The sequence below is a fragment of the Sminthopsis crassicaudata genome, chromosome 1, assembly GCF_048593235.1.
Source record: "Sminthopsis crassicaudata isolate SCR6 chromosome 1, ASM4859323v1, whole genome shotgun sequence".
Taxonomy (NCBI): domain Eukaryota; kingdom Metazoa; phylum Chordata; class Mammalia; order Dasyuromorphia; family Dasyuridae; genus Sminthopsis; species Sminthopsis crassicaudata.
In genome coordinates this window covers 561811247-561872194 of record NC_133617.1, presented here as the reverse complement: position 1 = coordinate 561872194, position 60948 = coordinate 561811247, and the positions used below count along the sequence as shown (strand labels likewise).

The 60948-nt window shown below is 35.8% G+C and overlaps 2 protein-coding genes across 3 annotated transcripts in view; one reads left to right on the top strand and one right to left on the bottom strand.

The window, feature by feature from the left end:
- Positions 1–15974: 15974 nt before the first annotated feature.
- LYSMD3 (LysM domain containing 3) lies at positions 15975–27457 on the bottom strand. The gene is made up of 4 exons (XM_074282112.1): positions 27271–27457; positions 26844–27001; positions 24467–24738; positions 15975–19284 (listed from the first exon to the last, which is right to left on the bottom strand). Exons 3-4 carry the CDS (start codon positions 24725–24727, stop codon positions 18619–18621), a joined length of 927 nt encoding a protein of 308 aa, XP_074138213.1. The 5' UTR covers positions 24728–24738; positions 26844–27001; positions 27271–27457; the 3' UTR covers positions 15975–18618.
- Positions 27458–55666: 28209 nt separating this feature from the next.
- ADGRV1 (adhesion G protein-coupled receptor V1) overlaps positions 55667–60948 on the top strand; it is a 710827-nt gene continuing 705545 nt past the window's right edge. The window contains exons 1-2 of one of the 2 annotated variants that reach the window (XM_074282109.1): positions 55890–55999; positions 58951–58992. Coding sequence is in view for 1 of the 2 variants with exons in the window: in XM_074282108.1 (XP_074138209.1) it covers positions 55682–55787 (106 nt within the window). In the remaining variant the exon portion in view is untranslated. Of the gene's footprint in view, positions 55788–55889; positions 56000–58950; positions 58993–60948 lie in introns of those variants that run through there. The other variant, XM_074282108.1, reaches the window with a different exon arrangement.

Genomic DNA, 60948 nt, shown 5'->3' with positions numbered 1-60948 from the left:
GCTATAAACATTTTTGCATGTATGGGTCCCTTTTCTCTTTTATATGATTAGTGATTATTCACTTAATTTGATTTTCCAGATTCTCAAGCTATCCCAAAAGGTATAACTAAAATTTTAAAAAATATTTTAATTAACCTGGGCCTGCCAACTTTGGGAGTATTGTTTACAAATGTGCTCCAAACAATGTGTTTAGCAGGGAGGAAGATGTCATAAAATTAAATTTGGAAAATGTTTTAGCAATTTCTAAAAAGTTGGGAATCTATTAGGAGTGTCTCTCATTCTGTTCATTGCTGCATGCAAGTGGAAGTCTTAATACTTTTGGATCCAAAGTATTCATAGAAAACAATAAAATTTCCTAATGTTATTAACCTACTTCCCTACCACAAAAAGGTGGGGGGGGGAATAGAAATCAGTAGCCACCAATCCATATATCTATGGCAGCTACACTAGCATGCTGAATATCTTAGAATCAGCTGGAGTCAGGATAAGCAAAAGTATTTATTCTAGGTCTTTATTGGTAGAAGTGAAGAGAGTGGAAGCCTAGGATCTCTGCGACCTCATCGCCTCATCTCTTGCAGAAGTGACTCTGGCTAGTCTCCCTGTATCTCCTAATCCCTCCCACAATTCTCTGTATACATCAAAGATTGGGCCAGCACAGGATAATGGGAAGGGACATTTTCTAAGCATATTTTAATAGAGTATTGTCCAATTGGTAATTAGCCTCAAGTGCTCTATTGTCCTACCCCAGTGCATTAACTCAAGAGTTTCAGCCCTTTACATCTCTTGCTTTCTTTTGTTTTAGAACACAGGTGGTCACGCCAGCCCTGAATTCTCATAGAGGTGAGAACCCTAAAAAGGAGGTGATCATGCCCTCCCTTACTTCTCAAGAAGGGTGAAAGCACTAAAAAGGAGATATCGCCTTCCCTGACTTCTCAGGAAGGGAGATGAAAAGCTCCAAAGGGAAGTGGGGATAGCTAGCGGGTTTCTGGGCTGAAGGGTCTTACTAGAGACAGGTGTGCACAAACCCATCAGCATGGGAGGTATTACACAAGCACATAGCTATAAAGCACAGGCTATTAGTGGTGACTCTCCCCACAGCCAGCGCAGGCTCAATGTGGCATAACAAACATGAATTGTACATACAAGTAGTGATATAACAAACAATATAAAACCAATATGGTCTTGTAAAAGATTTCCAGAAGTCCTAGAAGGAGGATATGTAAACATCAATCACACATACACCTTCTTCAGCAGCCAAGAGATAGTCCAAAACCAATCTATTGTCCATTGCTTCATGTGTCAGGGAATCCCAATGACCTCCACAAGTTTTTGAAGTCCTGCAACAGTCTTTTTATATGTTAGGGAATGCAATGATTCCTGCAGATTTTGAAGTTCTACGACAGTCTTAACATGTTTCAGAGAATCCAGTGATTCCTGAGGGTTTTCAAGCCCTACAGCAGTTTTATCATTTCTCAGACAATCCAATGATTCCTGAGGGTTTTCAAGTCCAACAACAATCTTCGTGTCTCAAGAGAATCCAATGATTCCTGAAGGTTTTGAAGTCCAACAATTTTTTATGTCCATGAGTCAAATGCCATAACTGCCATGCTCTTCAGAAGTGGGCACAATCAGCAACAGAACCACTCAATGTTTCTTGGGTCTTCTTCATTTCAAGGGTCTGCTCCATCTCTCTTTGACAGACAAGACGAATACTGCTCATTAGCACCTATCTGATTCCTTCTCCATCTGTAGAGATACAAGCAAGCCCTCTCCCCCCAAGCAGTTAACTTATCTGATCCCTTCCATTCACCACTTTCTGGATCTCTCCACATCACCTGGTGATTATCTAAAGATAGTGGAGCTGCTCGCACTGGACACTGCCCTTCTGGTGGGTTATAAAACCTGTCTGCCGGAGTCAGTGCATCTTTGTCAAAAATCAAGAAGTTAATAGTATAAAGAGCTAGATTTAGAAGTTCTCTAGGATTACTTGTGGCTCCCCCTTTTGTTTTTGGAGGAGCATCTTAATGTCTCTGTTTCTCCTCTCTAGTACTACCTGTCCTTGAGGATTAAAGGGTATGCCAGTGGTGTGTAAAATCTTATACTGTGCACAAAAGTGTGCAAAATGTTTAGAAGTATATGCAGGTCCATTATCTATTTTTATTGCTTATGGCACACCTATAATTGTATAAGGGATTCAGTGACTCGGGCTGTCTCTTTTGCTGCTGGTATTGCAAAAGTGAAACCTGAAAAAGTGTCTGCCACAACATGGTAAAAGACAGACAACCAAAAGATTTATAATGGGTCACATCCATTTGCCAAATTTCATTAGGTCTCAAACCAAAAGGGTTCTTCCCTGGAGGGAGTGTAGGAGCATGGAAAGGAATACAAGCTGTACAGGCTTTTACTATGCTCCTAGCTTCCTGTCTTGTTATCCCAAATTTTAAACATAAAGCTCGGGCATTTAGAATGAGAATTTTGGGCTGCCTGAAATAAAGGAATATTGGCCAACGTCGTAGGAGGGCTATCTGCCTTTAAATTACCATCAAAAATAGGACCTGGAAGTCCACTATGAGAGTGGACATGCAAAATATAAATTTTACCTGGATGCTTTCTCATTTGCTCTTGAAGTTCCTTAAAGAGCTGATATATATTAGAGGGTACAAATTTTATTTGAGCTATGGCAATTCTTTGTACCACACCTAGGAATAGGCTGAATCATATATTATATTTATATCTCCTGGATAATAAGTAAGAGATAGAATGATTGCATACAATTCATTCTGCTGAGTGGTTATCTTTAGTGGAGACCCGTGTGTAAAATTTGGAGCCATGGCTAATAAAATTTGCCACTCTGGGATGGTTTCACAGCATACATTAATTTGTGCATTAGTATAAAAAGTGTATATCTTGTCAGGTCTTATCCCAGATAATTGTACTGCTTGCTTAATGGCCTTTAATAAAATTATTCTAGCCACAAGCACTGACATGGTGAGTTTAAAGCACTATCTCCCCTTAAAATGTCATATAATGGTTGCAATTGATAGGTAGTCAAGCCTAACACTGGACTCATCCATTGGATATCTCCTATCAATTTCTGAAAATCATTTAAGGTGTTTAGCTTCTCTGTTCTTAAGGAAAGTTTTTATACTGTAAGCACCTTAGTATATACTTCATATCCTAAATACTGAAAAGGAGCATGTCTTTGAATTTTTTCTGGAACTACAGGCAATTTGGAGTCCCTTAGTGTTTCCATGGTCTTTTGTAAACATGCTTCTAATATTTGTTCCTCAGGTACACATCCCAATAATGTAATAACATTACTTTTGGAAATGCTTTTCTTACTAGAGTAAGAGCAGCAACATACATTTGACAGATAGTAGGGCTGTTTTTCATTCCCTGTGACAAAACTGTCCATTTATATCTTTTATAAGGTTCAGCTAAATTAATGCTGGGCACTGAAAAGGAAAATCTTTTCATATCCTCCTTATTCAGAGGGATAGAATAAAAACAATCCTTAATGTCTATAACCCAAAGAGGCCATTCTCTAGGCAACTGAGTAGGAGATTGAAGTCCAGGCTGAAGAGTTCCCAGTTTCCATCTGTTCATTTACTTTTCTTAAATCAGTCAACATCCTCCATTTTCCAGATTTGTTTCTTACAACAAATACTGGAGAATTCCAAGGACTTAGAGAAGGTTGTAAGTATCCTTGGTCAAGGTGCTCCTGTACTATGTCTAAGACCTGAATTTTATCGCTGTTCTATCCACACTGGTATATCAGTTTTCCATTGGATAGGAACAGGTGAGAGTGCTGGCAGGCTTTCAACAAGCAACCCTGCCTAAAAACCCAAACTACTCATGTGTAATCCTAATTGTTGTAAAATGTCTCTTCTTTTTTCAACTATAAAAGGAGTAAAAACTCCTGTTTCACCTTCAAAAGTCCATCTCAAAAGGGGTAGCACTAACTTCAGCGCTGTTGATCCTCCTATGTCAGACATGTAGGTGTCTGCCTTAATCTTTGGCCAGTGACTGGGCCAGTTGGCATCTCTAATGACTGTGTGATCTGCACCAGTGTCTACCAAGCCTTCTAATGGTATGCCTTTTATATATATAGTGAGCATAGGTTGGTCAACTGTCATGGCTACTGTCCAATATATTTCTGGATTTTGTTGCTTGGAGTCAGAATCTGGGCAACTATCACCAGATTGCTTATTAGGGGTCTGTATCAATAAACCTGATGCCACTACTTCTCCTGGATGTCACACATTGTCTAACTGTATTAGTGACTGGGATATTATCTACACATTCCCCAGTTTCCCACATCAGTGTAAGGATGGACACTGTTTTGTAAGCACACTCAGGCAGTGAAATGGTCAAGCCTACTATGCCTGGAGGCAAAGGATCCATAGACTGGAGAGGAACAGATTTCATCTCTCCAGGGGGTATCTCAGTTGTCCCAGCTACATACAATTCTATTCTCCCCAGTTGTAATCCCTTTCTACCATCAGATGGTTTCCTGGCTGATTGGTCATGTCTGGATATGGAACTTCTAAGCACTCTCTGGGTGTAGCTTCGTCTGCCATCATGCCCCAAGTATTTTTTGTTTTGGGCTCTGGGGTTCTCCTACCCTGTTTTCTCACTCTGTCTCTATGCCAACATTGAGCTATCAGATGGCCTACTTTATCACATTGAAAGGATTGACGAGTCTCTCTTGAAGTCCCTTGCCAAAAGGGACTGTGTCTTCCCATGTTGTGATCTTGGCAAGTCTGCATCATAGCCTGGCTATAAAAGGTATTTATGCCCCACTATGGCACAACATCTTATGATATCCTCTAAAGGAGCATCTTTGCATAGTCCTAGTATAATCCTTCTACAAACCTCATTAGCATTTTCTTTAACAAGTTGCCATATCATAATGCTTGTTACTGCATTTTCACCATTAGTTCGTATGATAGCTGTCTGCAAACGTCCCACAAAATCAGTAAAGGGTTCATTTGGCCCTTGTACAATTTTTGAGAAGGCCTCACCCTTGTCGTTTTTACTGGGGAGAAAAGCCCATGCTTTGATAGCAGCAGCAGCAATTTGCTCATATGCTCCTAAGGGGTAAGTAATCTGTACTGAAATTTCTGCATAAGAACCTACACCTGTTAGCTGGTCATAGTGATTGAAGTATTAACTCCACTATGACTATTTTTGGGGGCTTGTATCCTACAGAGCTCACTATATTCAGAAAGCCACAACAAGTTTTGTGCAGGTTCTAAGGATACCCTTGTTATAGATTTCCAGTCACTAGGGGTTAAGACTTTGTAAGCCAAATTCTGTAATAGCATCTTAACATAACCTAATGTAGCCCCATAAAGAGTGCAAGCCTTTTTCATGTCTTTGAGGATTTCTAGATCAAAAGGAATGCATCTTCTACTTTCTTGACCTGAAGAGTTAAACTGTTGAATCACAGGATACATTCCGATTTTCAAATCAGCTAAATCCAGGCCTTCATCTGTGGCTTTAAGTACTGCCTTTTGCAATCTAGTCATAGGAGGGGGTGATTGCTGGGGGGAAGGTGCTGATGATATCACTGGTCCTCCCACTACTCCTCCTCCCTCCATCCCAGAAGGTGGAGTTGATGGGGGCGTGTCAAGAACCAGAACCAGTTTTGATTTAGGCAGGGTTGAAGCTGTCTGATCAAAGCAAAAATCACCACACCCTTCATCCTCACTTAACTCCACAGGCCCTCTAGCGATACTGCTATTAATCTGTTCTTTATCTTCCTCTTTTTCCTCACACTTCTTCATCTGATCTGAAAATTTTTCTTTTTTCTATAACTTGCAGGATTCTTTAAGACCAATTGTATTATGTCGTATATATAGAATATTTCCTTGGAAATTGAATGAGGACCTTTATCATTGTAGTATTCACAGAGTTGTCCTACCAGCTTCCAGTTATCTAGCCCTATTCTTCCTCTAAGAACCAAGGGGACGTGCGTTCTAATGTACCCAAGAGTCTAGCAATCTGCAACTATGTTATTCTTTTTTTAAATAGTTTTTTATTTACAAGTTATATGCATGGGTAATTTTCCATCATTGACAATTGCAAAACCTTTTGTTCCAACTTTTCCCCTCCTTCCCCCCTTCCCCCCAGGTTGACCAATACATGTTAAATATGTTAAAGTATAAGTTAAATACAATATATGTATACATGTCCAAACAGTTATTTTGCTGTACAAAAAGAATCGGACTTTGAAACAGCGTACAATTAGCCTGTGAAGGAAATAAAAAATGCAGGCAGACAAAAATAGAGGGATTGGGAATTCTATGTAGTGGTTCATAGTCATGTCCCAGAGTTCTTCTGCTGGGTGTAGCTGGTTCAGTTCATTACTGCTCTATTGGTGGCCATATCCATCAGAATTGATCCTCATATAATATTGTTGTTGAAGTATACAACGATCTCCTGGTGCTGCTCATTTCACTCAGCATCAGTTCATGTAAGTTCCTCCAGGCCTTTCTGAAATCATCCTGTTGGTCATTTCTTACAGAACAATAATATTCCATAATATTCATATACCATAATTTATTCAGACATTCTCCAATGATGGGCATCCACTTAATTTCCAATTTCTGGCCACTACAAAGAGGGCTGCCACAAACATCCTTGCACATACAGGTCCCTTTCCCTTCTTTAATATCTCTTTGGGATATAAGCCCAGTAATAACACTCTGCAACCAAGTTATAACCAAACCTTGTCCCTTGATCATCTTAAGCATGCTATCTATAGCGCCCCCTTGGGGCAGGGGTGGGAGTGGGGCTGGGGCTGGAGAGAATCTTTTCCTAACATCTGCCCCATTTCAGCTAGAAAAGGTTACAAGTTTAGCCCTTAACAAAGTAAGTTCCCTGTTTACCTATTAAAATACTCACCCTATTTCCTGGTCCCCAAGGGCTTTTTCAGTAATGTGGTGACCACGGTAGCATCCTGGGTACCTTAAATCAGCCAGATTCAGGATAAGCAAAAGTCTTCATTCTTGGTCTTTAGTGATAGAAGTAAAGAGAGTGGACACGTAGGATCTCTGTGACCTCATGTCTTCTTCTCTCTTGCAGAAGTGACCCTGGCTAGTCTCACTGCACCTCCTAGTCCCTCCCACAATTCTCTGTATATATCAAACGATTGGGCCAGCACAGGATAGTGGGAAGGGCCATTTTCCAAGCATATTCTTATATTGCCCAATCAGTAATTAGCCTCAAGTGCTTGATTATCCGACCCCAGTGCATTGGCTCAAGAGCTCCAGCTCTTTACATATATCTCTTTTCTCCTGTTTATAAATGTTTATGAGAAGTATTTAGACATGTCAAGGACTTCCTAATTAAGAACATCAAAATGGAATAGAAAAGATTTTTCCCATCCATATTACACAGTAGACCTCATCTTTGCTATTACACAATTGAGTAACACTTGTAGTTAATACAAGATAAAAGTGTGTCTCGGGAAGGCATTTTGTATGACTCCTTGAAAAATAAGAAGCAACCTTGTAATCATGAATAAAATAGGGACACATCTTCATCCCTAAACTCTTCAATATTGTTTTGGAGGAGTTAGCTTATTGTTTGAGCTGAACAGGCATTCCCTAGTGGTGGTAAGGTCCTCTAGACAAGTATGTAGAAGAAATTGTTAATTTTATCAAGCACAGGAACACTACAGATGCTCCTAAAGATTCATAGTCACTATTAAAGAGTTTGGCATGAGCTCCCACAGAAGAAAAACAATGTTTACAGTACAAAGAATCAATTGAATAAGTATAGTTTATATCCACCAGAAACAGGTATGTTAAAAATATATATGTCCTTCAGATTTGTCATATATTGCTATGAGTCAGGGCACATTAGTCTGTGTAAAATTGAAATTGAAGATTGATCAAAGGGCAATGGAGAGACATATAGCATGAGACTATCCTATTACAATTGGGGTTGCAAAGGAGAATAAAGTAATTATGTTTCTATTATATACAAAACAGGTGCTAGAAATAAGTACAAATGGGAGACTTTCTTTACCCTCAAGGAACTTATTCTGTTGGAAAAAGCAGTGAAAAAGAAGTCCAAAGAAATGAGCAAAAATGGGTTAGTCATGCATGGGTGTGTGTGGTACGACAAATCCAACTTACAAATACTCAGAGATATCTCAAATGAAGAATAGAAATATTCATTCTTAGAATCTCCCAAGAAGCAAACTTCTCCAGACTGGACTCTAGAAAGGTTACTGTCCACAGAGATAGTCATGACCACAAGAATAATGCATGGAAGTAACATGAATTTGTTAAATTTTGACCTGAATTTTATGATGGTCAGTTTTGCAAGGGTTTACAACTGTTTACCCTATTTCATTTCCCCAGATAAACTAAATCTCAGTCTACCTTAGTTAATGATTTTATAAGAAACATATCATCTCACAAAGAGATTTGTTTAGAGGTAAGTAATCCATTAAAGTAGGGTAAACAAGGAGACTTGGTTTACCTGAGGCTTTCTCAACAAATAGAGATTACCCAGTTTACATATCCCTTAGAATGTCTCAGGTTCATTAATTAGTTAGCTTCTTCTAAAAAGTTAAATAAAGGTCCAGGAGATCAGATATTTCTATAAAGGAGCAGGTCTTTTGTTCTTCTTCCCAGAGCCTTAGTGATTAACAGACTCTTGAATTGGGTCTGGAATTATCAAGTGAGAGGTTTAGGTTTTGGGGTTTTCTCCAGAATTATCAAATGATTATTCCTGGGAAATCCTCAGTTTCTCATTACACTCAAATCCCTCCTCTTTTTTTTAAACGTATGAGGACTTCCCACTCACCAATTCCCACCATTTGTCTTGGAATCATTTATCACAGAACAGATTGACATTTGGCAGACATAAAAATACAAAGATAAATAAAGATGACATTCTAGGAAAAATGAGGCAGGATAATTTAGGGAAACTGAGACACAACATTCCACACTCTCCTGAATGTTTGAATTATTGAATTACTTTCTTCTAGATACCTAGGAGGTCTCAGCACCATAATTTTGACCAACCCTGTGTAAAGCAAATAAACCAAAATAAAACTAGAAAAATGCAAGGACTTTATGGCAAGGACAAGTCTCTCCCTGATAACCCCAGAGTTAATCAGCAATACAGAGGCTCTGTGTTGCTAGCAGGTCAGGTCCTCTACAGTTGGGGAGCATCTCAGCCAGAGAATCCAATTTGAGATGGACAGTTCACTGTGAGTTAATCTTTGGTCATTTGCACATTTAACTCAGCCTCTGCTTATATAGGGAGTAGCAGTGCTCAGGACTGTCCTGCTGCCCATCCTAAGAGGGGCACCCCAAGTCTGTCAGAGACTCCAAAAAGGGGGAATAAGTGGGGCCTGGAGGAGCTCCATCTGACCCTTCTCAATAGAACAAGAGCTGCTACTAGGATCCAGATTCTGAGCAGTGTATTCCCAATTAGACCAAGGCAAGCAATCCCTAACTTTTAGAGGCCTGATACCAAACTGCAAGGTCTTTTGAGACTGTTGAACTACTAATTATGGAACTGAGGTAACAGGAGTGGAGAAACAGATCAGAGAGACTGCCTGCCAGTCCCAGGACAGGTGACTGATTTCTGGTTGTTTCTAAAAAATAATCCCCAAAACTGAGTCTGCCAGGGTAATTCCCTCAGAATAAGGGATTCCAAAGTTAAAACATAATCATCAAATCATAGTCCAGTAAATTTTAAGCAAGGAGTTAAAAATGAAAAGGATTGTTTAAATGAATTGTTCCCATTCTTTTGAGAAAAATACACCAGTTTCTCTAATTTCATGTCTCTCTCCCCCCACTTTTTTTTTTGAAGGGAATTATCAATATAACCATTCCACATATGAATCCCAAGAGTGAATCAAAATTTTTATCCATAACAGACTAGTACAGTAAGTTTCCTAAAAAATTCCTCAAACATACAGCAATAATTCCATCCCAAATCTTAAAACACACAGTAACAGATGAACAAATAAGGTTTCCCCAAACTACCCATATCAGTCCAAAGTACACTAGGAGCAGGGACAATGGTCTCTCAAAAAACTGCTTCATGCTGAGAATGGCCGAGATGCTCAGTCCAGGGAGGAGATGGGTGTGGCCATGCTGCCTGCTACCCAAAGCTTCAGATGGGCTGATCCATGTCTCAGAAGCAGTTAAATAATCTATAATTTGACCAAAATCTAGAACAACAACAAAAAAGAAAAACCCAAACCACACATCTAACAAACAAAGGTTAGAACAGTCTTGAGAAAAATAGAAAGACTTGGTTCACGAGACTGCTGCAAAATGTGAAGAGCCAGCGGCTTCCTATGTGAAAAGATGAGTTTGCTTAACAGGACAGGCAAATGGCTGTCATCTATAGTCCCAAATAAATAACAGATCTCACTGTGCTAATTGTCCTCTCATTAGTTGGAAACCTTAAAACAAACAAACAAACAAACAAAAAAAAAAACACTTGAATATCATAAACATAATATCCAGTAAAGATAAATGATCAGACTAAATACTTACTTGCCAAGTATTTAGGATATAATTATTACATATAACCAGGTTGGAAACGGTAAGGTATGACATAATTGAATTGAATTTGACCATTGCTCTGATCATAGAAATCAGTCACAGGAGGAAAAAAATGCAGGCACATAACTATAACATAAGCAATTAAAATTCAACATACAAGATAAAATAGCTTTAATTTTTACTCCAGTTAATTGTCCCACCAACTGTCAGAGGGTGGAGCTTTAAAACTCCCAAATAGACTATAAGTCCAAGAAATTTTTACTTCCAATAACAAATCCCATTAACCAAAGTTTCAGATAAATCCTAAACAGATATTTACCATAACCTTATATTTATAACAGTAAGAATGTCTCAGTAAGTTTACTTCTTTCATATCTAAGTAGATGTTTCATAAGTGAACATTATACATACACATCAGTTTGCTTTTAAAATACCCAATACATAGACAAATATTTCAAATTGCGTATTGTCCATAACAGAAACATTTTCAAAAGGACAAAAAGAAGAAAAAAAAAACTTATTTTCAGAGGCTCTTTAAATGACCTCAGGATGACCCAATACAATCAATTAAAACTTAGAATATCCTATACACAATGTCCTAATACCACATAAAAAAATCCAAGAGGTTCTTAAACATACTAAACTTTTAGAAATGCCATGTCTTAACCAAGGAAACCATTATGTATCAAAAGAAACAAATATTTAGTCAATTTACTTATAAGCCTGTCTCTTGGAATCATTTGCCAAAGCCAAACCTCTGCAGAAAGTGGCTGGAACACATTTGGGGGGGGGGGGGAGGGCAGGATTCCACGTGGCTGCCCTTCCATCTCAGACTTAATTGGGAAAAGGGGATTTCACATGGCCTCTCTTTCACCCTTCTCTTATTCCACCTGGCATTTCTCCTAACTCCACCATGCTTCTTGACCCTCTCCTCAACTTCCTCTTTCCCTCTTGCTACATACTTTTCCTTCTGTTTCTCTTCCCCAAAACACATCCTGTCTCACAGCAGTCTTTCTGTGACTGCTCTTCCCAACCAATTCATTCTTTTTCCAACTGATTCCTTCTTGAAATCATTCAAACTTTCAATTTGCTCCTACTAATCAATCCTTAAATCACCCTCCATTCTCCTTTTTCCAAAACTTTTCGCAGCACAATGAATAGCTAAATAAGCCTGACAACACTTTAATTTAGTGAGAACTAATCTCTCAGGTCTCCCCTGACCCAGCCAATTGATCTCCAGACTTCCGAAGACTTTCCTTGACTTGTACATACAATTCCTTCCAGACCACGAGCTCACATACATCTCATACAAAATACCAGGTTCTACTCTGCTTTCTTCTTCTTTCTTTACTGAGTCTCTCTGCTTGAGGTCTCTGCCTAGCAAGGAGGAGAATGATGCTAAACCCCAGAGACTTGGGGACAAAAGGTCCCTAGACATCTTTTGGTCTCCAAAGCCGAGCAATGATCATTCCCTTACTAGGCATTTATCCTGGAAAACGAGCCCCCAAACTTGTGTGGTACAACAAATCCAATTTACAAATACTCAGAGATATCTCAAATGAAGAATAGAAATATTTATTCTTAGAATCTTGCAAGAAGCAAACTTCTCTAGACTGGACTCTAGAAAGGTTACTGTCCACAGAGATAGTCATGACCACAAGAATAATGCGTGGAAGTAACATGAATTTGTTAAATTTTGACCTGAATTTTATGATGGTCAGTTTTGCAAGGGCTTACAACTGTTTACCCTATTTCATTTCCCCAGATAAATTAAATCTCAGTCTACCTTAATTAATGATTTTGTAAGAAACCATATAATCTCCTCACAAAGAGATTTGTTTAGAAGTAAGTAATCCATTAAACCAGGATAAACAAGGAAATTTGGTTTACCTCAGGCTTCCTCAACAAATAGAGATTACCCAGTTTACAGATCCCTTAGAATGTCTCAGGTTCATTAATTAGTTACCTTCTTCTAAAAAGTTAAGTAAAACCATACACCAAGATAAGGTCAAAATGGGTTCATGACCTAGGCATAAAGAATGAAATTATAAATAAATTGGAAGAACATAGGATAGTTTACCTCTCAGACCTGTGGAGGAGGAAGGAATTTATGACCAAAGAAGAACTAGAGATCATTACTGATCACAAAATAGAAAGTTTTGATTATATCAAATTGAAAAGTTTTTGTACAAATGAAACTAATGCAGATAAGATTAGAGGAGAAGCAATAAACTGGGAAAACATTTTTACAATAAAAGGTTCTGATAAAGGCCTCATTTCCAAAATATAGAGAGAATTGTCTATAAGAAATCAAGCCATTCTCCAAATGATAAATGGTCAAAGGATATGAACAGACAATTCTCAGACGAAGAAATTGAAACTATTTCTAGCCATATGAAAAGAGGCTCCAAGTCATTATTAATCAAAGAAATGCAAATTAAGACAACTCTGGGATACCACTACACACCTGTCAGATTGGCTAGAATGACAGGGAAAGGCGATGCAGAATGTTGGAGGGGATGTGGGAAAACTGGGATACTAATACATTATTGGTGGAATTGTGAATACATCCAGCCATTCTGGAGAGCAATTTGGAATATGCTCAAAAAGTTATCAGATTGTGCATACCCTTTGATCCAGCAGTGCTACTATTGGGCTTATATCCCAAAGAGATCTTAAAGAAGGGAAAGGGACCTGTATGTGCAAGAATATTTGTGGCAGTCCTTTTGTAGTGGCCAGAAACTGGAAACTAAGTGGATGACCATCAGTTGGAGAATGAATAAATTGCAGTATATGAATATTATGGAATATTATTGTTCTGACCAGCAGGAGGATTTCAGAAAGGCCTGGAGAGACTTACATGAACTGATGCTGAGTGAAATGAGCAGGACCAGGAGATCACTGTATACTGCAACAACAATACTATACGATAATCAATTCTGTTGCACGTGGATCTCTTCAACAATGAGATGAACCAAATTAGTTCCAATAGAGCAGTAATGAATTGAACCAATTACACCAAGCGAAAGAACTCTGGGAGATGACTATGAACCACTACATAGAATTGCCAATCCCTCTATCTTTGTCCATCTGCATTTTTTATTTCCTTCACAGGTTAATTGTACACTATTTCAGAGTCCAATTCTTTTTGTACAGTAAAATAACTATATGGACAAGTATACATATATTGTATTTAACTTATACTTTAACATATTTAACATGTATTGGTCAACCTGCCATCTTGGGGAGGGAACTGGGAAGGAGGGGAAAAGTTGGAACAAAAGATTTTGCAATTGTCAATGCTGAAAAATTATCCATGCATATATCTTGTAAATAAAAAACTATTAAAAAAAAAATTAAGATCCAAGAGATCAGATATTGCTACTAGAGAAGCAAGTCTTTTGTTCTCCTTCCCAGAGCCTTAATTGTAGAGGGTCATAGTCAGTGGGGAAACTCTGGGTGAGGTATAAGACCCTTTAGCCCAGAGGGAACCTGCTAACAATGTCTGTTCAACTCCCCATCTCTCCTAAGGGCTCTCAGACTTACTGAAAAGTCAGGGGGCTGATAACCTGTTGTGATTGAAGCACAATGAATACCAGGTAGCAGACTACATACAATAGCAAATTGTTTATGCGGTCCCACATGCACAGTGTTGTTTTTGTTACAATATGAAAAGGGGAAAGACCTTGAAATAAATGGACTCCATTTTTCCACCATCCTTGGGAGTCCTGCCTCATTACTTCTCGACTAGGAAGGTATATTTTAATTACCCGGGTTGAGGGGGATCTGGAAAACAACAGTACGTTTTGTCATACCAACTTGGGGGCTCTAGAAAGCAGGACATGACATTAATGATTAACAGACCCTTGAACTGGGTCTGGAATTACCAAGTAAGAGATTTAGATTTTGGGGTTCTCTTCAGAATTATCAAATGACTATTCTTGAGAAGTCCTCAGTTTCCTGTTACACTCAGGTGTGCTCCACTGGTGTCCTTATAAGGTCAAGAGAAATCAATTAAGGCCCCATAGGATATTGGGTTATCCCTATGGAGCATATGGACAAATCATACAAGATGGGTAGACATGGATTTATGAGTTCTGTATTGGAGGAAATACCTTTTTCATTAGATTGGAATCATTTGAGTATTTGAGCCAAAAACAAAAATGTCAAGGGCATCTTTTTTTTTGGGGGGGGGTCAGAATTATAAGTTTTCAATGCTATTTGACACTCCTGATCAAAACTCTTGTTTTAATGTAATACAGTATGTAGACATGAAGCAACCTTCATTTTACCAAAAGTCAGTATCTCAATAGAATTTTAAAGGCTATGTGATATTGGATATTTAATCAGTTCACATTCTGGCCTTTGCTACCCTAATGTTTGCACAGTGACAGCAAGTCCTATTTTCTTTGGTCTGTAAAATAAGTCAAAATGTGCTTTAGGTCTTTGGTGAAAATTTGACTTTAGGACTCTTTGGTATACCATGGCATATACTTAGTTGTCAACTGTTTTCTTGCAGCAATCCAACAGAAATATCACCCAGATGCTTGCTATATGCCCATTTCTGGTTCATCTTATTACAAATGATATTGTTTTGATTTTAAAAACTCACTTTAAACAAAGTATATTTGAATTGGTTTACTTCTCATATTCTTAGCTTGAATCTTAACAAAAATTCCTTATCAATTCAAGTATAAAAATTCAAACTATTGTTTGAATATGGTGAGTGGAGAGTTTAATTTTCTTCAATTAAATTCACCAGCTTCCATTTTAGATTGGATAATAAAATAGAAACTTTATTATGGTTTACACTCAGACATCTTATGATATGAAAAGTTGAAGTGGCAAAAATTTTAAAGCCACCAATACATGATTCTACAATTATTACATTCTGCATTTGTATAAAATATATTTTTATGATTTACAGCATTAGTGTGTATAAAAATACTTAAAGCATTCAGGTATTTCTATTTAAAATCTAACAGTGCAATATGCACATACTTAGGAGAAAAATACTGATTTCCTGAGCAAGTGTTCCAAGTCAAAACACAGCATGATTCTCAACATAGTGCACCATTTAAATACATTTTCTTTAACTCTGACTTCACACTTTTAACACTCATTTGCAAAATTCTCACTTATTTGCTTCATTTAATTTCCCAATTAAAATTTTCCATTTTCCCAATTACTTAAGTCCTAACCTTCAGAAGTAAATAGTAAAAAACAAAACTAAATCATTCATTGTTTTAACACCACAATCTGACTTATTAAACAGATTCTAAAATGGAGAAATTAATACTGAAAACTAACTTATTTTACTGACATGGAAGGCAGAGTTTACAATTTACTAATAGATAATCTATGAAAATAGATGTTTTAAAAAGAATGAGGCCCATGTTTTATCTGGGAAGTGTTAAAACTGCAATTACATTTTTGAACACACACAAAAATTTTTTATTTATAACCAAACATTTCCAAAAGAACCAAGATTATTTTTCCAATTATATATTTTTTTCAGTTTGATACATGCTAATATAAAGTATGCCAGTTAGATCTGAACACTTATCAGGATAAGAGTCCAATATATATTTAACCTTAAGCCCATTTTCAAAGCCTACAATTAGAAAACAAAAATATGTCCTCATTGAGAAAATTATAGAACAACTTTCACACACCATTGTCATGATGCTCAACAGTACATTAACTGAAAATTTATTTTTGTAATGATTACCTACTAAAATTGTACTTCTTTGCCAATTTTACCCATATTCTCTTTTGGATGTTGCAGTTAAAAATTCAAATTTGTAGTTCTAGAACCATATAATAGGTAAAGGAGGGGAACTGCTCAGCAATTAAAGAGGATGTATTTCATATTCATATTTATCACCAAGTGACATTCTATAGAGCAGAAGTGGTTCCTTCATCTACGCAAATTTCATGTTTAAAATAAAAAGCAATGTATATTTACCTATTTACTTATTAGAACACAATAATAATTTTCAAAGTAGCACCAGTAGAGAAGGCAATCAATGATATTCTTTAGCTTACTAATCCGAATCACACCATAAATTTTTCACATAATTGATTTTTGCTTTTTTGTAATTTTTATTCCTATTATATTTTTTAGTATACTTGCTAAAAAGCATAGAACATATAAGTTAAAGTTAATACTAAGGACTAGAAAAAGATTCCATTTCTCTATGCAATATAGCACAGAAAATTTAAGTTTTTTCTTTTTTTTTGGGAAAAAACATGTTCACACATAATATAGGTATCTTCACGAATGTTACTCATTTCTCAGGCTGTTTTTATATGAGTAACTAGAGTGATGTATTTACCAATAACACTTTTTGGTAAGTAATATAATGAAAGGGCTCAGTGTTGTTTTCCTTCCATCTTTATCAAGGGTCTAGATTACTGATCTGTCACAATTATTCACTGGATAGGGCTTAGATACAAAATGATTGTACCTGAAGTTCAAACATCTGACACTAGAAAATAATGCCCAGAAAATGAGGCAGGATCATATACCTAAGAAAAACACACCAAAAAATTTTAGTTACACATTTAAGACAAGTCATATTCCATTAATCCTATATTCTACAGCAGCACCACATTTTTTGTATGTATGTATATATGTGTATGTACGTGAATACATATAAAATTAATCAGTAGGCAGCCAGATTACTATGAACTTAAGGCATGACATGTATCTTGCTCTGATGTCCCTCAGAAGGTATATGTATCTTCATCCCCTACCAATTTCTCTCCTTTAGCCTTCATAATATAACAATTCTTTTGTCACTCATTTTCTATTTTAGATAATCATCCCTATGGAAAATAGGGTAAGAAGTCAAGAAATCAGAACTGTATCTATTTTGCCAACCAATTCAAATGACCCTGCTTATAATTTTTTCTTAATGAGCCATTTTTGGCAATTCACATTACACAAAAAAGACAAGTCACATCTGTGTAGCCCACGAAATTGTGCTTGATTAAATGAAACTAAGATCAGTTCATACTATATATACATCACAGGCATTAATTCTATTGAACGGGAAGACTAGGACACTGAAGTATAAGTTTGATTCTAAAAAGTATATTAACTTTTATAACATTAAATTAAGGCATTTGATTTAATTAAGGCATGTATGGAAGTGCAACAGTTCATCATAGGGTATTAAGAATTTTCCCACAAATAATGTAAGTGTACAGGTCTAGCACTTTTCTTCAAAGAATTACATAAGTACATAGGTCTAGTATACTTATTTTACTGAAAACAAAACAAAATGGGCATAAAAGTTAAAAGACATGTACAAAAAAATTGAGAAACAGATTAAACATCTTATACTTTGATTCACTCCAATATTCTAATTATTCAATGATGCTACTTTCCTATATAATTCCTAGATTTTATATCAATTTGAAAATCTAGCTCCTCTTGCCAAAATTATATCTTCCTGATTGTTTTTTTGATTTGATTTTACTTGTTTTTATGCCATATCATATTATAAGTCATATAAAAACCGACCAACAGATTCAAATAGGTAGCATCATGTTCACACTGTGCTATCACAAATAATTTTAGAATCAAACAACTGTTGCTCAACCAAACATTTTGAGCTAAGAGATAATATGCTTATCAGGTAGTAGATTTTCTTCAGTTGCATACATCTAATGCTAATATTCATATTGTTTAATAACTTTTAACATCAATACCTTAAAAAAATTACTGGAAAAAAAAAACCCAAAACCAAAACCAAACTTCAAGACTATCTTTAAATAAGTGGGTACAACATTTTCTAAAGAAATTTCTATGTGTGTACTAAAAATTCACTTTTGCAGTGCCATAACAGACTTAACTTAAAACCATTCAAAACATAGGACAGGTAGAAAGCTTAATGTTCACACAGAATTGACTTGCAAATGGCTCAAAACACAAAGTCTCTGGAAGAAATAAAAGCATTTTCAATAAACCAAAATACTGCCAATGAGTGGTAAATAAAGAATATAATTGATTCTCTGCATTCCAGATACATTTATAGTTATAAATATTATAATCTAGAACTGAATGCTACGTGATATGCCATGTAGAAGGTAATTGAGAATTCTGTTTATGAGGTTTATAATCATCTTGTTGTCCCACATTTGTTCCTTTTGTTGGAATTATTCCATTTTCTATTTCTCTCTGTTGTGACGGAGCTGTGACTCCTGAATGCAGATGTGAGGAATCCACTGTGGAATGATGACTAACATCTACTTTAACTAAAACTTCATAATACAGTAAATAAAATACTGGTGTTATTATGCCTACTATTAACATTATTACCACAGCTGTCCACCAACCTATTCCCCAGTCTGCTCCATAATAGGGATCCTTACGTCTTATGCTTTTATTGTCAGGTTCAAAACACAGTTCTTGTTTTGCTAAGGCAGAAACCACTTCATTGAGGTTCTCTCTCTTTGTGTCTGTACATTTTACTATTTGTTCTATGTCTTTGTCCACTTCTTTTAAGAAATTCCCAGCAGTCTCATTTGAAACCAGAAGATCAGAATTAGGAAATATCTCTTGCAGTTCTGGAGTACACTGGGCAGCTGAAGGACGGGAATTCTGTCGTCCTTTGGGAGAATAATGTGTTTCAGTCAATACACTAAATCTTTTTACTGGAATTTTAACAGATCTAAGTGCAAAAAAGTCTTGATCGCTGATGAGATTATTAACCCTCTTGATATCTGCTACCTGTTAAAAAAAAAAAAAAATTGTTTAAGCAAGTCAGTGGAATTCAAAATCAAGAAAAAATTTCAACCACTAACCATAATTTCTCAAAACTTTTTACTGAAAACAAAGAAGTCAAAGTTGTTCTTCCAATTTTTATCATTTTGTCTCAATTTCTTTGTATTTCTCCCAGTATCCTAGTACAAGTTTTTTCTCTGATCCATTTAGATTATAAGCAACTTGGGAAAAATTCCTATCATCAAAGCAGTGCTTTAAAACTTAGAGCCCCTTGATAAACACTGTTAAATGAATGAAAAATTGGTTTTATGACAAAACTTTTTCATCCAGCAGTGCAAACTTTATGGTCTGTAATCTTTAGGGACAGTTTGGTATCATGGAGGCTTGGAGAGACATACATGAACTGATGCTAAGTGAAATGAGGAGAACCAGGAGATCATTATACACTTCAATAACAATACTACATGATGATCAATTCTGATAGAGATGGCTCTCTTCAACAATGAGAGGATCCATTTGATCTATAATGAACAGAACCAGCTATACCCAGAGAAAGATCATTAGGAAATTAATATGGACCACAACATAACATTTCCATTTCCACTCTTTTGGTTATTGTTTGCTTGCATTTTTGTTTTTTCTTCTCAGGTTATTTTTACCTTCTTTCTAAATCTGATTTTTCTTGTGCAACAAGGTAACTGTATAAATATGTATACAGATATTTGATTTAACATGTACTTAAACATATTTAACATGTAATGGGATTACCTGCTATGTAGGACAGGGGGTGGAGGGAAGGAGGGGAAAAGTTGAAACAGAAGTTTTTGCAAGGGTCAGTGTTGAAAAATTACCCATGCATATGTTTTGTCTATAAAAAGCAATAATAAAAAAAAAATAATAATAATGTTTCTATTACCTACCCCATGTTACTGGTGTGGAGGAAATGGTTTATAAGATCCAAAGCACCAGTTTGGTCACAATGGCTCTTCTCTAACTGGACAAACTAGGACCTTCTCATCCTCCTCAGTGTCAAGCATTGATTCAATTTTTCTTGACCCCTTGCAGATTTCTTATAGAACAATAATATTCCAAACATTCATATACCACAATTTATTCAGCCATTCTCTAATTGGTGGGCATCCCTTCAATTTGTGATTGTGCACCCTATCAATATTTTTTTTCTAACATCCATCCCCCCCATATGTATCTATTTACTCATAGTACTAAATTAATAATTATATACATTATAAAACTTATACAAAAATTAAAATTTAAAAAGAATGAGATAAAATTGAAATAATATTTGAACTTGGATTCAACAGAGAGCCACTTACATTTAATGAGTAGAGGAGTGATATGATTTTAGGAAAGTCATTTGGCAGCTATAAAGAGAGTAAATTAGAGAGAAGAGACTTAAAGCAGCAAAGCTAATTAGCAGGCCACTGTGTTAGTTAAGAAGAAAGGTGATAAAGTCCTAAATTACAGTAGAGGCTGTGAGAGAAGGAAGAAAAGAGACAGATTCAAAATATATTGTGGAAGAAGAAATGACAAGATTTCACCATGGGATTAGGGAATATAGAAGCTGAAGACACAAAGGTTGCAATCTAGGATGACTATAAGGATGATGAGGCCCTCAATAGCAATAGAAAGTTTAATAAAGGGTATATTTTCAGGGAAAAATTATGTAAAACAGTCTACAGATTGAAACTCCAAAGAATGAGTATGCTCGCCCATTTTGTGTGATATAATGTCCGGGACAAAAAGGAAAGCCTCTAACGCCATAAAAGTGCTTTGTTAGGGCAGAAGATCTCTGCTGGAGAAGTGGGAGTTCACAAACACCTGAACAACTACTGATGTTACCAGGCTGAAGTTAGGATAGAACTACACTGAGGTGCCAACATCTATCTCAGCAACATTGAGATTGGGAGACTGCAAATGGGAAGAGTGAGTGAGTGTTAAGGGGTGACATGGGATAAGGGGAGTTGGGACTGTGTTAGAGACTAGCCTCACAACAGATTTGCGATTGTGGGGAAGGTGATATGCTATCTTCTTTCTTTCCTAATAGCTGCTTACAATTTCTAGGAATCAGATTAGAGATCACTAACTTTTTCAATGATAGACAAGAATCAACTTTTCTTCCCTAAGATTAACTTCTGCAGAGTCAATCAACTAACAAACATTTGGCCGGCATATTCTTTGTACCAGGAACAGTAATGGGGTGTGTAGAGAGTGAAGTACAAAGTATAAATTAATAATCCTAATGAGATAATACACATATAAAGTATACATATACAGCATAAAGTTAATTATTACAAGTAAATTAAAAGTAGTTAAGATATAAGTTAGTTTGAGATGGATGATATTAGCAGTTGTAGGAGATCAGGAACAACCTTCCTGTAGAATATGGTGATGAGTTCATTTTAAAGAAAGGAATTCTATAAAGTGGCGTAGAGAGAGTGTATTCTAAGTACATGGGATGGCCAGTACAAAAGCACAGAGATGAGATATGAGTGCTGCTATACATGAGAAACACAGAGAAGACCAGTTTGGCTGGATCAGATAGTTTGAAGTAATATTCGTGGGGCTGGAAAGAAAGGTTGGTGCAAGGTTATCAGGGTTTTGTCCTAGAGAAAATAGGAATCCACTACTCTAGAATGGATTAGGTAGGTGAATCATACGGTCAGTTTTGTGTTTCCAGAGGCATCATTTTGTAAAGTATGTAGAATAAGCTGGAGAAGGGAAAAACTCAAGGCAGGAAGCCTATTCAGAAGCCACTGAAATAGTCTAGGGAAGAAGTATTAAGAACCTAAATCAAGATAGTGACTTGGTTTGAAATATGAATCCTGAAATTAATTCAATTGTGAGAATGGAGGCAAAAAAAGATTTGATGAATGCTTGGATATGTGGGGTGAGTGAGAAGTTAAGGATAATGGACTTGGAAGACTGGAACCATGGTAGTATCTTTGAAAGAAAAATGCAAGTTTGAAGTTTGACAGATGGAAGGTCGGGGGGGAGGGGGGGGTAAGAGAAGCAGTTCTATTTGGACATACTCAGTTTGAGATGTCTTTGAGATATCCAGTTTGAAATTTACAATAGCTAGTTTGGTGATCCAGAAATGATACTCAGGAAAGAAAATGGATATAGAAGTCATCTGCATGGATGATAATTAAATCAAATGAAGCTGATGAGTTATTGAAAAAAAAAAAAAAATATATATATATATATATATATATATAAAATGTATGTATGTATAGGGCTTTGGACAATTGGAAATACTCATTGGTGAAAGGTCATGATTGGATAAAGAGCCAGCCAAGTAGACTGAGAACAAGCAATCACAGTGAAATCAGGATAAAAATAACATCCTAAGTCCTAAAAGCAGAAAATATTTAGGAGGAAAAAGTGGATCAATAATATCAAATGCAGCTAATAAAATTAAAAAGATGAGGATTGTGAAAGAGGCCAGCAAACCTGACAATAGATCATTGGTAACTTTTTAGAAAGCAATTCTTATTCAGTGATGAAGTCATCAGCCAGATGGCAAAAAGGTTAAGATGTAAGAAGATAATAACTGAAGGAATGAAATAGAGAAATGTGTTCAAGGAATTTGCCTGAGAAAGGGAGAAAAGGCATAGGAAGACAGCTTAAGGAAAAAGTAATGTCTAAGGAAGTTTTTTAAAGGATATGTAATACTTGAGCATATTTGAAGGAATAAAGGAAAGGGGATGATTAAGGATGCCATCTGCTGGAAAAAATGGCAGGGGATTGGATCAGGTGCATATTCAGAGCAATTAAGACTTGAGAAAGGAAAAGGATTCTACCTTGTGTGGGAAAGAAGGAGAAAATGAGAAAAGAGATCAAAGGGATTTAGAAAGGTAACAAAGTATGAACAAGGGAAATCAGGGAACTCATATAAAATGGCTTCCATGAGTACTAACATACAAAATTTTCAGGTTAGACAAATCACTTAGGCTACATGTGGCAATGGGAGAGTGGTTCAACTTCTCTACATGATGATTTCATGTCATTATTATACCATTCCAAGAGCACCATTTAAAAAATATCTACAGACAAGAATTAAATGATACTGGAGTTAGTCCTATCCATTTGAATACTGAAATCAGTTCATACATTACCATTTAACCTAAATAGATCTACTATGTTTGTCCTTAATTCTGTATTACCAATATATGGAATTCTAGTTACTTCTTATCTAAAATATTTTAAATGTAAATGTTTCAAATGTCCCTAACTTCAATACAATCTCTCACCTATATTTACCCACTACTTTCTTTATTCTACATCTTTGGTTAAAGCCTTGTGATTCCTGATGAGCTGAATTTTTCACCTTTCCCCAAAAGACCTTCATTATCTTCCCATATGCCCTCTTATAATTGAAAATCTTTGTTTTACTCATCTCATGAACGCTAACATCTGCTTATCCCATTCCTACTTTTAAACTACTCCCAAAGCAATGGCATTTATCTGAAATACTTGTACTTTCCCAGTCTATCATATCATCTCTGAGTAATTCAAAACCCTCCTGAAGTATCCCCTCCTTCATGAAACTGTCCTGAGGTAACCAAAGAAGAGCTGATAGTCTTCTCTAACAAAGCTATTACATTTGACTGCCTGACTTACATCCGAATAATACTTTTATACCTCATTCTCTAGAAAGAATACAGCCTAAATAAATTATTTGTTTAAAATTGGGAACTTTCTTCGTGATAATGTGTGTAAGAATCACATAGCTTCATATCTTGTTTTTGTGTTTATAGATGAACTTTGTTAATATCTTTGTAATGATACTTTGTTTAGGCTTTATGTGGAAAAATTTGGAATGTGGAATCATGAACATCATCCATATCAGAACCATCAAAAAGATAATATAATTACACATACTGTTCTAAGCACTCAGAAAAGATGACTGAAACATTTTCTATATGTTATCTCAAGTAGACACATTTATAGATATGAAACTTTAAATACATTATATTTATAACTTTCTGAGAATTTTACAATCATGTAATGTGTCTATATATATATAGACACATACATGTATATATATATTTTTTTCCTATGAAGAGAACATGAGAAATACAAGAGAAAAGAGGAACAAGATAAATGAAATTTCACTTTGGCTTATATATAGTTTTTTTGGGACAATCAAAGAAAAAAAAAGACTTACTGAACAACAATATTGAAGAGCTATTGCATTTAAAGTATCCCCTTCCTGTATATCTTTTGTTAGTAATACGATATCATCCAGTCTATCTTTTGATGTACTTCTTCTGACTTTTTCTCTTCCTCTTGGTCGAAGTTCATACACTTCAGCATCTTCTTCAAAGATATCAGTTTCTGTATTATTTCCAAATGAATATATTTGGTTGCTCATCACAGATTGAGTGACTGGAAACTGAAAATTGCGAGTCTGATTCCTCCCCGCCATGACCTCAAACTCTATAAAAGAGAAAACTTGTGAAAAAATTGTTTTGAATCAAAATTTAATGCAAAAACCAATTTTTCTACTTGAAACTTATTTTCAAAGTTGTTAAAAATAGTTTTCAGTATATGTTCACATATATACTATTATATACATAGTAGTATATATCCACAGATTTTCTAAGTCTTAAAAAATATATTTTAACAATTTGGAGGATAAGAACTGTTCCCTTTGTAGTAATCATCAATTACAGTATGCTTAGGGGAAAAATGTTTAAACAAGGACAAATCTCTAAGGAATAATGTTAAAGAACTAACTTTCCTCTTTGAGGTTATGAAGAACTTGCTCTAGGTACTAGATAATTAGGTGTCTATGTTGACACTATAACTAAAGAAATGAAGTGTTGATGGTAATAACACAGTTCTAGCAGTGTTAAGTATTTTAAAGATACATTATGTGCTTATGACCTAAACTTCTGGTACTACCATAAAAAGTGTATAAAAAGTGTCTTTTGTATATTTAAATATTCAATACAAGTATACTCTTCTCACAATGTATTTTTAATGTACAATAACAGCCTTTTCTGAATCAGAACATATTTTGGTTTTTTTCGCTATATTTTTAAGGACTCTTGTTTTTATTTCTCAACTTGTAGGATAATGTGTAATTAGATGTTTCCTAGACCAATTAGTATAGAACTTTAGTGGCTTAAAAATCAACATTCTGTGTGTGTATGTGTGTGTGAGTGAAATATTACAAATAAAAACAAACTAATGTAAAATTGACTTTTATTTCCAGAATGCCAGTCAATAATAATAAAACAACAACTTTCTAAATTTAGGGCATACACAATGGAAAAGAAGAAAGTCCTACCAGATAGTAATATTCTGTATTTCCATTTAAGTTTTTTATTAAATGTTTCACATTAGGAACATTGTTCTTTAAATAGTCAATTACTCCCTTCAAAATAAAATTAATACAATTTTATAATTGAAGTGAAGGAAACCTTAAGATAAAGATTTTGTTTTGGTAGGCATTCTTGAATCATATGAGTCATACTGTATATAAGATATTACTAAAAACTCAAGCAGTAGATAAAAACGATCAAAGTTCAGCTAAACACACAGCATAAATACATCTTTATGCTGTTTTCTTTTTTTTTAAGATTCTCCTAAGATTTCAACTGAGAACAATGCATATAAATGATTTCCTAATGTATTTGAGAATGAAGATTTACTTTTGAAAATCTAAGCTTAGCTGAGTTTACATTTATTTGATCCAAAGATAAAAATTTTCCTTAAAAGGGAAATATATATATAAATATAGTTAAGTGTTACTAAATTTGGCCCAGTATTTCCCTGGCTCTGATTACACACTCCAGTTTCTACAGTGTAGTTCTCAAATATAGAAATTCATAAAGAAAAAATTGCCCAAGTAATCTAAAAATCATTCCTTTATCAAACTTTCAGGAGTATGTAGTTGGATAAAACTGAGAATGAACTAATAAATACCGCTGTTTTGTGAAGTTCAAGTGCTGCTTACACACTACATTGTTATCCTTATCATAATAGTCTCACTTTTCTGATTGAGAGTCACCACAGTAAACAGAGACAAAACCTCACCAAGCAGAAGTTGATTGTTTATTCGGCTAAACATGAAATGCTGGAATCTGACCAATGGAGATCATTCACTGGGCCAACTATTTAAAACAAAAGTCTGGAGCACTCAAGTCAAGCAAGTCAAAGAACAAAGTTAAAAAAAAAAGAGAGAGAGAAATCCAGTCTACTCTCTCAAAGTCTCCACGGACCACGTCGTGGCCATTTAGTTATTTGATTTTTTAGGAAAACGCAGCAGTCCCGGTTTTGAAGAGCTGCTACAGGTGCTACTGAGGGAGCTAAGGGGAGTGCAGGCAAAAACGATTTCCACAATGTCCCAGTACTGACAGAACTGCGGGTGCAGTCATCCGAGCCTGACTAACAGGAGTCCAAACGGACAAGAGTCAGAGCACGAGCCCCAACAGTACTAGGACACACAGCACGCTCGCTCCCCAGGAGCGGGTCAGTGTTCTGTGGGATTCACTTCGGCCTCGCCCCCTCCCTACTCCCATTCTCTATCTTATTACCTGGAACTTAGGATTCTGTCCTATGCGTTTGTCCGCCCCAAGGGGCTTGCGGTCTCATCGATGGGACGGTCCCTCCAACGAGGCAGATCGCAATCCATGCACACCTGTCCGTCAGGGTCTAAGTCTTGCTCGCGACTTTTAAGCGTCACACCGGTTAGCTAGAATAAGAGGCGGGATGAAAAATACCGTAAATAATTTATTTGAAGCACACGAAATGCTGCCACCCTCCTCACCGCGGAACCAGAGATGGGATCCGCCAGGATCTGCTGGCCGCCGGCGGCCACTTCACGCCCATACACCTGTACTGAGGTGGGAGGAGGAGGTCTCCTGGGGACTGCCGCTCTTCTTCCTCTTCTGAAGCTGGAGAAGGAGCTAGTCCCGGGAGGGAGGAACGTCTCTCCCCCATCGCCCCCAACGCCATTTTTACCTTTCCCTCCAGCAAGGGGGACGGCGCTTGCCGAGCCCGCTACGGATCCCATCAAGTTCATGGCCAAAGCTTCCCACGACCTCCGTCTCCTCCGGCTCCTCCAGTTCCGCCACCGGCGGCAGCGACCTTCCCCCTGTAAGCTCGGCTCTGCCCAGATGCCTCCGCGGCCGCCGCCGCCACGTCCGCAAACCTGTTGTACGTCATCACGTTGGACCGCGGAGGTGGGCAGGGGGACGGAGGAGGAAAGCGAGGGGGTGGAGAGGGCGGGAGGAGCGAACCGGGGGTGGGGGCGGGGAACCAGAGGTGGGTGGGAGTAGAAGGCCTTTGATGCGCATGCGCCATGTTAGTCCGCAGCTGTGCTTCTGCTGAGAGACGCCCTCCCTAAGGCTCGCGGAGACGAAACTCCTCAGACCGGGAGGCTTTGGTTAACCGCTGGGCCTCTGGGAGTTATGAGTTTGGACGGGAGCATTGCAGGGAAGAGAATGGTGCTTCAGTCTTCCCAGCACAGGGAATGTATGCGTGCGGGAGCTGGACATGCCTCCTGTGGAAATTAACTTGCTCGCTGCCGTGGACTTGTCTAGTCAAACTTTAGCCACCTGCGCAGGGCAAACCCACCCACCCGCTGTTAGCTCTCTGGGTTATCCTAAGGAAAGTGAGCCCCCCCAGAGCCCGCACGCGGAAGTGTGGGCGGACGGCCCAAGCAGGGTTCGGTGCTAGGTCCGAGAGAAATGAGCAGTCCTGGTGGTGTTCCGAAGCTCGGACACTGCCCGAGTGTGCGGAGATTGCCAGACTCGGCAGGTGACTGGATTTAGCGAGTGCTGTGAGCTCCTTCTAAGGAGATGTAAAGTAGCAAAAAATTTCCATTACACACGGTTAATATATGTATGTGCATATGTGTAGTCAGTTCAATACATTAATGCCGAAACTGCCCTACTCGTCTGTCTCCCTAATAATACTTAACATTTAAATAGCACTTATTATGTGCCAGACACGGGGCTAAATGCTCTAAAATCATCCCATCTGATTTTCACAACGATCCTAGGGGGTGGGTGCTAGTATTAGGGAACCACAGCAAACGGGTTAAGTGTCTGAAGTAGTTGAAGTCAGGTGGTCTTGACTCTAGGGCCCAATTTCTACTCACTGAACCACCTCTTTGCATTTGAAGTATTGTCATTGAATTCCTATTTTTTTAAATCTTTCTCTCACCTTTTTTTTTTTTTTTTTTTTTTTTTTTTTTGGTCTGGGCTATCACTACTTCCCTCCCTTTCACCAAAATCTCTCCCTTGCATCAAATAAGAAGTGATGCAAAATAAATCCACACCTTGGGTATGGGCTCCCTTCTACATTTCTAATCCATTAGCTGGCATTCATATAGTTTTTTAAATCTTCAAAAGACTTCAAAATATTTCATTTAGTTCTCACAATAACCCTGAGGGGTAGATTCTTACTATAATTATCTTCATTTTACAATCAAGGAAAATGAAGTAGACAAGATGTTAAATGTCTGACCCAGCCAATAAGTGTCTGACTAGACCTGAACTTAATTCTTCCTATCTCTTTCCCTCAATCTTTCCAATAATTTTTATTTTCCATTGTTTGTTTTTTGCTCATCTGATGAATATGGGGTAAAACCTCAGAGCTGTTTTTATTTGTATTTCTCTCATTACTACTAATTTGGACAATTTAAAAAAATGTAGTTGCTGACAATTGTGTTAATATTCTTTTGGGAAATGAAGTTTTTGTTAAGCACCTAGCATTTGCTATGCATTATCCTAGGCATTGAAATAGAAGAATAATAATTTTCTATTTCCTGTCTTCAACCTTCTTATCTTGACCCCTCTCCTATCAGGACTAAGTTATGATCCTTTCCTGGAATTATGGCTTGTCCACTCATCCAGTGTTCCCCCCCCCTTGCCTTTGTTTCCCTGATTGTTGGAGCCCTATAAAAATCTCTGGAATTAATTGCTCAGGGGCTGAATATTTTGAAGAGTCCCCTGCAGCTGGCTGGGGGTGGGGGGTAGGCACAAACACCTTTTGGGACATGAGTCTTGTTCAATTGGCTATTAAAAGATTAAAAACCAATCTCTGTCTTGCCTCAGTTTCTCTGGCATTATAGAACAAGGCTAGATTTGAACTCCCTCATTCCAGATTCCAGCACTCTATTCATGGTGCCACCTATCTAGTAAAGTAACTAGAGATGTAAGAGGTATATCTTCCTTTCTCCTCTAGTTTGTTTCTGATATAATCTTTTATGTTCAGAACATGTGTATATTTGGAGCTTATTATGGTATATGATGTGAAATGTTAGACTAATCTTAATTTCTGCCAAACTTTTTCCAGCTTTCCCAATAGGTTTTGTGAAATTGTTGTGAAATGCTTATATGCCAGTTTTCTGGAAGATCATGTATAAGTAGTCTGTTCCATTAACCAACTTTTCTATTTTTTAACCAGCATTAAATAGTTTTGATGATTATAGGTATATAATATAGTTTGAAATAGTGATACTAGGTCCTTTTCCTTTCCAATTTTTTTATTATTTCCCTTGAGATACTTGACCTTTTGTTCTTTTACTTGAATTTTGCTATTAGCTTTCTAATTATATAAAGCAACACTTTGGTAGTTTGAGATAACACTCATTGAGTAAATACATTTAGTTAATAATTTAATTAATAGTTAATATTGTTATTTTTACTTAACTGACATGCTCAGTCATTAACAATTACTATATTTCCAAATAACTGTTTTTATTTCTATAAAAAGCATTTTGTAGTTTCATTCAAATAATTCCTATATATTTCTGGGCAGGTAAACTTAGGAATATTTGCACATTGTTTTTATTTTAAATGTATTTTCTCTTCCTGTTGGGTTTGTTGGTAACATATAGAAAGGCTAATGGCTTGTAAGGATTTATCCCATGAGTTTGCTAATAGTACTAATTTAAAAAAAAATTTTAGTTGACTCTCCAGAGTTCTCTAAGTAGACTATTGTATCATCTGCAAAAGGCTATAATTTTGTCTTCTCATTGTCCATGCTTATTCCTTCTACTTCTTTTTCTTGTTTAATGTTGTAGCCAGCATTTCTAGATCTATATCAAATAAGTAGTGATAATGGAAGTCCTTGCTTTACACATGATCTTGTTGTAAGTACCTTTAGTTTTTCCCCATTTTAAATAATACTGGCTCTTAGTTTCATGTAAATATTATATAACATATTGAGGAAAGTTCCATTTCCCTACGCTTTTTAGTCTTTTTAAATATATATGGCTTTTGTAGTTTTCAAAAGTATTTTCTTCATCTATTGATATTCTTGTGGTTCTTATTATTTTTATTATTAAGAGAGACTATTACCTTTATACTTTTATTAATATTGAAACAACTCTTCATTCCTGGCATAAATTTATCCTGGTCATACTGTATATTTTTTTATTTTATTTCTATTGTTTCTTCATGAATAATTTATTTAATTTTTTATTGATGCTCAATAGAAATATTGGTTTATAATTTTCTTTCCCTGATTTGTCCCCAACTGTGGTAATGGACTTGCTTTGTGATCAGAACACTTTTTGAACCATTTTTTTTTTATCAACTTTGTCATAGAGTTATGGCAAAATATTTGAAAGTATTTGATCCCTGAAAAGTCCAGTGGGGAAGAAAGAGCTAATTTTGGGTCAAATCTGCTATTTTCCTAAGATAAGTATGAACATGCTGCCTTGAGAATTAAATATTGTAAGTCAAAACATCCAGATTATTTTTCTTTTAATTTTCATTTGAATAGAGGCTTTCAAGATTATTTTGGCATCATTTTAGCTTATTTTTAGGGAACTTGCTGTTTTTACAAATTAATGATACAGGAAAAGTCGGGAGAATTAGATCTACATTATAATATTTTTTTCTTTATCTGAGTGGACGTGAGTTATGCCCATTATATTTAAAAAAAAGAAAAAGAAATGCTGGGAGAGCATTTTAAAAAAATGGTCCTGCTTGAGTTGTGCTCTTGCCCTTATGACACCCCTGTCTGTAACCATTTATCACAGAGACATTTTCTCATCAATAGACAAAGGGTATATTCCCAACTTGATGTGTAAGGCTTTAGCTGTGGAACTCTCATGAATGCTAATGGGGATACAACCTTCATTCTGCATATAGGTTACTTTCCTTATTTTAATGTCAGTGAGCTGCCAGGCCCCTGTTAAGAGTCTAAGTGATAGAATTTGAAGCATTGCCATAGGAATGCAACTGTTTTCTTTCATATGAAACTTTTTAAAATAACATATATGTTATTAAGTCATTATAATTTAGATTTAAAGAAACTACAGTTATAAGGTCTCCAGTATAGTCACATTTGGTTATTGGAAGATACAAAGAACTCAGTTATCCATGAATTTTGGCCATGTTCCAGAAATTGGGCCAGTTAGGAACAAGTGCTTTCCCTCACAAAAAAAGAGAGGGGATCCTCAGATCTCAGAAAAACAGGATTTTAGTTTTTAGAAGTCTAATCTGAAACATTATTCATTGAAATTTCTACAATTTCATTGTAGAAATCTACATCTACATCTATAATCATCTACAAAATTCATTGAAATTTCTACAGAAATGAAAATGTGAATTCTATGAAAACATGCTGTCCTTATACTTTTAAAGGCACTATATATGTGAAGGGATTTGTAATTTTTGGTACTTGATTCTTTAAAGGTTTAAGAGTTGATTAAGAATAAGAATTCTGTGCTTAATAGCACAAAACACTCAATTTACAAAATAGTTTTTAAAAATATCATTAAAGAACTCATTTTGTATATAAAATATTGCATGAAATACTTATTGATATAAATGTTTAAAGACTTAAAGGAACTAGTCCCTGCTCTCAAGGAGTTTTTATTCTTTTAGAGAAAAAGGGGGTAGGTGTCTATAATACATACCAAGTATACATAGAACAAGAAAAACTGAGTATGAAGAAAGCACTGACCCTAGAACAATAATTATAATTACTAACCATAATAATAGTGTACATTCATATAATGATGTTTTATATAAAAGAGTTTATAAAGTACCTCCTCCACCCTAACAACTCATGAGTTATGTAGTGCTATGGTAGAGAGACTTGAGATTCCAGAAAGACCTAGACTGGGATTCTGCTTTTTTTGTATAACTGTGTGACAAAGGGTACTCAGAGGAGGCAGACAAACTGGCAGAATTATAACAGATGATATTTAGGATATACTTTGTTTCATATGAATTTCATATAAACTTTCCAATTATCCTGTGAAGTATGAAGTATGTGACTGTCTTTTTACAGATGAGGAAACTGAAGATCAGATTTAAAGTCAACTTGACTGAGATCATCTAAATAAATAGTAAGAGAAGAAAGCAAGATTCCTTGGACAGAGACCAGAGTAGAAAGGTTCTCTGTTGAGAGAATGGGAAGGAGAGGGTCCCCTTGTCAGGAACACAAAGTTCTCTGTGTGTGGCTCTTCTCCTATCTGTTTCTTTTTGTGTCATCTCCATTTTGAAGAGTAAATCCAAAGGCATTCAGGCAGGCAGCAACTATTTATTAAATACTTATTATTTGCTAGACACCTAGCTAAGCATGGAGTATACAAATACAAGCAATAAGAAATAGTGTCTGCTCTCATAGAGGTCACATTCTAATGGGGTAAGACAACAATTAAAAGGGATTTGGAAAAGGAGAGGTGAGGGAAGGTACTAACTAGGAGAGAGAAAGACAGTTGATATTAAAATCCAGAAAATAATATTTTTATTGATATCCTTTATTTTTATATAGTTTTAGTTTTCTGAACATATTTTCAGATGTATTCAGCAAGCTATCCCTTATAATTAAGATGGGGGCGGGAATAGGGAAAGCAAATCAGTTGACAGTGTCTCCAGTATTCCATCTCTACAACAAAGGGAAAAGTGCATTTTCTCATCTCTTCTCCAAGACCAAGTTTTGTGCAACATTTTTTTCTCTTTCTTCTTCTCCTCCTGCCTTTTTCTCTTCTTCCAATTTTTCTCTTCCTTTTTTTCCTCTCATGTATGTTATCTCCCTTATTCTGTTTTCTTCACTCTTTATCATTTCATATAACTCAAAATTTATTTGCTGTTTCCGAACTGGTCACCTCTACTTTGTTTCCAATAATTCACAGAAAACGTTTCTATGAATATTTTGCTTTGTGTAAGACCTCTTTTTAAATTTACTTCTTTGAAGTTGTATACCTAGTAGTAGCATCTCTAGAGAGAGGGGAGTATACTTAGTTTAATGTTTTCAACTATAAAGATAAACAGGAACATCTTAGTCCAATTGCTTTTTTAGTTGAAACCCAATAAGATTTTCTTTACATCTATATATCTTCATATATATTTGGAAACTCATACTTAAAATTGGAAAGGTGTCTCAAATATATAACTTAACCTCACCATTTTATATATGAGAAAACTCAGGTTCAGAAAATTTACAGGGAGTAAATGGCAGTACATTCCTTGCCTAAATTTATCCACAAGGCTTTTAGAAGTTGAAATTACTATAATAGAATAGAATTGCTAGAACTGCAAATAAGTAAGAGAAGGACATAGGTCTGGGTTATTGACAAGTAATAAAATGCCCATGAAAAGAAAAAAAGGTATGGTTTTTTTTTTTGTTTGTTATTTAAATATATATTTTTAATAATAGCTTTTTATTTTCAAAATACATGCAAAGATAGTTTTCAACATTACTCTTGCAAAACCTTGTGTTCCAAATTTTTCTCCCTCCCTTCTTCCCACTCCTCTCCTAGGCAACAAGGAATCCAATACAGGTTAAAAATATGGAATTCTTATGCAAATTAAGACAACTCTGAGATACCACTATGCACCTGTCAGATTGGCTAAGATGACAAGAACAAATAATGATGAATGTTGGAGGGGATGTGGGAAAACTGGGACACTAATATATTGTTGGTGGAGTTGTGAAAGAATCCAACCATTCTGGAGAGCAATTTGGAACTATGCCCAAAAAGTTATCAAACTGTGCATACCCTTTGATCCAGCATTGCTACTATTGGGCTTATATCCCAAAGAAATACTAAAGAGGGGAAAGGGACCTGTATGTGCCAAAATGTTTGTGGCAGCTCTTTTCGTAGTGGCTAGAAACTGGAAGATGAATGGATGTCCATCAATTGGAGAATGGTTGGGTAAATTATGGTATATGAAGGTTATGGAATATTATTGCTCTGTAAGAAATGACCAGCAGGACGAATACAGAGAGATTTGGAAAGACTTACATCAACTGATGCTGAGTGAAATGAATAGAACCAGAAGATCGCTGTACACTTCAATGCTATATGAAGATGTATTCTGATGGAAGTGGATATCTTCAACATAAAGAAGATCCAACTCACTTCCAGTTGATCAATGATGGACAGAAATAACTACACCCAGAGAAGGAACCCTGGGAAGTGAATGTAAATTGTTAGCACTACTCTCTATCTACCCAGGTTACTTACACCTTCGGAATCTAATACTTAATGTGCAATAAGAAAATATATATATATATATATATATATATTGTATCTAGGTTATACTGTAACACATGTAAAATGTATGGGATTGCCTGTCATCTAGGAGAGGGAATAGAGGGAGGGAGGGGATAATTTGGAAAAATGAATACAAGGGATAATGTTATAAAAAAATTACTCATGCATATATACTGCCAAAAAAATTTTTATAATTATAAAATTATAAATAAATAAATAAATAAATAAATAAATAAATAAATAAATAGTTCCCCAAGGGGAAAAAATGCAATTCTTCTAAACATATTTCCACATTTATCATGCTATACAAGAAAAATCAGATCAAAAAGGGGAAAAATAAGGAAAAAAGCAAGCAAAAGGCAACAAGGTCCCACATAGTCCTCTTTCTGGATGTAGATGGCTATCTTTACCACAAATGATGTTAGAATTGGCCTGAATCACCTCATTGTTGTAAATAACCAAGTCTATCAGAGTTGATCATCAGCAGTCTATCAGCTGTTGATCTCTCGGTTCTGCTCACTTCACTTAGTATCAGTTCACCTAAGTATCTCCAGACATTTCTGAAATCATCCTGCCGATTGTTTCTTATAGAACAATAATATTCCATTACATTTATGTACCATAACTTATTCAGCTATTCCCCACTTTAAAGTTCCTGGTCTCTACAAAAAGGGCTACTGCAAATATTTTTGCACATGTGGGTCCTTTTCCTTTTACATGATCTCTTTGGGATACAGATCCAGTAGAAAAAAAGGTTTATTTTTAAGTTAAAGTTAAAGGGAGAAGAATCTTTTAGGTTTATTACTGCTTTTTTGGAAATGGAGGCAAAATTAGATATTAAAAATAAATTTTGATTTTCTATATTTATAAAAAGACTAGTAAGGTACACACAAAGTAAAGATAGCTCTTTTTAAATGAAAAAAAAAATGTTATAAGAGACAGGCTATCTCAGTGACTTGGGGGGTTAACTTTGAAGTCCTGCCTATGAGCTACATACTAGTTGTGTGACAGTGGGCATTTTTCTTAACAGAATTATACATGCTCATTAGTGGAGGGAGTTTATTCACCAGAGAGGACTCTGTTCCAGTGAAACATCATTGCCAGTGGCATTTTAAAGTTTAAAGAGGATAGGAGAAAGGCTGAAAGGTTAGAGAAAGGCAAATGCTCCAATTAATTACTTTTGAAAGTAAGCAAATAGAATCTTCAAACTTTAGATGAGTTTGACTTTCATTACTGAAAACATTCTATGAAAATTCATTAAAGAAGTGGTTAATAGGCCTCTAGAAAAGGATTCCTTGATTATAAATTGTCAGTTTGGCTTCATCAAGACAAGGTCATAGAAGATTATCTCATTCCCTTTTTTTTTTTTTTTTTTAAGTGTTATATATTAGGAGAATAATGTGGATACAGATTACTTAGACTTTAAAACTTTAGAGTGAAATTTATTAAAACATTTTATTATTTTTGTGTAGAACAGAAAGAGATGTAGATATTTAGATGGATTCAGAGCTTATTGAGTAGCTAGTCTTGAGAAATCTAGTTGTTAGTGATTCATTGTCAGTAGAGCAGTAGGTCTCCAGTAGAATACAACAGGTTGGTTCTGTGCTAATTAATATTTTTGTCAGTGACTTGGATAAAGGCATAAGTGGCATTTTTATCATATTTTCAGATCACAGAAAGCTAAGGAGTATATCTACAAGCTGTAAATAACAAAACCAGAATTTAAATCGTTCTTTTTTCCCCAAATTTATTTTATTTAAAGAAACAATAAGAAAAAACAAAAAACAGAAAAGGAATACAAAAGAGAACATTGTCATGTACCAATAGAACATCAGGGAGGATTCAATATGTATAACAAATACCAGTTCAATAAAGTATATATACATATATATTAGTAGAAGAAATTATATTCACATATATTCCTACTTTCTTGTAAATTATTTTGTTCTTTGCTGCACACCTTTTTTACTTTATTTTTTCCCTCTTTCATTCCCCACCCCTTACCACTCCCACAAGGCTATAGTTTAGAAAGAATATATAGAGAGACATATGTAGATGTACACATACATACATACATACATACACACATATCCTCACACATAGACACACATCTTTCTTATCATTGCTGATCTTTTCTTTAAGTTTGCTCAATTCAATATAATTGCCTTGCTATTACTTAATCTTGCTCCATCCATACATCCCTCCTTTGTCTTCTTCCTTAATCTTTGCTTATCTATGTGTTCATCCCTTCCTCATTTTTTTTTCATAATCATCTTGTGTTTATTGTGATAGTTTCCTCTGAAGATGAACCACAGTCTTCCCTGTTCCCAGAGTATATTTCTATGGTGAGTTTTATTGCCCCCCCTTTTTTTTCTAACAGGTTTTTGAAAAGACTGCTTTTCTGCCAATTTTAAAAGCAGCAAAGCTTTCTCTGTTCTTTTTTCCAAATTAGTGCAAACAGATTACAATTAAGTCCAATAAGAAGTTAATATTCACAAGCATTTTGTGGTATGCTAGCCACCTTTGCAATATTGAAATGACCAATTGCCAAAAGTTTTAATCATTGCTCTTAAAACTTAACAGAATTCCTTAAATTAACACAACACACAGACAAGTCACAAACACAGACCACACAAACACAACATTTAACAGTTACAAACTAGGGGCAAATTCCTAACACCTCAGGAGTGCTGTGAGAGTTGCCAATCTCTCCTCCCAGAAATCCAAATTTAGTCTTTTAAATAAGCTTTCAAACTCCAGTCTGATGAGTTTTCTGCCTTCACAGAGAATTCCCATATGTAAAAAAATACCCAGAACCAAATTGTGCCTAGTGGTATCCAGATTTGTGCCCAGAGGTACCCAGATTTGTGCCCAGAGACACCCAGATCAGATTGTTCTTTAAAAAGCATCCCGAATTGTGGCCAGAGGCCTCCAGATCAAATAGTGCTATGTGGTGTTCTACTGACACTTCCCAGAATTGTATGGCTCATCAGCCCAATTGTATCTGGGGTCCCAAAGTGCTAGCACCCAAACAAAACAGAAAACAGAAAAATTCAAGGATTTTAAACCAGGTTCTCCACTGCAGCTGAAATAGAGGTGTCAGTAGGTTCTTGCTGTGGCTGGAACCATTGTCTTCATGGGATCCTGGAAGAAACCAGGTGCCAGCTTCCCTAAAATAAGTCCAAGACCAGCCAGCTCAAGGCTCCCCTCACAGCCCCTACCACTAATCTTGCCCTCAAATCTCATCTCAAGGGGGCCTCTGTAAAGGGCTGAAACTCTTGAATTAATGCACTGAAGTCTGAGCACTTGAGGCTAATTACCGATTGTATAATACTCTATAAGAATGTGCTTGGAGAATAGCCCTTCCCACTATCCTGTGCTGGCCCAATCATTTGGTGTATACAGAGAATTGTAGGAGGGACAAGTGGGTGGAGTAAGACTAGCCAGAGTCATTTCTGGGCAGGAGACTAGGAGGTGAGGTCGCGGAGATCCTGCATCCATTCTCGTCACTTCTACTGCTATAGACCAAGAATAAAGACTTTTGCTTATCCTGACTCTGGCTGATTCTAAGGTATCCAGGGTGTTAATGCGGTCATCACAAGCCTCCAGAAATGTAAGGTCAGAGAAACTAAGGCAAGACAGAGATTAGGTTTTTAATATTTTAATAGTGGAGAATTTGGGCTAGCCTATTGGACAGGACTCTTGCCCACAAGATGTCCAACCTCCAGCAATTAAAACACAGACCTTTTATAGGGCTTCAGCTATAAGGGAAACAAAGGCAAGAGGGAAAAACACCGTCATAATTTCAGGAAGGACCATAACTTTTTAGTTCTGAGAGATTGGGGGTCAAAAAGATCAAGAGCAAGTGACAAAGAGTCTGGGGCAAAAGATAGTGAGCACTACCCAAGCATTTGAGATGAGTCATCTGGAGTTCTGTTACTCACTGGAATATGAGAGTGACCAGAGTTTAATGGTTTAATTAGGCTGTGGATATTTAAAGTGTTGAGAAGAGGACAGCCCATGATAATGAAGGGTCTTAAGTTCATATTATATGAATGCTGGTTTAAAATGTTAGGTATATTTGGCTTGAGAAAAAGAAGGTAAAATATAAATCTGATAGTTCTCTATAAAATTTGAAAAGCTTTCATAAAGAATTTGGCTTAAACTTGCTCATTTTGGCTTGAGAGAAGAGAAACAGAGCACTGGGGAAAGCTGCAAAGAGACAAATTTAGACTTTCTGTCAGAAAAATTTTCCTAATAATTATTGCTGTCTAAAAGTGGAATGATCGGCTTCAGGAGATCCCCACTTTGACTTTCTTTTGCTGGATGACCATACTATCATAGAACTAGAGTTGGAAGAAACTTCAGAGGTCTACTTCAACTTCCTCATTTTACATCTGGAGAAACTGAAATCCAGTGAAATTATCTGGTTTGCTTAGAGTCTTCCACGTCCTAAGAAGCGGAATTTGAACCCAAGTCTTCTGACTCCAGAGCCAATGTTGTTGTTACTATAAAGTATACCTGTCAGGTATATAAGTGGGAATTTCTTTGGGTATGAATTAGACTGTTGAGGGCCCTTTCTACTCTAAGATTATGGGAAATATGACATAAAATCCCAGGTCTAGGCAGGCATATGTACAGGTCATTTATTGTTGAATAGCTTTTTTGGATAAAGAAATATTAATATTTTCTTATTTTTTGATAGTTGAACTATCTGAGGCAAAACATTTAGTAATATGCTAAACACTGAAATAATGATACAAGCAAAAAAGAAAGACAATTTGTATCTTCAAAGAGTCTTCATACTAATTTGAGAAGATAACACATAAAAGGAAGTTCAAAATTGGGGCTAGAAATTGGCAGGAAGGAGCAAGGTAGAAAAATGTTAATAGGAGAGGAATGAAGGAGTCAGCATGGTTGTGTTGGGCATTTCCTCAAAGGGAGGAAATTGTGAGAAGGAACTTATCAGTCAGAGAAAGGAGACGGACTTATCTTCCAAAGTGAGATTTCTGTGATATTGGAGAAATATAGAGAATCTGAAACTAAACCAAAAGAGAAATGAAGGAGAAGTTAATTACAAAAATCATATTTATAGATAGGTTCTCAGAGGAACCTTAAGAGGAGAGGGACTTAAATTACTTGCTCAAGGTCACATAGGTAAGTAAGCATCAGAAAAAGGAATTGCATCTAATTCTAGAGTCAGCATTCTTTCCCCATATCAAACAACTTCCAATTTAGTGTGATTTACTTAGATTCTGAAATCACTCAAGTTTTTATTCAGTATAACTTGTTTGTAATTAATATACTTTGTATACTTTGATTATATGGTTCTATTTTTAGGACCCCTTTTCCTAAATATTCTAAATTTAGCTATATTTGCTCTAGTAATTATTTCCTCCAATAATGGTCTCTTCTATGCTCTGGCTGTGTGCTATTTTTACCCAAGGCCCCCAAACTTTAATCCTGCCTGGCTTCTCTTCTTTCTAGAATTATTTAAAGCTTAGAATTCCCACAGACTTCAAAGGGAGTTTCACACTCGGATCAACTCTGTGGGATATATAGCAAAAGGAATGGAGCCTCCTTTTCCAAGAGCCAGTTTCCATTCATACAAGTATCTTTGGTTCTTATATATGCTGATCATACTGTTTGTTAAGAAAATCATATTGCAACTTATACTTTTTTTCTTCTTCCTTCATATAGTGAAATGCTGAGAAAGAATTTTTGCCCTTATTGTTTGAGTCTAAGTCTTAAAAGGTTATTTTTTTAGGAAAGTCATTTACCCTTAAATAAATTTTTGCTAATCTGTCACATCATTGAAGCACCTCTAAGAACTCCTTAGAACTTTCACCAAATGTTTGTATTCATATATATATATTCTTATTTGACTTATGAAGATTTCAGAATTTTTCTGCTTTTTCATTATTTGATGAAAAGTCTAAAATATTCAGCCTGTCATATTCTCCTAAGATTTATTCAGTATAAATGAGAGTATTACTGGCTTTAGGAAAGAGAAATCCTTTACACACTTTTTATTTCTTTTAATAACAATAACTAATCAAAATATATGCACATAATTTTTTTTAGTCATGTGATTTCATTTGTATAGGAAATACCTGTGAAAGAATTCACTCTAACAATTCAGATCATCATCTGTTCTTCAGCCTATAATCTAGAGAGTGGACTGGGGCATTTACCAGTTAAGTAACCTGCCCAGGGAAATATAACTAATATGTGTCAGATGCAGGACTTGAACTCAATAGTTTCTGACTCCAATAATGGCTGTTTATCCAACCTATGAAGCTACTTTTTATTACTACTACTATAACAACTACTACCACTGTTATTGCTGCTGCTACTTACTATACCTATTACTTATTATTATTATTATTCTTTATATAGGTAGTGTATAAAGAACAAGAGATAATTAATAGAATTTCTGCTACATATGTCATGATGTCAGGTGATTATATGGAAGATTCCAAGGAGGAATCTAAGGAGGTCTCTCTAAGGAGAAATTATGGGAAAGCTTTCTAAACTGAAATATCCTTCTGGAGATGACAATTCTCCTTTATGTCTCACCTTTCCCCTTAGAATGTAATCTTGAGAGAAGGGGCTCTCTCCACTTTTGTAGTTGTATTTTTAGCCCTTAAAACAATGCTTGTTGTTATCCTGTTCTCAAAGAAAATCAAAATGATATCACTATATTGGAATCAAATTATAGTGTACACAACTGTTGTCCTATTATAGTGTTATAGTGTACACAACTGTGGCTGATCAGACTAAGATGAGGTTGAGCACAAGTATTCCATAGGAACATTTGGAGAAGTGATATCTCTAAATTTGCATATCTCACATTTTTTTTCTGACCTACTGCAATTCTGCTCATAGTGCACACCACCTTCTTTGATGCAGACACACCGTGCTGGATGATCCTTTGCCAGTGTCTCCTATGTCACAAAACCAGTTCCTAAGTTCTTCAAAGTGACTTGGAATGTCCTTGTATTGCTTCTTCTGCTATCATGTGAGCACTTTCTTTCCTTAAGTTTTCCATAAAGTAGTCTTTTAGGCGAGCATATGTTTGGCATTTGAATAATATGACCCGCCCATCAGAGTTGCACTCTATACTGTAAAGTTTGAATGCTTGGCAGCTGTTGTGCTGATCTCTTTGTTATAAACCCATGAAACCAGCACCATGCCAGGAAACTGAATTTCTTCTCTGAAGATCACCTGTCAAGATAAAGATAAGGTACTTGGCACAAAGTAAGCACTTAATTGATTAGTCGATTCATTATATTATACTAATTCACTTTCAGGACTCAAGAATTCATTGCCATTTAAAATGAGAAAAAATGTTTGTGTTCTGTGTTAAATAAATTATTTGCATGACATACTGAAAATAAATTTTGTGATATTTTAAAAAGGTTTTATGCTCTGTTTCTTTTTATAAAGTCACAATTTAATCATTTATAAATAAATGGAGGAATTGAAATTAGTTGATCTTCAAGGTCCCGTATAGCTCAAGATCCTGTGATTCTAAGGTCATATTTCTCCATAATAATAGAGATAGATACTGGTCTTGCAGTCCATCATACTTTCTTCTAGTACATACTGCCTTTCCATGAGAATAAATGTCACTTAAGATTTTATTTTTTAAAAATCCACTTAGATTTTTACTGGCATCTTTTGTTTTTATATTACTTTCTCCTGTTCTCCTCTTCCCTGTTCTTTCCTTCTCTCTCAAAAGGAGTCATCCCTTACAGCAAAGACACTTTTAAAAATAAAGAAAAAGAGGAAGAAGAGGGGAAAAAATCAGTACCATTGATCAATACATTGACAAAATTTGAAGTGTTCTACTATTATGGACCCCAACCTGGACAGTGTAGCTAGAGAAACTATCTTTGAGCTCTTTTTTGAGATCAAGCCTGTTTTTGTTTGTTTGTTTGTTTTATAATTTTGTAACATGTGGTTTTGATTATTCTGTGATGGTTTTTTCTGTTTATACAGTTATAGTCATTATGTATATCATTTACACAACCCCGAACCTCATCAGTTCTTCTCTTCCTTTAAGTTCAGGTAAGTCTTTCCATGCTGCTTTGTGTTCATGTTGTTCATTTTTTTCCTATGGTACAATAATATTCTATTACATTCATGTAACACAATTGTTCAGTGATTCCCCAGAGAGCATCTACTTTGTTTCTAGTGCATTGTGATCACAAAAAGCACAGATACAAATATTTTGGAAGCCCTTATTTTTGTCAGTAACCTCTAGGAAGCATATGCTTAGCACATTTGAATCTTTTAATCACTTTATAAAATAATTTCAAATTGCTTTACAGAAGGATTGTAACAATTCACAGTTCTACCAGCAACACACTAATATTCCTCTTTTTGCTTTCTTAGAAAGGTAGAGCCTCAGAATTGTTTTGATATAATTTTTTCTAATTATTAGTTATTTGAATCATTCTTTCATAATGATTCTTTTGAGAACTGTTTACTCTTAGCCTATGCATCTCTTAAGTATTCATTTAGTTTCCATTATTACCAGTAACACCTATTCCTATATCTATCACTAATAGAGAGCCTGGTTTTATCAGTTAAAATATAATATGTAAAATATAATTATTATTTTCATTATTATGTTCTGAATTGTATGCTTCCAGGATAGCAGCTAGATGGTTTAGTGGATAGAATGCCTGGGGTCAAGAAGACCTGAATTCATATCACATGTCTGACTCTTACTAGCTATGGGAATGGGCAAATCATTTAATTGTTTGCTTCAGGTTCCTCATCTGTAAAATGAGCTGAAGATCCCAGTACCTTTGCCAATAAAACCCTAATTGGGATCATGAAAAATCATATACAACTGAAACGACTGAAGAAGATACTTCCAGTACTCTTTCCTTGTGGTGGGCAAACAACTACAAAAACAAAATGTTGAATATTTTCAGTATCTTAAAGTTGCAGTATTTACATCCTGTTGTATACTTTGCCAGTGTACATTATATTCCCCCATGTGCATAATCTCTGTCTGGCCCTTGCCATCTCCCTTTTATGGGTTTTCTTCCCCTACTAGATTGTTAGCTCCTTGAAGACATGGATGGTTTTCTGTTTTGTTTGTGTTTGTATATTTAGCATTAAGCACAATGAACATTTGATACAGACTAGATGCTTAATAAATATTCAGTGGTCAAATGACCCTAAAAAAGGGACACAGTTATAATTTAGGATAATAATGTATTATTTGTAGATGATTTTCTTTGAAACAATGACTACCTATGATTCCACAATTATCAAAAATGACCAACACATTCTTCTATCTTGCATTTTTTTTTTTAATTAAGGGAAGGTAAGGGAGTTAGTATTTTGCTTTGACCATTAAATTAATGCACTATTAAAGATATTGTGATTTTTACTCAGATACAAGCTCAAAATCCTTTCCTTTAAAGAAATAAACAAAAAATCCTCAAAGAAGAAATGTGAATAAAGCTCCTTGAAAATCAGTTTAAATTCCCTAAATTTACCCTTCAAATATGATTATAATTATTTACAATGTTACTTAACTATACCAAATTATTTCTGCTGAAAATGTATATGTTGAATATTGAAATTCAAAAAGTGGACTTATTCTGGGTAATCTGACCAATTAAAACACTTGTAATTGTAAATACATGTTTAAAATACTCAGTATTTTAATTTTAAAACTTTGAAGTTTTTAGAGGTTTATTCTTTTGATTAATAAGAAAATGCTAACAATTGAACTTTAAAAACTTGTTAACAGTTTTTCCCCCACAAGCAGAATATAATCAAAGAAAAAATTTAAATATTTCACACTAAAAAATTGTTTTACTCCATTTAAATAGTCATTAACTTATGTTATTTAAAAGAGGCATAATTGAAGTAGATCATAATGTATTTTTCATCTTTGGTCACTATTTATGGTTCTTGTCTTTCCTCTAGAGGTATTATACACAGAATGCCTTTGAAAATTTTGAAGTTTTTTTTTCTCACTACATTTTAATGAAAATATATCATCGAGTAATTCTTCTATAGGGGCACACAATCATAGAACCCATTTCCATCAATAAAATGTGTTAAAAAAAAAACAAAAAACTCTAGTAATTTACTCTCAACCAGAACTGTATTCTAAGAAAGGAAGAAATTGTGTTATTAGTTTTCTCCCAAATCTAAAGCTATAAATCTTAAAAGCTTCAATATTGATTCAATGAAATGAATGGCTAAATCATTCTCAGGGGACTCTGACAAGTGGACAAATGCTTCCATGGTTACATTGTGATATGCAGTGTGGCCGCTGGGCTTTGTTGGTTTCCTCCCCCTGCCATTGAAGTAAAATAACAAACCACAGGGAAGCACCACACATGGTGGGCATGAACTAGGAGTGACTTTTAAAAAAAGATTGAATGAGCTGGTTTTACATGGTTTCTTTTTTTAAAATCCCCTTTAAAATAGAAGAAAAACAACCATAAGATATGCTGTTTATTGAGCAATGGAAAATTTTATTTGCTGATGTAGATAATTCTTAAGCATCATGTGAAGTAAAGATTTTTCTTAACTAAAGAAACTAAATGTTTAACATCTTTTTCCTTGGAAGTCATGATTCTTATTTTTTTTTTTAGTTACCGTTTACTACTATACAGTGAAACTGTACTATGTAATATATAAGAGGACTTATTTCCTGGCCACAACATGGACTCATAAACTCATGATGAAGATGATTTAGTATTTTTTTAGATTTACAAAACAATAATATTGATTTGCTAGAAAGCAATGAATCAATTTATCTGTAACTTGATTTTAAGCATTTAGGGTTAGATAGAATTGCTTAACCATTATGTGTCTTTTTTTAAATTACCACATCCATATTCTATTGAAAACAAAAAATATTCAAAAGTATTATTGTAAAACTGTTTTATAACAATTCTACTTTTTTAGATATACTGCATACAAAAACTTGTTAAAATCAAGTTTTCACAGGTAGAAAGATTAACTTAAAATATATTTTAAAAATTGGAAGCATTTAAAAGAGATCTGATGTTTTAATGTCATTCTTGTAGATATTTTAAATTTAATATTTAATTATTAACTATTTTATGTTGTTGTTTTGTTACTGAGTTTTAGTTATGAATTTTAGAATGAAAATTGAACATTAGAAATCATGGCAAAATATCTATACTACCAATTTCAAAACAGAAAACTTTCAAAGTTTAACAAAAAAAAGCAAGAATTGGGAAATAAAAAGTACTTTTGCATCAAATTCCAACTTAACTCTGAAAAACAATCTTTCAGCTTCTCATTCTCTCTACAAAGGGTTAGAAGTACTACTATTTGGTCAAAGGAATGGAAAATTTTAATCAAGAAAAAACAGTCCTACACCTAGAAGTACTACTGACATATTGGCATTCCAGTAAAATAACATAATCAACCAACTTTTCAAAAGTCACTTGCTTTCTTATTCAAGCATCAGGAACAATTTTTGCCAGGGCAATTTTTGTCTCATTGAATGTGTTTTACTGATTGGGAAGACAACATAAGAAAAATCTGAAAGTCTAAGAAATATTCTAATTTATCTTCAAGGCAAGTGGAGTAATATAGGTGATTCTGTGCTAGCCCTGTAAGGTCAAATCTTGGCCTTGACACATTTGAAAATTATTAACCTCTCAAATCATTAGGAAGGACTCTGACTCTCTGTCACAGTGGGGTGTGTATTGTTTTGATTGTTGAAGAAATACATTTGCCACCTTTTTTGCAGCAGTGAGTTAATTTAATTTTTTACATTGGTTATTTAGGGTAATTCTAAACAATAATGAATGCATCTTGTTACTCAATTCATTCCCATAGATAGGAAATTACTTAGGATTGTGCTTTGGTATCTTAAGAATATATCTTGTTTTGATTACATCAAACTAAAAAGTTTCTGTACAAACAATACTAATGCAAACAAGATTAGAAGGGAAGTAATAAATTGGGAAAATATTTTTAAAGTTAAAGGTTCTGACAAAGCTCTCATTTCCAAAATATATAGAGAACTGACCCTAATTTATAAGAAATCAAACCATTCTCCAATTGATAAATGGTCAAAGGATATGAACAGACAATTCTCAGATGATGAAATTGAAACTATATCCACTCATATGAAAGAGTGTTCCAAATCACTACTGATCAGAGAAATGCAAATTAAGACAACTCTGAGATACCACTACACACCTGTCAGATTGGCTAAGATGACAGGAACAAATAATGACAAATGTTGGAGGGGATGTGGGAAAACTGGGACACTGATACATTGTTGGTGGAGTTGTGAAAGAATCCAGCCATTCTGGAGAGCAATTTGGAACTGTGCCCCAAAAGTTATCAAACTGTGCATACCCTTTGACCCAGCATTGCTGTTATTGGGCTTATATCCCAAAGAAATACTAAAGAGGGGAAAGGAACCTGTATGTGCCAAAATGTTTGTGGCAGCTCTTTTTGTTGTAGCTAGAAACTGGAAAATGAATGGATGTCCATCAATTGGAGAATGGTTGGGTAAATTATGGTATATGAAGGTTATGGAATATTATTGCTCTGTAAGAAATGACCAGCAGGACAAATACAGAGAGGTTTGGAAAGACTTACATCAACTGATGCTGAGTGAAATGAATAGAACCAGAAAATCGCTGTACACTTCAATTTTGTATGAAGAGGTATTCTGATGGAAGTGGATATCTTCAACATAAAGAAGATCCAACTCACTTCCAGTTGATCAATGATGGACAGAAATAACTACACCCAGAGAAGGAACCCTGGGAAGTGAATGTAAATTGTTAGCACTACTGTCTATCTACCCAGGTTACTTATACCTTCAGAGTCTAATACTTAATGTGCAACAAGAAAATGGTATTTACACACATATATTGTATCTAGGTTATACTGTAACACATGTAAAATGTATGGGATTGCCTGTCATCGGGGGGGAGGGAATAGAGGGAGGGAGGGGATAATTTGGAAAAATGAATACAAGGGGTAATATTATAAAAAAATTACTCATGCATATATACTGTGGGAAAAAAAATTCTAAAAAAAAAAAAAAAAGAATATATCTTGGGCAGCTCACTTGTGGAAATGTGTTATACAGCTCTACCTTTAATCAAGACTAGCTCTGGACTAGAATTGAGGGCCAAGAATGGCAAGAGCTTACAGAAGTCTAGAGCAATTACAATAGGAAGGGTTCATTTCTTGTCATCTTTGGAAATCTAAAGTGGATATACCCCTATTCAGAATAATATTTTTAGATGCACATAATAAAATACATAGTATTACCAAAAAAAAAAACCAACCCAATTATATTGAAATTTACCTTTGAAATGTTGTTTTTAAAAGTTCATGGACTCTGTACTCCAAGGAGATTTTTGAGATTTAGAAAGACTCATACATATACAAATATTTGTAGCAGTGTTTTTTTGTGGTAGCAAAGAATTGGAAACTGAGGGGATACTTATCAGTTGGGGAATAGCTAAACAAGTTGCAGTATATGATTGGGTTAGAATACTATTGTGCTAAAAGAAGTAAAGTGAATAGTTTCAGAAAAACCTGGAAAAACTTATATGAGCTGATATAAAGTGAGGTGAACAACTATGAGAACATTGTACATAATAACTGAATGTTGTAATAAGTCAATAAGACTAAACTAATCTGATCAATACAATGATCTAAGACAATTTCAAAGGATTCATGATGAAAAATGCTAACTGTAACGTGCTGTTATCTCCAGACGCTGCCGATTGCTCTCTGGGAAGAGATCTGCTGTGTCAACTCAAATCTCTTGGACAGATTCTTCTTCCTGTAGAGAACCGTTGTCTCCAGGCAGTTGCCCTTAACTATTGTCCAGAGAAGTGACTTCCCTTCCTGCAGAGAGCCCCGTCAAGCCTGATATAGTGCAGAGACTTCTCCTATCTCTGGAGTGCTGTCCTCTTTTATCCTCCCAGAGAATGGGCGTGGGATAATGCAAGGGCTTCTGGGAAGAAGTACTCCAACCAATGAGCTTGCTCCTCCCAAGCACACAAGCTCTTCCTTAGGAATTCACAAGTCAAACTACCAGGAAAGGCCGGAACTAGAGAATTGTTAAGTACCTATTTAGCACTTAGTAAGAACCTAATATCTCATTATCTCATTAGCACTTAGTAAGAACCTAACAGCTAACTATTTCCAGAGAGAGAATCAATGAACTTTAAGTGCAGAATGAAGTATATTTTCTCTTACTTTATTCTTTTTTTGTCTTTTGTAGCATGGATAATGTGGAAATATGTTTAATGTATATTCGGTATTATATTTCTTGCCTTCCCATAGGTGAATGAGGGGGTAAAGGGAGAAAATTCAAAACTGAAAAGTTAAAATTTTTTTTTTAAGTTCATGAACTCCAGGTTAAGAAACAAAGACCTAAAGGAACAATGAATTATCAGATTGATTTAGGGATTTGGGACTCTCCTAGAGCAATGTTTTCTTTTTTTTTTTTTTTTAAATTAGAGATCATAAAACTCAATAAATTGGATATAATCTCTGAAGGAAAGCACTAAGATTAGGGGAGATTTTGAAAGGATTCCTGCAGAAGTAAGATTTAAGCTTAGACTTCAAGGAAACCATGAAGTCTAGATGATGAGGGAGAGTTTCAGGTCTAGAGGTTCAGCCTATGTTTTGGGGTATAGTTTCACATATTTAAATCTAGTCTTTTGTTTATAAACTGACACTTTTCTCAGAATAGTACAATTACCAGCTGTCATAGGATTTTTTTTTCAACTTTTCCTTTGCAGGGACTAGCCAAAAAGAGCCTTGGGGATACCATGCTGTGATACTTGAGATATGGTGTATCTTGGCTCAGCCACTGTTAATTCTCTGATCCTCAGTCTTTTTACCTGCAAAAATGAGGGTATTGGTCTAGGCAATTTCCTAAGGTACTTGAAAGTAGGTGTGATGTAAGGAAAAACTTTTTAATGTTTAGAACCATCTTAAATAGGAAAGGGCTGTCTCAGGAGATCTTGAGTTTTCATTCACTAGAGCTCTTCAGGTTAAGGCTGGATGAATACTTACTTTTCAGGGACATTGTAGGGTTTATCCTTGTTCAAGTAATACTTCAGCTATATAGTGTTTAATGACCTTTCATTTCTGAGACTCTGTGATTCCATGAATGTGGCTAAGTAGCAATAAGTAGGTATCAATAAGTATTCCTACAGGAATTCAGAGGAGAGGGAGAACAGTTCAAGCTTGGGTAGTCAGGGAGGCATGAGGAAGAAATTGAGGTTTTATCCTTTTTATAATATTTCAATATGTGTAAGATGAAAGGAACAGATTTCAAGTAGATAGAATATCTGAAAATCAACTATCATGGAAGTTTAGTCATCAAACATATAAGTGCCAACTTTGCACTAGGCATTATGCTAAGAAATGGGGATACAAAGAAAAGCAAAAGACTTTTTGGTGACCTTTTGTCACCCTCAAGGAGCTCACAATCTGAGAGGGGAAAGAGAAAATATAAAAAGAATATGAAAAGTGGGGAGAGAGGATACTGACTATAGAAGGCATGATAAAGTTCTGTAGCTAGGTGGGGGAGGCGCTGTTTGAAGACCACTTTCCCACTTTCTCTGATCAGAGAAGTGGGGGGAGTGGAGGACAGATGTAATGGGCTACTAAGGAAGAATGAATTTTTGAGTTGATGCCATCTTGCAGGATTAGGAATTTTTGGAGATCATGTGTAGGATAGCAGTGGGGAAGGCACAAAAGATGGTGGGAGAGGGAGGAGAAAAGGTAATCTAGAAATCAAATGATCCTAAGCTAAATTCTGTGAAATTCTTTCACTGGGTAAAAAGGTCAGTTGACAATGAAATGTCAGAGCAGGTATGAGGTCAGAACTCGGTGAGATAGCTACAATAAGAATATATATTTTAAGAACAGTGGTTATGGAAAGAGTTATACAGAATGATATAGACATAAAGTTGGGTAAGAACCAGAAAGGCACAAATCAAAAGGGAGTGCAATGTAGTGGAATTGTATTACAGGCAAGTAATGAGGAAATAGAATAAAATGACAGATTAAAGACAATCATGAAAGAAAGGTGGTACCTGAGTGAATCAGATACCTCCTTCCTTATATTTAGGACTTTTATCTGGTTCCTGTTGAGACAAGAACCAATCAGTCACTAGTCTAGACCAATGCATGTGGGAAGAGCTAATTGAGAGCACCCAGGTGAATAAAATTGGACTTTATGCCAGATGAAATGATAGGATGTTCCACTTGTGAAGGTGGGCAGGACATAAATCAGTTAAGCAGTGAGAAGGTCAAAGTCTGAAGTTAACAGTTAATAGCAAGTAGCAAGAGATGAGACCAAGCAAAGTTTGTCAGTCTTAAATCAGCTGAATTTCAAGTAGTAGCAAAGAATCAAGCAAATGAAAGAATCAAGAAGTCTATGGTGGTCAGCAAGGTCAATACATCATTATCAGAGGTCATCCTAAGATCAAGGATAATTCCTTGTGATAATTCCTTAGAGAAGTTTCAGGTCTTTTAGAGTCCACTTATCTGCAGGTAGGCTAAATTTATCATCTGCTTGTTAGAATGAGACTCAACATAAAATGATCGTCACTGGTTAATGTGATGTCTGATCTCTTTTGAGGAAGACAGATATTGGAATAGTTGAATATGCAGTATCTATGAATGTGGGAAGGAGTAGGTTCCTGAGGATGATTTTAAGACTTTGTTGGCAGGTCCACATCATCAGAGAATCTAGATGGGTCAATTTTAGTAGCCCAAGTTTTGATAGCTTGTTTTAAAATTCCTTTTACAAAGAATTTCTCTCCAGTGGTCTTGACCACATGAGGGTAGAAAAGTTGTACCTTTTAGCAGATAACAACTTGACAATTTTTGGACTTTGGAATTCAACAAAACAAAGAATAGTTTTGAAGTATTAGTTTTGTTAGTGTTCCATTGAATTTGACTAAGGAACAACTTTAACCAAGACACAAATCAGTATGCCTTTAATGATATGATACAGTGAGTTGAAAATATCTAATTGTCATAGCAAGAACATTTTTTCCCTCAGTACCTTGTCCTCTATTTCCAATGGTGTCTATGTGAATAACTGATTCAATGGTTATAATCAAATCAACTAATCACAGCCTATGAGTGAAGAGATCCAGGTCCTACTTCTGGATCAGTTATCAATTAGCTGGATGACCTTGGATAAATAAATGCATTTATGCATTTTTATATAGCTGTAAGATGAAGTGGTTGGTCTAGATTGTGTCTAAGGTCCTTTCCAACACCAACAATTTGTAGTTTACATCTTTCCAGGTAGAAGAGTTCTGTTTTTTTTTTTTTTATTCATCTGATTATTTCAATTTTACCTCTGTACATTTTCTAAATCCTGTATTATTCTTGAAATACAGCACCCAGAAATATGTGTGGTGCTCTAGGTGACAGTTCAAAATTGTTTTGTACAAGAATAAGTCAGGGAAATAAAGAAAAAAAACCATGAAGCTAACACTTATTTGCTGAGAACATCATTTAATCTAGTTACTTAACCTTCAGATATTTTCTATTACTTCCCTTCATAGACTCTTCATTCTGATCAAATTTGTCTAATTTGCTGGTCGACTGAATAATTAATTCTTCCATCTTTACTTTTTCTCTTTTCTCCTACCTCTTAGAATTTTTAGCTTTTTTCAAAGACAAACTTGGTATTCACTTTCTTGATCTACTTGCTAGCACTTTCTCCCTTATCAAATTACCTTTATTTATTTCTCTATGTAAATGTTTTACCATAGCCTTGCCCCCATCCTTCAGAGTATAAGCTTCTTGAAGGCAGTGACTATTTTTGTTTTGCCTTGGTATCCCCATGTTCTAGCACAGTCTTTTGCAGTCTGGAATCACAATCAATGTTTGTTGAATAGGATGTTGATCTTCCATTCATCCATTTATAAAATTGGAATATTAATACTTGATACCAACTTCAAAGGATTGTTGAGAGAAAAGCACTTTGAAGTCTATAAAATTTTATTTTAATGTGTTGTGCCACAGTTCTCTTTTATTGTCCTGACTCAGTTTCCCTAAATTGTTCTGCCTCAGTTCCTAATTGTTCTGGTCAATCCTGCAACATCACCCCTCCCTCCTAATCATGATGATCCAGATAAGGAAAAAAACCTTCTATCTTAGACATCATCAGAATATTGGGTGCCTCTTCCCATTCTGTAATCCCAATTTATCAGATGTCCCCCGTGCCTCTCCCCATCCTGTCAGAACTGGATCAATAGTCGTGTTCCCGCTCTCAGCACTCTGACTCGGCACCTGCCTAGGTCTACCCTGTAGCTGAGCCACATGTATATGCCAATGAGAACTCACATTGCTGGATTCTTGGAGACGATAATCTCATTCAGCCCTGGGACCAAACCATGGATCCATTTAGTTCCAGTAAATCTCTTCCTTTCAAATAAATTATTAAAAACTCTCTAATCTCTATCTTGCCTCAGTTTCTCTGGCATTACAAATGTAAGTTATTTTGTTGCTTTTTATTGCTTTTTAACATTTCTTTTTTTTTAAATTAAGATCTTTAAATTTTATTTTTAAAGTGCCATTTCCTCCTCAGAGCCCACCATTGTAGCAGAATATTAGGAACCCTATCCTCTGGGGACCCTAAGAAGGATGGTAGGTGGATCCTGGAACTTGAATGAAGGAAGATGGTAGGCCCATTGGGTGAAATACATGTTGTCCAAAATCTGATAGGGGTGTAGATACAATCCTAGGAGGGGGAGGCAGGGCAATATTAACCACTGATGATGGACCACTGGAAGGGAGATAAAATAACTGGCAGAGGCTTCTTTTTTAGCTGTTGGAGGAGAAGGAAGACCTCTAGGAAGTCCTAGGACAGGCTCCAACTTAATTCCCGAATCTGGTGATTTTCTTTTTCCTTTTTTCCCTCATCTGGCTGCCTGGGATCTTCCTCATTACACAGTAAGCCTGTGTGTCTGGACCCGCTCACTAGAAGATTTTTGGTATCAGCCTGAATCCTGATCATGGGTGAGGAATGAAGGGGGCAGAACTCACAAAGATGGTCAAACAGGAGTCTTGTTATTCAAAACTTTCTCAGCCTTATATAACCTAATACACTTATATAACTATAGCACTCTGCACATGCATGCGGGACCACATAAACAACTTGCTGAGAAGCCTCTAGGAGGCATGGGGAACCAAACCAGACATGTCAGCAGGGTTCCACTGAACTAAAGGGTCTTATACCTCTCCCAGGATTCCCCACTGTGACACTCTACATCTGTGCCCATTTACAATAGTTTGTTGAAGGACTTCAGCAGGTATCTCTGCAGTTTGCCTTGTAAAGAACTGGATGAAAGGATATTGCTGCCTCTATGAACAACTATTATTTTTTGGATCTTACCAAAATGGGAAAAAATGTTTTCTGACATCAATTTCATAGATTGTGTCTCCCAGCGCACCAATATATAGGATGACAATGGTCTCATCATCTGGTGTGTCCAAACATAGTGGTATTGAAGCTCCTTTTCAGAGCTTATCTCCCACAGGATCATTAATACTATAATAGCCATCACTGATGTTCTGATCAGCAAGAGGATCAACACCATCTGTAGGCTTCTCATGTCTGTACACTCTCTTACATTCTCCTTTCACCCAGAAGGAACAATTGTGGGAACATTTCATTTGTAGTATGGTGGGCACTCTGTTGCACACTTCTTTGATCTCCGGATATAGAGATTTTCTCCGGGGCCCGTCTGACACATAAAAGAGAAGTCAGCATCCTCCCAATTCTGCCAATCATAGGCACTGGGGCCAGATATGTTACCATTTTGGAAACACAGTGGCCACTGCTGGAAGTAGTTGCTGCAGAGCCAGCCCGAGGCAGGGCCTTTGTAATCCCAGCGGCCCCTGTGGCAAACAGCATTGCTCTGTTGGATTGCTTTTTAAAATTCTCTTTCTTGACTCATGATTTTTTACTACAATGCCACATTGAATTTATGTTTTCAGGAATGAATTAAAATTTTCTTTCCTGGGGCAGCTAGGTGGCGCAATGGATAGAGTACCAGCCCTGGAATGAGGAGGACCTGAGTTCAAATATGATCTCAGACACTTAACACTTCCTAGCTGTGTTACCCTGGGCAAGTCATTTAACCCCAATCGCCTCAGGAAAAAAAAAAAAATCTTTTCTGGGATTACGAAAGGTCTAAGCTTTGGGTTGGGAATTGAAGAGATCTATTTTCTGGTCAAGCTCCTCTATTAAGTTGTGTGACTTCAATTAAGCCACTTATCTGGGTCTCTCTCAACAAATTCTCAGGATTAGATTCCCAATGAACCTTCCAGCTAGAAAATCATGTGAATTCAAGAGGTCCCTATGTTCTATAAAGGTGCTGTGGGAAACATCCGCAGCTTTAAGAGCATAATACCGTTCAGAAGGAAGGGCCCGAGATTTGCCCACTTTGTTGAGGGTGTGCCTTAGAGGAAGGCAAGTGCCAAAAAAGCTGAGCCCCGCGGCTGCTGCACACTAAAACCGAGACGGATCACATGTGTGTAGCAGGCTTCTTTTGTCAGATTTTGTGATTCATGGAAACATGTTCTGACCGTCAGTTTTTCAAATATAGTGCGCCTTAAAGCCCTTAGAGTTTCGGGAGAGAAAAAGTGTAGCAGCCCTTCGAGATGAACAGTTTCGGACAGGCTCCCTTCTGACGGGAAGAACTGAAGGCTCTCGAGGTAAAGCGCAGTTCCCCGGGGGATTTCAGCCAAGCCGCACCATGCAGGGTGAGCTCTGGCAAAGCACAGGCTAGCTCCACGCCTGAGAGAGCCTCCGCCACGCGCCCACGCAGCCCAGCTGGGGCGCCTCTCTGTTGGGAGAGACCATTAGGGATGCCCAAAGCAGGGTGTTTCGGACGACAGGGTAACAGCCTCCTGGTTCCTGCTGAGCTGCGGAGCGCGCGCGCTAGTGGCCGTGCACCCCTGCTCTTCCGGTCAGGTACGCGGGGCCCCAAGAGCCGCTACTTCTATTGGAGCTGGAAGAATGGGGGGGGAGGGGGAAAGGACCGAGTTTTCCTAAGCATCTAGATAGCAGGAGAGAGGGAGAAGCCTGGGAGAAGGCTCACTGGGAAAGGAGATTAGTGGCGCTGGAGCCCGGGTTCTTGAACGGCTTTGTCCAAAGGACACGCATGTCCTTGTCCTCGGATCCAGGTAGGAATGTGGCAGGCGGGGGCGGGGGCAAGTCCGGGAGCATCACCTGGGAGCTGTGCGCTCCCTCGACGGGGAGACTCTCCGGCCCCACAGCACCTGTTGTAAGAAGGCGGGGGTAAGCGGCGGGGCTGGGGGACGCTGGCGGCCACTGAAGCTGCAGGGTCTGTCAGTCCCGCGGCGGAGTGCGCTCCTCTGAGTGCTCTTCCATCTCGGCCCCAGCGCGCGCGAGCTGGGGGCGTCGGGGAGCTGACCGCGGGCTGAATTCACCCCAGCAGCCGCCCTTCACGTCCATAGTCTCAAGCCTTTATATCCCTTGGAAAAGTTGGCTGTGTGATAAAAGAAGTTGAAAATGAAACAATTAAGTGTGGAGTCTTCCTTTCTTTCTCTCCCCTCTCCAATTACATGTTTAACCATAGCTTAAATTTTAAAAAGTAAAGTTGAACATTAAGTGTGAGCATCATTCCATAGATATGAAATAATAACGAAACATTTGAAATATCCTACAAAAAAAAAAAAAAAAAAAAAGAGTCTCCAATGTGTTCTACATCAAAGCACATTTCTTAGAATAAATGTGTAGATTGCGTTCTGGAGAGGTGTCTAAATATGATTTCAAATAGTAAATTGCTTGAAAGTAGTTTTTAAAGTTTCCGAACGATCTTTTAAAATGATTTCTATTTAAGTTAATGTTGAGAAATAAATCTGTTTGGAAATGTGAAAACTCTCCAGCTTTCACCTGCCTGAAAAAATGCTTTAAAAGTCAAGCTTAGCATTTTGTTACTTATAAAAATGTTTTTTTTTTTAATTTTACTAAATGTAGAGCTTACAATTTACAAAATACTTGGCCTTAAACATGTGCTTCGTTAGTACAGCTGAAAGTGACCTCCACACACAATGAGTTTATTACTTGACACTAGATTCCCAAAGGTGCAGCTAATTCACCAGTGTAATAAAACTGATAAAAATAAAAGTTGTGACTAACAGAGCATTACTTTAAATCTGCATGTCTACTACTAGTTTTTGTGATTTGCAACCTCAGAATATATGTATTTAATCTGTCAAATCAGAATGGAAGAGAAAATAAAACTTAAAAAAGAAAAGAAAAAAAGAAAATAACACTAAGTCACATGCTGGGACATAACTTGTTGAACTAAGTGGCTGGTATTAACTTGTGTACAAATACAGTCTGTAGGGGATACTAAATAAAGCCTGATGGAGACTTAGTGAAATATAACATAAATACCCAATTTTAAAATATTGTAATTTTTAAAGTAATCAAAATATATTATGTTTCAAAAGCTTGCAATTTTATTAAACACTTTTGGAACACACTGAATTTGAAAGTTTAATGGTCAGAGCAGGTTTCCATGATTCATAGAGCTTCCATGAATGAATCAAAGGTTATCTTCAAATATGAGGAGTAAATATAAATGGATAAAAGTATTAGCTTTTGATCTGGTAAGCTAGAGCTGAAATGCATTCATTATACAATGTGTTCCAAAAGTCCCAGTACAATTTTAAAGCTTAAAACTACGCTGATACTTTGACACCATGTTTTTAAACAATAAATAGTACTTTGTTTGACTTCAGTAAGCAGAGTTTGAGCATTTATTCAATAGCATCAGTTTTATGGGTATAGTAAGTAAGATACAATTTGGCTCTTAGATGACATTTTAATGTCTAGTCAGTGTGGAGAAAAAAGTATCAGGCAAAAAGTATGACCAAGGAGCTTTCTACTTTGAATTGCCCTTGCACCTTTATTGTTCAAGAGAATGCTTTTATAATTAGAAAGAAGGAATATTCCTTGAGACTACAAAGAGATCCATATATTAATACATACTCACACACACTATATAATGTGACATATCTAGTGTGTATTTGTAGATATATATATATACATACATTATTGAAATAAATTTTACATATAAATCTATATATCTTGTGGGTTAGCTATTAAAGCTTAAGGCTCTATGAAGACATTCTGTATAATTTTTCATTGATTCAAAAAGACAAGGATGAGGGCCCCTCCCCAGTATTTACAAATGTGGAATGGCAAGTATTAACAAAATGTGGAATTTCAGAGCCAGAAAGATCCTAGAGAGCATTTAATTTAACACTACTCATGAGAATCATAGAGGTAAGATATCTTGCTTATTCAAGATCATACATCTTACTGTTTTCTGGAACCCACTATTTAAGTGAATGAAAGAAAATACTTTTTTGTTTTACTTTGTAAGATTAATAAAAAGTAACACTCTAGGCTTGCTAAATACTAAGTTTTTTTAAAATTAGTTTTTATTCAATTTAGTGGACACTTAGAAGTTTATTTGTGACATCTTATAAGATAAAATAGTATTTGTAAAGTGCTTTACAAACCTTTAAATGCTATATAAGTATTATTATTGTTATCAGATTTTATGTTTTCATGTCTGTAGTTCTCACTAATAAATTTTTATAACTAAGTAGAATTACTGTCATATCTTACATGTGACTTTTGGTAATAGGCTATAGCTCCTTCATGCCCACCAAGTAGCTTTTCACTGTCTGTTTGAAAAATTACTTGCCAAAAGACTATGGTATGCTTTATTATTATGGAGCTTGAAAGAGTTGGGTTTTTGTGGCAGCAAGCAGTTGAGAATCATTAAACAACTTGCAATTTCCCAAATATTGCCTAATGTCCTCATACTGCTTAAGTCTGCATGTAACTCATATCTGCAACATCAAGAAATATATGTATGCTTCATGTCATAGTCTAGGCAATATACATTTTTCACTTACTTTATTTTTTCAGCATTGGTGATTAGAGAAATCTCTTTGAGGTTACTTTGGACTTTCCTGAAGCAAGACTTTGTAGTTTTCTGGAGCATAGTGTAACTTGGAACATAGCATATAATAGAAGGATATTTTGAGGTTCTTACCATTAATAGAAAATAAATCTTGTACTCTTTTGTTAGGAGATGGTATTCCTTGAGATCCATTATTGAAGCTAAGAAGAGGTAGGTTTAAATCTTCTGATATATATTGCCAATGTTACTGGATATTACACTTGATACCAGGATTTTCAGCAGCTTTCTAAGACTATATTTTGCAGAGAAAGTGAATGTCCTACAAAATTATTGGTCCAGCCCCTATCCCTTTACTAAGACATTATGTAAGATATAATCCATCTAATGGTGCACTTCCTGTTTAACACCTTGATTGATATCAGGATTCAGTCAGTTGTTGAACAAAATCATTTCTGTAGTGTCTTTTATAGGGTTTTGCATGATTTTGATGTGTGTGTAGAATGCCTATATAAGCTATTGTTTTATGATGTTTTGATATGTCAAGTAAAATATTATCTTAAAATCATAAATAATGAATACAGTAGGATCTTAACTCTTTTGTCAATTTTGTGACTTAATTTTTTTGACTATATGAAATTGTCCACAGAAATCTATCTGCTTCTTTCTTAAGTTTTGATCAAATATATCCTCTATGTATACATAGTTCATTTTCATACATGTATATATCTATCTATCTATATTTACATATAGATATATGTGTGTGTGTGTGCATATATAATGTCTAGTAAGGGGTATGATTTGAACCCACATCTTCCTTAGTTTTAGCTTAGCACAAAACCTTTCTCTAAAATTTTTTCAAAAGGGCACAAAGATTGGGATGGATAGATGTGAACTTGTGACTTCTGTATACGGGTTATATAAAGTATAGGTAACTACCAGTCCTGCATACCAGCAACTGTTTTGCATTTTACTATCTCAAATGGTATTTTGGGGAGTGCTGAGAGATTAAGTATCCTCCAAGGAGTCTACACAGTTAATGTGTCAAAGCCTGAACTTTGAGGCCAGATTTTTATCCATTAATCTATTACTACCTCTCTATCTTATAGAAATGAAAAAACAGAATTAAGGTCAGTGGTTGTTCTTTTCAAGTTTATCTATGAATATCTATCTTTCTCTTATATGAGTGTTCACAGTAGGCAATAAAATATTGATTGAATGAAATAATTACTCTTATCAATTTAACTGGGAAACTCACTTTTCTTGAGCCTTATCTCTAAATTTGTAACTTGAACTGCTCAATTTTTTCTCAATCTTTGTGTAGATTTTTCATGTTCTCTTCTCATATATAATTTCAAGCATATTGAACTCTTCAGATAAAAATTATCCCTATATTTTAAATATATAATTAAAATGTGTAAAATAATATTTTCCCTCTTAAATCAGATAGAAATGTACCATGGGAAAATATTTTATTCTGATATTTATGGTGAAAAATAATATGCTCAGTTGGCTGCCAAATTAACCTTACATCACCTATCAATTGTTAAAAGCCAGACGAAAGCTACTTTTTATCATCACTTGAAGCTATGTTTCAGTTGAATTATTATTTAAATTGATTATTCTGCCACTCTAATATTTAAATAATGTGTTAATAAAATAAAATATTTGATGCAGAAAAAAAGTGAAAATGTTTAAGAATTAGCCAGGCCTTTTAACAAAGAAAAAGAAATTGTTCAAAATAAAGTAAGGCAAATAGTTTTTCCTCACATGGTATGCATTCTTTTTTTTTTTTTCTTCCTTTATGTTCAGGATAGCAAGGCATCGTTGTATAATCATGTCCTCCTTATAGACAACACCCAGACAGGTGCTGGGCCACATGTAGAGCCAAAGCTCCATACCTACCCCGTGTATGTTAGCCTGACAAGGACTGTGGCAGAGGAAGAGCAGGAGGAAAAGAAGGAGGAGAATTGAGTAAGGGAGCTAGCTCCTTTTATTTTCCTAGTGTCTTTGTATATACTATATTCTCAAATCTACACACAAGCAGTACATCTTTTTTGCCTACTAAACAGGTACTCTCAGAGCCATTTTGATTTTCTATTATAATCAGACATGAAATTGACTAACTTGAAAATTCTGGAAAGGATCTGAAGGGAGGCGTTCTTATTC

Bases quoted from the DNA above. Each gene is read 5' to 3' on its own strand.
- LYSMD3 (XM_074282112.1), bottom strand. From the start codon at position 24,727: ATGGCGGGGAGGAATCAGACTCGCAATTTTCAGTTTCCAGTCACTCAA. The intron at 19,285-24,466 runs GTAAGTCTTTTT...TTTTTTTAACAG, and splicing joins CTCTTCAATATTGTTGTTCA to GTAGCAGATATCAAGAGGGT.